The sequence below is a fragment of the Podarcis muralis genome, chromosome 10 (genome assembly GCF_964188315.1).
Source record: "Podarcis muralis chromosome 10, rPodMur119.hap1.1, whole genome shotgun sequence".
NCBI lineage: Eukaryota > Metazoa > Chordata > Lepidosauria > Squamata > Lacertidae > Podarcis > Podarcis muralis.
This window is the reverse complement of record NC_135664.1, coordinates 61,162,615-61,234,703: the sequence shown is the minus strand read 5'-3', so window position 1 is coordinate 61,234,703 and position 72,089 is coordinate 61,162,615. Positions and strand designations below refer to the sequence as shown.

Here is a 72,089-nt window from a genome sequence, read left to right as displayed (position 1 = left end):
TGAATTCTCACGTCGTGCCATTTGGATCCCTGCATGGATGTGTTTTAGTGCATTGCCCTGTACCTGAAACTCTCTTGCTTTCTTCCGAACCCTTCCAAATTCATTTTAGCATTCCCCCCCTCTCCCGGGACCAGCCTTGGTGGAGATGGCCTGAGCATTACTCAGGATTAACAGCTGCTCTACCTGGGATGCATTTGGCCCAAGGTCAATATAAACATTTCAGGGGCGGTGGTGGGGATGATGGATTGCTAATTACTTCGAATTAGACCTTCTTCCATGCTTGCTGCCTTGCTGGGTCAATGTTCTACTTATTACTATATTTAGGTGGGAGGGGGAGGAGGAGGGGGGAGGGGAGGAGGCAGCCGATTAATTCTTCCATAGCTCACTTGTGTTTTTAACAAGTGTGTTGACTGACAGTTCCAAGTGCCGCATCTTTTACAACAAACATGACACGCAGTTCACGGGGAGTGGGCATGGGCGGGATGGAAACCCTGTTGAACTTTCCGACCCTGAAAAGTGAGGCAATTCCATCTTCGTTGGGACCAAATGGCTATTTGGATGGTTCAACTGGGGCTGAGATAACCGGGGGGGGGGGGGGCTATATTACTATACTTCTTCTTAATTGTCTTTCAGTTCAACAATTACGTTGATAAAATACATATATGCAAATGACTTTAGATACCTATTAGGTCCATAAATTACCGTATTTTTCGCCCTATAGGACGCACTTTTCCCCCTCCAAAAATGAAGGGGAAATGTCTGTGCGTCCTATGGGGCGAATGCAGGCTTTCGCTGAAGCCTGGAGAGCGAGAGGGGTCGGTGCGCACCCACCCCTCTCGCTCTCCAGGCTTCAGGAAGCTCTCCGCAAGCCTTGGGAACTCCGTGGGAGTTCCCGTCGGGCTCCCAAGGCTTGCAGATAGCAGCCTGCATCCCGTAGCCTGGGGCGCGCTGCACAATACAGTACTATATAGCATATATTCAACACAAAAAACAGTGACAATTTTTTTGTTGACAAAGGACAGCTGGACATATAAAGGGCCCCATTACTTTCAGTAGCTTAGGGCCTCATCAAACCTAAATCCAGCCCTGGCCATATTGTATATACGAACAGTGAACTCATTTTCCAAGTGTGAATCCTTACGTAGCCAAAATGGCACTACAGAGAAGTACAAGAAGGGATCCTCAGGATTGCAGAAGTACAAAAAAATCTGAAGGGGAAAATAATCTGAAGGGGAAAGAATCAAAGAGGAGGAGGAGGAGGAGGAGGAGGAGGAGGAGGAGGAGGATTTTATTATTTATACCCCACCTATCTGGCAGGGTTTCCCAGAAGACTGCCTCACCCCTGCAAAATACTCAAATGAGAACTGAGCATGCTCATTGGGTATGGAATGCTGACCGTCAGGTGGCAAAAGTGGATTATCAGGAGGCACGGAATGGAGTGTTCTGAAAGATGGGGTGGCTGTCACACTGAACTGGAGCACTCCACACTGCTGCATTTAATTAGGCCCTGTAACAAAATGATACACCATGTAGTGTTCCTGTTCAGTGTGGCCACCAGCCAGCCATGTGCTCTTCTGGAGTACAGTCATACCTTGGTTCTCGAACGGAATCCATCCGGAAGTCCGTTCGACTTCTGAAAATGTTCGAAAAGCAAGACACAGCTTCCGATTGACTGCAGGAGCTTCTTGCTCTCAATCGGAAGCCTTGGAAGTCATGTCGGACGTTCAGCTTCCAAAGAGCGTTCGCTAACCGGAACACTTACTTCCGGGTTTGCGGCGTTCGGGAGCCAAAATGTACACATACCAAGGCATTCAAGAACCAAGGTATGGCTGTACAGTGGTACCTCGGGTTAAGTACTTAATTCATTCTGGAGGTCCGTTCTTAACCTGAAACTGTTCTTAACCTGAAGCACCACTTTAGCTAATGGGGCCTCCTGCTGCCGCCGCACTGCCAGAACCCGATTTCTGTTCTTATCCTGAAGCAAAGTTCTTAACCTGAAGCACTATTTCTGGGTTAGCAGAGTGTGTAACCTGAAGCGTATGTAACCAGAAGCGTATGTAACCCGAGGTACCAAAGTACGCCATTCCATGTGCTGTGTTTATTTCAAAAATTTATATGCCACCCTTCAGCACAACTTCCAGGTCAGTTTCCAAAAATAAGATTTTGACAAACATCAAAATAAAAATGATCGCTGTGTTGCCAATCTTTCCTTTGTCCTTCTCATGCCTCTTCTGGTTCTGGGAGATCATGAATGAGGGGAGCTTTTTGCAGCAGGAGCAGGAGACACCTATGCCTCTTTTGCAGTTGGACTCATCTCTGCCTCTCGGCCTCCCTCTTCTCACTCTCTTGCTTCAACTTCTGATTCTGGATCTCTCTGTCACGAATTCTTCGCAGCGCTTTAGCAGAAATGCTCAGAGTTCCAGGTTCTTCAGTGCAGTGTATTTATTGTGAGCTATATATACAAATAGGGACGCGGGTGGCGCTGTGGGTAAAAGCCTCAGCGCCTAGGGCTTGCTGATCGAAAGGTCGGCGGTTCGAATCCCCGCGGCGGGGTGTCCTCCCGTTGCTCGGTCCCAGCGCCTGCCAACCTAGCAGTTCGAAAGCACCCCCGGGTGCAAGTAGATAAATAGGGACCGCTTACTAGCGGGAAGGTAAACGGCGTTTCCGTGTGCGGCTCTGGCTCGCCAGATGCAGCTTGTCACGCTGGCCACGTGACCCGGAAGTGTCTCCGGACAGCGCTGGCCCCCGGCCTCTTGAGTGAGATGGGCGCACAACCCTAGAGTCTGTCAAGACTGTCCCATACGGGCAGGGGTACCTTTACCTTTACCTTTATATATACAAATATCTACAGGCTATATAATACATGAGCAGTTCATACAGCCAAACAGAGCACCTGGCTGCACCTTAAGGCAAATAGGAGGATCTCTAACTCTCTCTCTCTGACCACACTCTTCTACACCACCCACTTACTGCTGGACAGGTTTCTCTTTTAAACGAATGACAGCCAGTCAACTGACAGCACATTACTGCTGAATCATTCTGACCCAGCACTTCCACAGAAAGCATCGCAGGCTGATTGCATCAGCCAGTTGCATCACCTAGCAAACTCAAGCCTGCAGACTTACTATCTCACTCAGCATTCTGTGAGTCCCAACACTCTCTCTGCCAAAGACTCTTCCAGCTCATTAAGCCCTGTTCCCTCTTCAGCTTCCGACACCTCCTCTTCCCAGTCTTCTCCCTCTTCTCCCTCTGACCACTCACCATTGTCCCACCACCAATCCTCTGGCTCTGAACTTTCTTCCCATGATGGTTCCCCAACTGGTTCCTCTCACCATTCCTCTGCATCGAACCAGTGCATGACCGTAGGACTTGATAATACATCCTGGTTTGGAATTATTATCTGCTATGTGGCGCTGTGGGTTAAACCACAGAGTCTAGGACTTGCCGATCAGAAGGTCGGAGGTTCGAATCCCCGCCACGGGGTGAGCTCCCGTTGCTCGGTCCCTGCTCCTGCCAACCTAGCAGTTCAAAAGCACGTCAAAGTGCAAGTAGATAAATAGGTACCACTCTGGCGGGAAGGTAAATGGCGTTTCCGTGCACTGCTCTGGTTCACCAGAAACGGCTTAGTCATGCTTGCCACATGACCCAGAAGTTGTCTGCCGACAAACAACAGCTCCCTCGGCTAGTAAAGCGAGATGAGCCCCGCAACCCCAAAGTTGTCTGCAACTGGACCTAATGGTCAGGGGTCCCTTTACCTTTACCTTTTATCTTCATGCTGGTTTTAAGTGTTGGGGTTTTTGTGGAGTAGTGCATGCCTACTCACTAGTAAGTTGCGCTGTGTACAACAGGAGCTTTCTCCCATGGAAGCATTAATAGGATTGCAGCCTTATTCAATTTTATGGATCACTTGGTTAGACTCTTGGGATCTTTCTAACTACTGTAATAAATTATGGTATTTTATTGAAAACTGGATTGTAGTTCTGTTTTTGTTTTTTTTTAGGCTCGCCCTTCTTGGGGGTGAGGGCTTTTTGCCTGGAAATCTTTAAAATAAAAAACTTTCTTCAATCAAGCCAAAGTCCTCTCCTTGTGAAATTCTATAGATCTTGCCTAACGCTATGTAAAGAAGCTGGTTTTTCCCAGGGATGAAGTTGTGCAACGTTTGCAGCGATCTGAGAACAAGAGACATTAAATGGATGTCAGATCATTATCAGGAAGATTGCTATCATTACCTGTCTCTGGGTTGTCAGCAGAGTGCCTGATGAGCCCCTCTTATTTCTCTGTGTTTAGGAATAGCAGGGAGACTCGACAGCAGGTGGAAGCATCATGCAACACAATCCTACTCAGAAGTAATTATGCTTTCTCCGAGGTAGGGATGGGTGGATCTGTCCATTTCAGTTCTCTTGGTTAACATAAGAACAGCTTGCTGAATCAGACCAAATGCCCATCTAGTCCAGCATCCTATGGCCAGCCAGTTGCATGTGGAGGCAGTCAATAGCAATCATGGCTAGTACCCATTGATCCATTGACACATGTGGCGTTGTGGTCTAAACCACTGAGCCTCTTGGGCTTGCTGATCGGGAGGTCAGCGGTTCGAATCCCCAGGATGGGGTGAGCTCCCGTTGCTCTGTCCCAGCTCCTGCCAACCTAGCAGCTCAAAAGCACACCAGTGCAAGTAGATAAATAGGTACCGCTGTGGTGGGAAGGTAAACAGCGTTTCCATGCGCTCTGGTTTCCGTCATGGTGTTCCGTTGCACCAGAAGCAGTTTAGTCATGCTGGCCACATGACCTGGAAAGCCGTCTGTGGACAAACGCCGGCTCCCTCGGCCTGAAAGCGAGATGAGCACCAAAAGCCCATAGTCGCCTTTGACTGGACTTAACTGTCCAGGGGTCCTTTATCTTTACCTTTACCCATTGATAGCACTCTCCTGGATGAATTTGTCTAATTCTCTTTTAAAGCCATCTAACTTGGTGGCCATCACTGCTTCCTGTGGCAGTGGGTGCCACAGTTTTAACTATGTACTGTGTGAATAATTACTTTTTAAAAAATCTCTCCTGAATCTTCCAACCTGAAGCTTCAATGGATGTCCACAAATTCTGGTGTTATGAAAGATGAGGAAGAAACCCTTTCTCTATCTGCTTTCTCCATGCCACACATAATTTTATAAAAGGCTATCATTTTACCTCTTACTCTCCTTTTCTCTAAACTAAAAAGCCCTCAATGCTTCAACTGTTCTTCATAGGGAAGTCAAACCATCCCATCAATCATTTTGGTGGCCCTTTTCTGAATCTACTCAATAATATCCTTTTTGAGGTGAGGGGAGGTTTCTCACTTTTCCAATCTTAAATTCATTATTCCACAGCTCTGCAGGAATTTGCAGGTTGTTGTTGTTGTTGTTGTTTGTGTTTTTTTAAAAAACCTTCATAAAAATTCATTCACATTTTAGTGCAAATTTCTCCCTAATAACAACTTTTTGTATGCACTTCTAGTGTATTTTTGCAAGCTGTTTTCTCCAGTTTCTCCAGAGCTTCTCCAATTCACAAGTGTGCCCACAAACTCAGAGAAGTCTGTGATCCCTAGGGTAGACTATGCTGAGCTAGTTGGGCCAATGGTATAACCTCATATATAGCAGCCTCTCGTGCTTCTGAAGGTCACCATGAAGTTAAAGAGATGAGCAAGGGAACCTGGGCTGAGGCAGATGCCACCAAACTCTCTCAAACAACAGCAACAGCAGCAAAAGTTTACAGGGAGGTTGAAAAGAACAGCAAGGGGCTGTCAGCTCCTCTGCTGACATGACAGATGAAAAGAAATTCAAGATACCATCCTGGGGAGAAAATTAGAAACTTTGGAATGGAAATGGCAAATGATTTTTATTGAAATGTACATCCTGCTGTCAAATGGAAAGATCAAGCCTTAGGTACTGATGCTTAAAAATAATGCTTTTTAAATAAAAGCACGCGCACGCACAACCACTAACCTTTAAAATAGAGAGGTGGCCGTGTGGTGCATTCATTGTCTGTATTTAAAAAGAGAAGCAGAAAAAATTGGGCTGTAATCCTACACAGGTTTACCAGTAAGCAAGCCCTCTTGAACTCAATAGGACTTATTTCCAAATGGAGACCCATCTGTTGTGAACAGCAGAGAGATGCAAGGAGATTCTCTGTCAAATAAAACTGATTGGGGGGCACGGCATTATTTCTTCCTGACTCTTTTTCTGCTCCTTTCCCTGTGGCAACCATTTTGTGTTATGCCACAGCCCTTGCAGCAGCCATTTTGTTATGGGTTCCCGCAGCACTTTCTCAAAATTTGAATGCGCCCACTGGCCCCAAAAGGCTGATAATGCCTTCTTAAGTAGCATCCAAAGACCTGGGAAAGTCTGCTGAGATGGTTGACCCTCCCCTTCTCCTTTCTCTCTCTCTCTCTCTCTCTTTTCATAAAGGGCAATGAGTTAATATTTGCTGAGTTGTTCTGATGCTTAGGGTCTCTGCTTGTCATTTACAGATGTGTATGAGGGGATGTTCTGTTTCTCAATTAATTTTCATTATTAATATTCTCTTCATTACTATTTCCTTCCTCGATTCAATTGGCTTTGCCGTTGATTCGGAACAAGTTAATTCTTTTCTATAATTTCCAATACAGTGGTACCTCTAGTAAAGGTAAAGGTACCCCTGCCCGTACGGGCCAGTCTTGACAGACTCTAGGGTTGTGCGCCCATCTCACTCAAGAGGCCGGGGGCCAGCACTGTCCGCAGACACTTCCGGGTCACGTGGCCAGCATGCCATCGCTGCTCTGGCGAGCCAGAGCCGCACACGGAAACGCCGTTTACCTTCCCGCTAGTAAGCGGTCCCTATTTATCTACTTGCACCCGGGGGTGCTTTCAAACTGCTAGGTTGGCAGGTGCTGGGACCGAACAACGGGAGCGCACCCCGCCGCGGGGATTCGAACCACTGACCTTTCGATCGGCAAGCCCTAGGTGCTGAGGCTTTTACCCACAGCGCCACCCGCGTCCCTAGGTACCTCTGGTTACGTATTTAATTCGTTCCGGAGATCCGTTCTTAACCTGAAACTGTTCTTAACCTGAAGCATCACTTTAGCTAATGGGGCCTCCTGCCGCTGCCGCGCCGCTGGAGCACAATTTCTGTTCTCATCCTGAAGCAAAGTTCTTAACCCGAGGTACTATTTCTAGGTTAGCAGAGTCTGTAACCTGAAGCGTATGTAACCTGAGGTACCAATTGTTGGGAAACTGCCAGGGAGATATTGTCCATCATGGCCCCAAGCCGGCTGCCGAACGTCCATCGATCTCCCGTAGCCAGGCAGATCCAGCAGTTAGCGACACAAAGCCTCAGAAATAGATTGCCACATTCCAGGCTTGTGCACACTGTTCTTTATCAGCAGAACCACAGCCAGAAAGCTTGCACCGTAGAAGAGAGCATAATTTACAGACTTTATTTAGCGTTGAACAGAACAAAGAGAAAACATGACCGTTCTGTGTCAGTGTCTCTGACCGACTGAAATCGAAAGGAAACAGCAAACATAAACATCCTCAACAGGAAATACGCAGACTCTGTGACTCACAAGCCTGCTCTCTCTTAAGGTGGAACGGAAATATCCTAACATCCTCCCCCTTTCCGTGTAACCTGTAGTACCTGTGGTTCACTCAATTGCAACCTTTGTGTGTAAACCTTAAGTTGTTCTTTGTTAACAACCTTAGACAACAGATCAGCAGGAATTTCATTTCCTGCCATGTAGGACACCCGAATCAGTCCTTTCTGAATACACTCTCTTGCACGATGTAGCTTAATCTGCAAGTACTTGGTTCTTTGCTTGCAACTCTCAGAGTTCAGCAAAGCCAAACACGATCTATTGTCTTGATACACTTGTATAGGACATTTCACAGAAACCCCGATGTCCTTAAACAGTTGCATCAACCATTCACAATCCATGAGTGAAAATGACAGAGCATTGAGTTCTGCTTCACAGGAACTTAGGCTCACTGTTGTTTGCTTCTTGCACAACCAGTCAAACAGGCAGTGGTTGTACATGTAGCATACTCCAGAAGTGCTTGTACCATCTGTGGTGTCACTTCCAAAACTTGCATCTGCAAAGATTTCAAGACCTCCAGTCTTCTGACTGGTGAACCTCAGCCTGTAGTGCATAGTCCCTTTCAAATAGCGGGCTATGCGCTTCAGAGCTTTCCAATCCTGAACCGTAGGATTGTTGGCATGTCTGCTAAGCAGATTACAGCTTACAGCTATGTCAGGTCTTGAACATCTGGCAATGAAATTCAGCTTGCCTAGAACGCATCTGTATAGCGTTGTGTCAGAAAACGCTTCAGCAGTACTATCTACCTGGTAACCTGTCACCATCGGTGTGTCTGCTGGGTTTGCATCAACCAAATTCAACCTGGTTAATACATCAGCAATTTTCTGTGTTTGGTGTACCAGAAAATTACCTGCTTGGTCCTTCTCCACCTGCAGAGAAAGATAGTTGGATACCTCACCAAGATCCTTCATGTCAAAGTGCTCCTTCAGCTGAGCTAGGGTGCTTTGATAGAAAGCCTGATTCTTCCAAAACATCAGAAGATCATCAACAAAACATAAACAATACAGTTTGTTTTGCCCCTCCTCCTTGACAAACACACATGGATCAGCTTTGCCCTGGTGAAAACCTAGAGAAAGCAACGTTTCAGTGAGTTTTGTGTTCCAACACCTGGCACTCTGCTTGAGATCATATAAGGATTTCCGCAGTTTACAGACCATTCCCTTCTGTATCTGCATCCCGTCAGGTGGAAGCATAAACAGCTCTTCATTCAAAATCCCGTACAAAAAAGCTGTATTAATGTCGTGGTGGGAAACATGCAGTTTCTCCTCCGCAGCAATCTTGAGCATCAGCCGAATGCTCTCATATTTGACTGTGGGTGAGTAGGTCTCGTGGTAATCCTGTCCTGGTACCTGTGAAAAACCTCTGGCAACCAATCTGGCTTTGTGTCTGACAACCTTGCCATTTTGGTCTGTTTTGGCCTTGAAGACCCATTTGCTGCCAACCAGTCTCATACCTGGGACTACCGGTACCAGTTCCCAAGTTTGGTTCCTGTTCAAGGAATCAACTTCAGCCTTCATGGCATTAAGCCAAGGCTCAGCATCTTTAGAGGTTAACTCCTGAACCTCTTTGAAGCTTGAAGGTTCCCATACCTTCTCTGAGCTACTAAGAACAGCAGTTGCTGTTTTAGCAAACTCATCAGCATACCTCTTTGGAGGTCTGCCTTTGGTCGCCCTTTCAGACCTACGTACTAGACGCAAGTCTTCTGGACTCATCTCCTCTTTCTTAGGAGAAAAATGACCAATGGTGAACAGTGGTTCTTCCAGTTCATTGTCAGACGCATCAGATGGTCTGACTGAGGCCTTTGCACTCTTGTAGTCTGCTGTGTCATCACTCTCACTGACATCAGCAGCAGCGCCGCCCACTGAACTGGAATCCGAACTCTGATCATCATCATCATCATCATCATCATCATCATCATCCTCAGTTTCCTCAGCAGCTTCCTCAGCTTTAGCTGCTTGCTTGACATCACCTTCATCCTCCTCTGGGTAACTCTGGAAAATTCCCACATTTTCCCCCCACTTAGGATTGTACTCAACACTCCTTGTGAACTTAATGGATTTGGAGTTAGTCATCCATACCCTGTATGCACCTTTTTCGTACCCCATGAACAAACCATGTGCCCCACGCTTCCCAAGCTTGTTGGTTTGTGGGGTGCGTACCCACATGTCAGAACCAAAAATTCTCATGTGTTTGGTGTTGGGTTTCTTGCCAAACATCTTCTCATAGGGGGTACAACCAATGGGTGATGACAATCTGCGATTAACGGAGTAAACCAGATTCCCCAAAGCCTCCCCCCAAAACTTATCAGGAAGATTGGCATCATGCAACAAGGTTTTCATTCCTTGCAGCAATGTCTGATTTGCTCTCTCCGCAAGCCCATTCATCCATGGCGATCTGGGGGTTGACATGTCATGCTGGATTCCCTTCTCAGTCAGGAAAGCTTCAAACTGCTGAGAAGTGAATTCCCCGCCCCGATCGGTAAAAAGACAGGAAATACGTTTACCGTGAGCATTCTCCAACCAAGCACAGAATGCCTTAAACTTCGGAAACGCTTGCGATTTCTGTTCGAGCAAAAACACATGAATGTACCTAGAAAAAGAATCAATTAGAACCATGAAGAACCTTGCTCCTCCTAAAGAGGGCGTAAGTGGCCCAACCAGGTCTGCGTGCACTAGCTGGTAGGGCTTGGAAGCCTGCCTGCTAGACTCTTTGCCTTTTGGAGCAACCTTCACCTTGTTCTCAGCACAAGATACACATTTCATGTGATATTTACAGGGTTTGATGTTCAAACCCTCAACCACCTCTGGCATCTTGGCCAGTGCCTTCCAAGAGAGGTGACCAAACCTTCGATGCGCTTCATGAATGCAACCTGCATGAAGAACTTTGTTAGTTTGTGCAACACAACAAGAATCAGCATTAGATACAACAGCAGTGTCCTCATAAGTTATATGGAACAAACCATCCATAAACTTTGCATGCAAATAGTCCTCTTTGCCTTTACTGATGACACAGACGCTCCTCTTGAAGGAAATCTGAAAACCACGTCCAGTAAGCTGCGGGACGCTCAACAAATTGTCCGCAGCTCCAGGAACATACAGAACATTACTGATGGTTGTATGCAAACTTGCAAGTTTCACAGTCCCTTCTCCTGCAATTTGCAACGTCCTTCCATCAGCCAGGTGGATCTCACCTTCCTGAGGCTTGAAGGAGATAAAGAGGTGCCGATCCTTCGAGATGTGGCGGGTACAGCCCGAATCAACAACAAAGCTGCCTTTGGCTGTTGGAGCAGCCTTTACAGCAAGCAAACCCTTGTTTTCCACTGACTTGGGCTTTTGCAGCTCGCCCCCCTGCTGCTCCTGGCCAGCAGACGTGCCTTTAGCCTTTGGTGAAGCTGTGCCAGCTAACATAGCCTTGTCTTCCACTGGCGTGGGCTTTTGCAGCTTGCCCCCCTGCTTCTGGTCAGCAGACGTGCCTTTAGCCTTTGGTGAAGCAGTGCCAGCTAACAAAGCCTTGTTTTCCACTGGCGTGGGCTCTTCACCCCCCTTCTGCTTCGGGCCATCTGCAGACGCCTGTTTACCTTTGCCTTTCCGGCCTCTGCAAAGGCGATAACCTTGGTTCTCACGAGAAACAGAGCTCTCAGCTGCTGACTCCTTGGCTCCCCCTGGAGGCTGGAATGCTGCCTGGGATGACATCACAGTCTGCTCCCCCTGCAGCTTGCAACCGGTGCCCTCAGCATCCCTGTATACACTCGCATTCTGGGAAACAGCTTGGACCTCCGATGCAGTCAAACTCTGGGCTGGGACAACTGAGTTGTGAGCTTTCATCAAAGCATACCACATTCCACGTGCAGTGGTGTTGCCAGCCAGCGTCTTAATTTCCTCAAGAGATACGGATAAGACTATTACGTCAATCGCCTTCGAATCATCGGCTTTCCATCTCTCTGTCAGAGGAACTGGGGGGGCCTCACTCACGGTATGCCACACCCTAAACTGACGCAGCAAACTCTCACACCATTTTGCCCAGGTTTCATAGTTGTGGCCATTTAACTTTGGGCACTCAGTGGCCTCTGAAGCTTCAAAAGCGTGGAAAAACTCCATTCCAGCTTTTTACTTGAGCCGTGAGCCTTTATGCCTTCTTATCTCGGCAGCTCATTAATCACGATGCCTTTTGGCTCGGCTCCCAGGCCAATTAAGCCTTGCCGGAGTTCAAAGGCTCCGTCCGAGGTAAAACAGAAAAGCCTCCGCTCTCGCTGCTTTCGCTTTTCACATACCTCTCAAACGCAGTCTGTTGCAGCTTTACTCTCCTGTAGGTGCTGTGAATCTGGGCCCGAAACCTTGTTGTTGGGAAACTGCCAGGGAGATATTGTCCATCATGGCCCCAAGCCGGCTGCCGAACGTCCATCGATCTCCCGTAGCCAGGCAGATCCAGCAGTTAGCGACACAAAGCCTCAGAAATAGATTGCCACATTCCAGGCTTGTGCACACTGTTCTTTATCAGCAGAACCACAGCCAGAAAGCTTGCACCGTAGAAGAGAGCATAATTTACAGACTTTATTTAGCGTTGAACAGAACAAAGAGAAAACATGACCGTTCTGTGTCAGTGTCTCTGACCGACTGAAATCGAAAGGAAACAGCAAACATAAACATCCTCAACAGGAAATACGCAGACTCTGTGACTCACAAGCCTGCTCTCTCTTAAGGTGGAACGGAAATATCCTAACACCAATGTGGTCTTTGCTGATTGACTCCAAAGGGAGAACTGGCCACTCCTCTGCTGCTTTTAGCTTCAGTGTTTTCCATCCAAATGGCATTGAATTTTCAGGCGTTCTGCTACTCCTTTGGGGCATGCGATCCACCGAATTTCAGATAGATGGGGAAATGGTCCTCATTGTAGAGGCAGTTTAAGAAAGGAGCTCGTACTATGAGCTTTGAGCTGCTTTCAATGGAAGACACATTTGCTATTCTGCTTGTAACTTCTGTACTGTTACACCCCACCCCGTGGTGGAGATTCCAGTGAATTTCAGGCACGCTTTACACAGGGTTCGTGTTTCCTTTGGAATAATAATAATAATTTATTATTTGTGCTCCACCCATCTGACTGGGTTTCCCCGGCCACTCTAGGTGGCTTCCAACCGAATATTAAAAACACGACAAAACATCAAACATTAAACACTTCCCTAAGCAGGGCTGCCTTCAGATGTCTTCTAAAAGTCAGGTAGTTGTTTATCTCTTTGACATCTGATGGGAGGACATTCCACATGGTGGGCACCACTACCGAGAAGACCCTCTGCCTAAAACCTCAAATCTTGTAGTGAGGGAACTGCCAGAAGGCCCTCGGCACTCAGGGTCTGGCCTGAAAGATGGGGGTGGAGATGCTCCTTCGGGTATACAGGACCGAGGCCGTTTAGGGCTTTAAAGATCAACACCAACACTTTGAATTGTGCTCAGAAACGCACTGGTAGCCAATGTTCAGTGCTTGGGGAGGGATTGTGAAGTGTTTTTGTTTTTGTTTGTTTTTAAAAAGCAACTTCTCTTACTGCTTCTCCCCCTTGTGTAAGTTCTCGGAATGTTAACATGAATTAAATTGGTAGCAGGTGTTCAGGTTGTCTTTGGTTTATCCTTCATGACCCTACCCAACCTTTCTTATACAGTGGTACCTCAGGTTAAGTACTTAATTTGTTCCAGAGGTCCGTTCTTAACCTGAAATTGATCTTAACCTGAAGCACCACTTTAGCTAATGGGGCTTCCTGCTGCCGCTGCACCGCCGGAGCACAATTTCTGTTCTCATCCTGAAGCAAAGTTCTTAACCCGAGGTAATATTTCTGGGTTAGCGGAGTCTGTAACCTGAAGTGTATGTAACCTGAAGCATATGTAACCCGAGGTACCACTGTATATGTAGCTGCTTGTTTCCCATCCTTTCCCAACCAAACCCATCGTTGTTCATTTGCTCAGCTTGTCTTTTTTTATAGTTGATAGCAGTACCTGATTTGGTCAGACGAGTTTCTTAGGGAGTGAAACTTCTCATTTTGGCCCTAGTTTTTAAGGTTAGGCTTGCATTTTACATGCAGCTGTTTTCTGTATCTGTCTTCATTAGTACTCACACCAAGTACTTGTGTGCCTCTGACTTGTGCACAAGCAGCACACATACAGTGAGTGTATAAGCCATAAAGCTTAGCGCTAACATGAGGTATCTAGGTAGCATCTCTCACATCTACATCACAGCCAAATAGAAGCATGAGAGCCAGCAGGACTGAGCACTCAGTTGGCTGTATGCTCTTGTTAAAAATAATAATTTAATTCTGGGCTAGCACATGATCCCCTGGAACTATCTGTCTTTTATTGGGATCAGTCCCCTCTGGAGCAGCTCCCATGTCTCCAAATTTCATGTGCTTAAGTGGAAAAACAAAAACATTATTGCCAATGCAAGTCAGTGGGAGGAATGGAGGTGAAGACTTACAAATTTGAATTAGATTGGATCTGAACCATAACTAACTGGGGATGAGGGCTTGCACAACCCATTTGGAGGACATAGGTGGATGATCTGGTGTGAAAGGAACATAAAGTTGCAGCGTGTTCAGTCTTGTGCCCTGAAATCAGACTCATCCCGGGAGCTCCCCGCCACTCCTATCAGTAAGGAGCTTCTTCCAGAGGAGGAGCCTGAAAGTAAGTTGAATTTTGAGCTGCGACCCCCATCACCAAGGACACAGAGATTCCAGTGCCAGAACAAACAAACCTCACAGGACCAGCCTGCTCAGAGCGTGCCCATTTCCTTGCCAAGACCAGAGAGGCCTATAGTTTGCTGCACTAAGACTTGTGACCACCCTTGTCATCCATTCATGCCTAGCCATGCAATTCATCTGCTGTGCCTTTAAACCTTGCAATGCCTATGTCTCATTCATCAAAGAATTTGGCAGAAACGGACACTCGAGTTTGAGTCCTGCTTCTGTCAGCAAGGTCATGGGCTTCCTAAGGTGGCAGACCTATGCGTGGGTTGAGAGGAAGTCCTATTCAAAGCAATAGGGCTTACTTCTGAGTAAACACGCATCTCCCCAGCTGCAAAATGTTGTGGGAGACTTGGTAAATATAGATCTATCTATTTCAATCCATCGCAGAGCTGCCAAGCGCAGAACTAATTATAAACCATTTCATACTAAAAGCAATAAATTGCTCTTGTGTTTTATCCAAGCTTAAATTACCTATTGCTGAGAGAGGGAGATCAAACATGTACATCTCCGACAAAAACAAACAATTTATTTTTATTTTATTTTGGAAATCATATGCATCAAAATAAAAAAAGGAAGCTTTGGGAGACATGGCTTGATTTTCAGAAATTAACAGGTATTCTAGTTACATTAAGCCACCGAGATTTAGGTGGGTTCAAAAGGGGAGGAGGCCAGTTCATTGATGGCAAGGGGAGCAGTGGCTTCTAGCCATGATGGCTAGATGCCACCTCCAGGTTTCAGAAGACAGATGCCTCTTAAGTACATGTTAATGAGAAGCAACCCTGGGAGAGGTCTCCTCCCCCTCTTGTTCTGGTCATCATTTCCCAGAGAGAAGGTCAAAGGACTAGACAGACCTTTGATCCAACAAAGCTCTTCTGTCAGGGACTGGCTGGATGATGAGGAAGAGTGGTGGGAGCCACCTGCCCAAGAGCTCAGAAGATGATGACTTAGATCCTGGATCCTGGATCCTGGTTGTGGGACACTGAAAAACAGTCTGCAGAAGTGATGAGCTGGGAGGTACTAGAACATAGCTGTCAACGTTTCCCCCTTTTTAAGGGAAATTCCCTTATTCCGAATAGGATCCCTCGCAAGAAAAGGGAGAAGTTGACAGCTATGTACTAGAAGTAGGGGATGTGAGCGATCAAAGGTCAGGAGAAGGAGGGCCTTCTAGGACAGAGTTAGAGGCTGAGAGTTACAGTGTGAGTGCAGACCGTCACAGTCCTGCGGACTATCCTCCCCCTCTGACGCTCCATTCGAGGAGAGTCCTGCATGTTGCTGAGCAAAGAGCCAGACAGTCCCAGAGGAGGAGCTCACCCTCTGCTTGGGAGGCATCCAGAGTGAGAGGCTAGAGTATGGTTACCAGATTTTTTTCAATGAATCAGGGGACACTGTTGTGTTTTTTTTTTAAGCTGAGTAGCAACAGGGAGTCAGTAGTGGGGATGGTGAGGCAAAAGACCCTGGGCCCAAGCACACATGCATATTGTATAAAAGTGCAAAGCCCTTATTTTACACCCTGTGAAACATAAATGTGCAGAATTTTTTTAAAAACTGGGCAACGGCGCGCCACCCACCCGTGACTCCCAAGCCTGCCCCAATCTCCTTCCCCCTTCCCCCTTTGTTTGGCAGATCGGGGAGGCTTGGGAGTCATGGCCGTTGTCCAGGAGGAGCCAGCCTGGTAGTGCAGTTGGCTCTGGCTGGCTTCAGGAGCTGCTTGCTGCTGTGGCGCAGGAAAAATGGCGGGTGCCATGGCAGCGAGCAGCTCCTGAAGCCAGCCAGAGCCAACTGCACTACCAGGCTGGCTCTGGGCTGCTGCTGCCACGTTTCCCGGGGACAGATTTGCTAATCTGGGGACTGTCCCTGGGAACCGGGGACATCTGGTTACCCTAGGCTAGAGGGGAAGGGTACAGCTAGTGGTCAGTTTCAGCAACTTCTCAGTTGGATTTATACGAACCAGAGGACTCTGCAGTGATGGCATTTTCTGTTAATAAATAACTCATTGCATTCTGTGCTGCCCGTATGTGTGCCTGCCCTGTGGCTGACCTGGCTCACTGACAGCTCCTTGACATCTTCTTATGCTTCCAAATGGTGTGTTGTGTGTGGGGCACTGTGACCCTTTGCAAGTTTACAGTCATACCTCATGTTACGTTTGCTTCAGGTTGAGCGTTTTCAGGTTGCGTCCCGTGGCAACCCAGAAGTACCGGAAAGGGTTACTTCCGGGTTTCGCCGCTCACGCATGCACAGACATGCAAAATGATGTTACCCGCAAGCGCAGAAGCAGCGAATCGCAACCCGTGCACACACAGACCCGCAGACGCGGGTTGTGTTCTGCTCATGTTGCGAACAGGCCTCCAGAACAGATTCCGTTTGCAACCAGAGGTACCACTGTAAACAGAAATGAATCCCACTAACTTTCATGAGATTGATTCCCTAGTACTCGTTCTTAGGGTTACAGTCCAAGTCTGCACCAAATCAACTCACAACTGAGCTACACGTCCAAGTGAGGACTTGAACCAGGTCATCCAAGGCCTTGTTTGACGCTCTAACCACTACACCACACTGCCTCTCATAAGAACTGGACCAGACCAGCATCTTGTGGCCTATCAGAAGCCCACAAGCAAGACAGGAGCACAACAGTCCTTGACCAATTACAATTCCCAGGAATTGGTGCCTACTTGACGTAAACCTAATTAAAGTAACATAGCTGGCAATGGAAGGAGATTTTCCTTCCCAGGTCTATACATGAGACCAACCTGTGAATGGACACTATCCATCATTATCAGATGACAAGTGGAACCAGATGCACATATCGTATTATTTTACTTGTAGGCACTACTTGATCACATAATTACATATCCCTCCCCCTTTTTGGGCAGATGCAAGGGGGGGGGGATCTTGAGTGCTTTCTCCAATCTATAGTTTGTCATGGGATTTTTAAAAAGCCATCTTTCTATATGATAGAACTAGGTCTAATTTACCCATTAGAGAAAACAACATCGTAAAGAATATCTGCCAACTCCACGATATAAAACTTCACCATGCATCATGAAAAATAATTGCAATGCAATTACCTCTGAATTATAAAACCGTCAAATAGGTGCAATAAGACAAGAGCCTGTGAACATATGAAAAACTGCCTAGCACAGATATAATTATATATGTTTGGGTTGAGGCTGAAAGAGAAAGGGAGCAAAGACGTAAAATAATAAAGCAGGTGCCATTTGAGAGGAAAGCACAATGGTGCCAAAAATCATGGAACGGTGGAATGGACTTCAACCTTTGCTGAATATGGATATATGCCAAAACATAAGTGCCTGTGTTTATAGCCCCAGAAAGTGCTTTCAGCCAGCTTAGAGTAGTGCACCAGATGCGCTCATTTGTGGTGAGGTCAGATGTAGCCATGGTTTTGCATGCTTCAGTTACGTTTTTGGACTACTGCACCGCACTCTGTGTGGGGCTGCCCTTGAACACTACTCAGAAACTTCCGTTGGCTCAGAATGGTGCTGCCAAAAACTTGACCGAAGCCAGCTGTTTGGGATCATGTGACCCTTTATTGTATTGATGGTTGGTACAATGGAAAGCGGTGGCCAAGATATCTAGAGCAGGTTTCCCAAAGCTTGGGTCTCCAGTTGCTTTTGGACTACAAAATTTTGGACTAGCAGGACCAGTGGTCAGGGATGATGGGAATTGTAGTCCACAAAGAGCTGGAGACCTAAGTTTGGGAATCCTTCTAGAGCCTTCAATGGCTTAAGGTCAAGTTGCCTGAGTGACTTTTTCTGCCTTTGTGTATCTGTTTGTCCTTTAAGACAGATCCACCTGTGCATATTTTGAGGACTGCTTAGTGGCAAGAGATGAGAGACCTTTTCCTACGACAGTGTCCTGTACATAGAACTCCCTGCCTCATGAGCAGCTGTGGAAACAGCTTTCTGCCATAGCAGTCTAGCTACGTAGATGTTGCTGGACTTAAAAAAACCCATCACCTGCTCCCCATCAGCAATGCCATGGTTGATAAGAGGTGTGGTGTGACAACATCTGGGGGGCTGAAGATTCCCCATGCCTGATTTAATTCCTCTTCCTCTTTACTTCCATAACACTGCCATTGGAAGGCTGTTCTTTTGCAGTTGGCCTTCAACTTTGTCACTGTTTGAGTTACTGTCACTGCAGTTTCCACCTCACAGAGCTGAGATTCCCAGCACCCTTAACAAACTACAGTTCCCAATGTTCCTTGTGGGAAGCCATAACTATGTACTGTGAAGCTGACCTAAGGTAATAATGGGTGGGGAATCTACACCCCACCCATGAGATTTTCACTGAAATTACAATGCTGTCAGGTATGTCTGCCATTTGCTTGGCCTGAGGTATAGTTGAATATTTGAAGAGAAAAGTAGACAGGACGTCCAGTGCATCTTTGCATTTAACATGCATGTTTTTAAAAATGCAAATTGCATCAGCTGTTGGGGAGGGAGGAATAATCAGTAAAGGTATCAGAGCAGGCATGTGGGGGAAGTGCTTAACCCCTTCTTCCCCTGCTGCAAACCTCAGGAAAATCACTCCTCCTGAGGCGGTATTTTGCGTCCTGAGAATCCTTCAGTGACTGTGGATTTATGATCTGTGACCAAATATCATTTCTGACTAAATTACATCATTAAAAAAAGCTTAATTATTATGTGTTGTCCCTACAGCCATAAATAAGACGAACCTCCTATAGCCATAAAAAAAGAGAACCTCCAAGTTTTTATTTCTTTGTGTCTTATATTAACATCTTATCTCTCCCTGCAACCTGCTCAGAGTGCACTCTTATGGTAGGAAGTCCTTCTCATTTCAATAGAACTTATATCCATTTCTACTAAGTCTGCCTGGGACCATCGTCTTTGTTCTTTCTGCCATAGCAGTCCAGCTACGTAGATGGCTGGACCAAAAGACCAGGGTCACATCCACAACCGACATTTAAATTGTATGGCTTCTGCAAAAAAAGAAAAGAAATATATATATATTGGGAACTGTAGTTTTTGAGGGTGCTGGGAATCGTAGCTCTGTGAAGGCATGAACTATAATTCCCAGGGTTCTTTGGGAGAAATTGTGCACTTCAAATGCATGGTGTGAATGTAACCAAGAAGCTCATGGCTGGGCAGGGTAATTGTGAATTTCCCATATCCAAATAAGTGGCGCAATAGGTCAGTGCAACCTTCTGTTAGCCAGAAGGTTGGTGGTTCGAGCCCACCCAGGGACGGCTGTAGGCAGGGTTCCTGCATCGCCCTCAGGGTCCCTTCCAACTCTGCAGTTCTAGGACCATGATTTCGACTAATAGACAAACTTTCCAGGTACAGTGGTACCTCGGGTTACATACGCTTCAGGTTACATACGCTTCAGGTTACACACTCCGCTAACCCAGAAATAGTGCTTCAGGTTAAGAACTTTGCTTCAGGATAAGAACAGAAATCATGCTCCGGTGGTGCGGCGGCAGCAGGAGGCCCCATTAGCTAAAGTGGTGCTTCAGGTTAAGAACAGTTTCAGGTTAAGTACGGACCTCCGGAGTGAATTAAGTACTTAACCCGAGGTACCACTGTACTCCAAAAACCTTCCAGTTTTCCCATATCTCACTTCTGCCAGGTTTTGTGAATTCTTACCAAAATACACAGCAAGTCAATACACAACCAAAATGTGAGCAAACATTTGAGTTCCAGCCAACCTGATGAAGAGTTCTGAACGATCTGAAAGCTTGCCCGCTATTTTCCTACCATGGATTAGGTTAGATTAGCTCCTATGGACCCAATACAGCCACTTTCAATTAGTGTGTGTGCCTTTAACAGTTTCCTGACATGGAGAAATCTTCCACCAGCTGCATGCCAGATATGTGTTAAAAAGCACAGGAGCCTTATCAGAACAAAATACTTGGCATCTCTGTGTCTGCAACTGATTGACAGAAGGGATATCCTACCTCTATGATTTTGGTTGCTAGACAAGCTTTGCTGCAGAAAGTCTGAAGATGGGGAAACACAAGTTGCTAGCATAGTGGTATACTACAGACACTTACTTGAGAGTAAGCCCCACCAGACTCAGTTTGTAAACATGTTTCGAACCAAAAGCATTTCTCCTGCTTGTGTCTGCCTGCTCTTTCTGCCACAACAGCTTGTGCAAAGACCAGGGTCTGGAGCCTGATTTTTCTGCCTCCAGAGCTGCATTGTGTGAAGATAAGCAGGGCAAATTGGTCTCTGAGGCAATGCAGCCCACTGCCTAGGAAGTAAGTATCTTCAAATTTAGTAGCATTTGTTTCTCAGTAACTGTGAGCAAAGATCTGCCTACAAGCATTGTGAGCATAGCTGTCAGCTTTTCCCTTTTCTTGTGAGGAATTCTATTCAGAATAAGGGAATTTCCCTTTAAAAAAGGGGAAAGTTGACAACTATGATTGTGTGTGTGTGTTGGAAGGGGGTTTTGTTCCCTGTTAGCAATGGGGACAAAGTCTGGACTGGGAAAATCCCTGGTGCCTCATGCCCGGTGTGAGGCAAACCCAGACAGTTCCAAAGCAGAGCCTGGGCTCCTATCTGGATGTGACCACCATCACCACAGCTAGCCAGCCTTCCAACCTCCTTCTCCCAAGTTGTGATTCTCCCATTTGAGAAGGCTCAGGAAAGGCTAGAGGGCCACAAAAAATCAGTGGAAGCCAATGGGAGTTTGCCCATCACCACATCTACAGACCCTCCAAGTGTCCCTATTTTCCATGGACAGTCCTGGATTTACAGAAGCCATCCTGATTTCTGATTTGATACTGGAATATCCCATTTTTCCTTGGGACGTACCTATTTTCATTGGAGAAATGTTGGAGGGTATGGAGTTATGCAATCCCTGAGCAAAGTAACTATACAGTCATACCTCGGGTTGAAGTAGTTTCAAGATGAATATTTTCGGGTTGTGCTCCACTGCGACGGAGCGCGTTACTTCCGGGTTTCGTCGCTCGTGCATGCACATGCGCAGACGCTCAAAATGACGTCATGCGCATGCGCGGTAGCGCCGAATCGCGACCCGCGGATGTGGGTTGCGTTCACTTCTGGATGTGAACAGGACTCTGGAATGGATTCTGTTGGCATCCAGAGGTACCACTGTACAACTTTTAGAATACATCTGAAGGCAGCCCTGTCTAGGGAAGTTGTTTCATGTTGTTTTATGTTTTTATATATGTTGGAAGCCGCCCAGAATGGCTGGGACAACCCAGTCAGATGGGCAGGGTTTATTATTATTGTGAGTGGTTATTATTATTATAGGGACGCGGGTGGCGCTGTGGGTAAAAGCCTCAGCGCCTAGGGCTTGCCGATCGAAAGGTCGGCGGTTTGAATCCCCGCGGCGGGGTGAGTTCCTGTTGCTCGGTCCCAGCGCCTGCCAACCTAGCACTTCGAAAGCACCCCCGGGTGCAAGTAGATAAATAGGGACCGCTTACTAGCGGGAAGGTAAACGGTGTTTCCGTGTGTGGCTCTGGCTCGCCAGAGCAGCGATGTCACGCTGGCCATGTGACCCGGAAGTGTCTCCGGACAGCGCTGGCTCCCGGCCTATAGAGTGAGATGAGCGCACAACCCTAGAGTCTGGCAAGACTGGCCCGTACGGGCAGGGGTACCTTTACCTTATTATTATTATTATTATTATTATTATTATTATTATTATTATTGGAATAGGATGTCCCTATTTTAATCGGAGAAATGTTGGAGGGTATGTGTCTGGTGTTAATCGGGCATCATTAGATCCAGTCTTTTTCTCTAAGAGTTTCTAGACCTTATGGCGCCAAATAATAACTCAAGACACACACAGGCTGTCCTCTAAATGAAATCTCAGTAACCAAAGCGAACAGGGCTCCTAGAAATCAAAGAGGAAGGATTTAGCACATATCTCTTGTCTATGGCAATTACCGCCCATCCCTCTGTACCTAATTTCCCCCCTCCCTGTTTGATTCAAACAGACTTCCAAGAACATTGCGAAATAGCTTAAATCTTTCTTCTTGGAAATATACACAGAGTTGCCCACCGATGTTTTCTTTTCAGATTTGGAACTATGCTGCACCACTAGATTGTAGGGGAGGGGAACCTCAAAGCAGTTTACAAAGAGGACGGAACAACGAAATTATTAACAGAAAAGTTAAAACCGATGATTTAAAATGTTTAAATTTGATAGGCTGCTTCCGAGCAAAAGTGGATGTGTTATAGCCCTTGGCTGCAATCCCATGCACGCTAGTTGCGAGTCTGGATGGAGGAGAATTTTGTTTCTATTTGAATTTAAAGTCAAACCCACCTGATTCACACTTTGCGAAACAATATGTGAACCCTAACCTCTCAAAATTCGTATGTTGTCAAATTTTGCAATCGAGTACCATGTACATATAAATGTGCATATACTCCAGTAAATGTCGTATAGAAATGAATATACAGTGGTACCTCAGGTTACATACGCTTCAGGTTACATACGCTTCAGGTTACAAACTCCGCTAACCCAGAAATATTACCTCAGGTTAAGAACTTTGCTTCAGGATGAGAACAGAAATCATGCGGCAGCAGCAGGAGGCCCCTTTAGCTAAAGTGGTGCTTCAGGTTAAAAACAGTTTCAGGTTAAGAACAGACCTCCAGAACAAATTAAGTTCTTAACCCGAGGTACCACTGTATTACTAAAAAAATAGCAGAGATATATTAGGGGAAATGCATATGTTGGACAAAGTGGCATACAAAAATGAGAATATTACATGAAATTGCAGTCAGGTGCTAATGAATTAATTTGCAAACTAATGTGGGAATGTGAGAGTGGAAAAGAGAGAAACTGAGAGAAACCAAAATGGACATATTCAGTGCACCTTCCCTACTTGGGAGCAAGTCTCATTCAGTTCCATGAGATTTGCTTTCGAGTAAGCCTGCTATGTGGTATCAGGGGCTATAAATGTGGAATGCAAATCCTGAGGGTGGTTTGACCCGGCTTGCTGACTCTCTCGGGTCTCATGCTGCAGGTTTGGTAAGAGTGCTCTGACCTTTGCATGTTTACTGGAAGGAAGTCCCACTGGGGTTCACTCCCAAGTCAGTCTTAAATCTTCCCCTAGTGAGGCTTAAATCAATGCAGGATTAGGCCTTGGGGGGGGGGGAAGTGTCTTGGAACTGAAGGCTCCGACTGTCAGAAGCTGAAACTGGCAGCAAGAAGGGAGGCCAGACCACAACTGCTGCCTGTATCAGGTACTGGAAAACTTCTAGAGGCAGGATTAGACCCCTGTTTGTTCCACCAAAGATCTCTCCCTGACCCAGTTTTCCAAAAAAAAAAACCACTCAGGGATTCTTATTGTCTTCTTTCTTTCTTTCGTTCTTTCGTTCTTTCTTTCTTTCTTTCTTTCTTTCGTTCTTTCGTTCTTTCGTTCTTTCTTTCTTTCTTTCTTTCTTTCTTTCTTTCTTTCTTTCGTCCTGGCCTGACATGGTTGTTTGTTAGGACTGGTGGTTCATCAGGGAGAATTGTATCTCTTTTTAAATGTGTAGAAGTATATGTCTGAAATTAAGAGTTGATTAAAGGTGCCTAAATTGTGGGGGCAGCAGGGGACCCCCTTAGATTTTGTGACAAGTCCCTTTAGCTCCTTATATGTATATATATATATATATGGGGAATTTATGATTTGACTGAAATGGAAGGGAACTGGAGAGTGGGCCTTTTAGATTTCCTTGTCAGCCTCCAACTTCCCCACCCCTACAAAAAAGCAATTTAATTTTGTTATTTGGTTGTCAAGGTTTTTAGACTGCTTCCTCAGCCAAAGCCTCTAAGCAGTTTGCAAAACAAACAAAAACAAACCACCAATAGGCAGTATTTATTTAAAACACATGTAAATCAAACATTGAAGATAAATTGATGCGAAACGTATCGAAAATATAAACAAAAGCGGTGGTTTTAAAACAAGTATGTGCAATAGAATTGCATGTTTGAAACGCATGTTTTAAAAAATTATATGCTTGCCCAGTGGTGAGTGATGGGGCTGTGTCTTGAATGTCTTTGAATGGTTTTTTCACTCTGCAAGGATGCTGCGCATTCATTTCTTGCCTCCGCAAAGCCCTTGCCTCCCATGTTGCTCTCCTTGTACCTTCCCAGCAGTTTGCTGACTCTTGGAGACCAAGGAGCCTAACATCACATTCACACCATGCATTTAAAGCACTCTTATGCCACTTTAACAGCCATGGAGAACCATGGGAACTGTAGATTGTTAGAGGTGCTGGGAATTGTAGCTCTATAAGATGAACACTCCTTACACCTGAAGGAGCATCTCCACCCCCATCATTCAGCCCAGACACTGAGGTCCAGTTCTGAGGGCTTTCTGGCAGTTCCCTCCCTGCGAGACGTGAAGCTACAGAGAACCAGGCAGAGGGCCTTCTCGGTAGTGGCACCTGCCCTGTGGAACGCCCTGCCGTCAGATGCCAAGGAGCTAAGCAACTATCTGACTTTTAGAAGACATCTGAAGGCAGCCCTTTTTAGGGAAGTTTTTAATGTTTGATGTTTTATTGTGTTTTTAATATTCTGTTGGGAGCTGCCCAGAGTGGCTGGGGAGGTCCAGCCAGATGGGCAGGGTATAAGTAATAAATTATTACTATCATTATTATTATAGCACTTGTAACAAACTACAGTTCGTAGGATTCTCCATGGCTATTAAACTGGTATTGTAGTGCTTCATATGTGTGCTGTGTATGTGACTATGGTATCTTTATGATATATTAGGGCTGCCATATTACAAAAAGGAAAAGCCAAGTTACCACGAAAGTCGTTGAGCCCCCCAAAAACTGAGATTTTTTTCAGTTTACAGTGGTACCTCGGGTTAAGAACTTAATTCGTTCTGGAGGTCCATTCTTAACCTGAAACTGTTCTTAACCTGAGGTACCACTTTAGCTAATGGGGCCTCCTGCGGCCGCCATGTGATTTCTGTTCTCATCCTGAAGCAAAGTTCTTAACCCGAGGTACCATTTCTGGGTTAGCGGAGTCTGTAACCTGAAGCTTCTGTAACCCGAGGTACCACTGTACTTACCAAAGATCCAGGACAAACCGCTGTCTTCCAGAAATTCCCCCCAGACATCACTTCCACCTTTGAAATCCCACACATATGTCAGCCCTATGATATATACTTTTATTTGCACATCTGCACAACACTGATGGATGAGTGGACAGCATTCACAGTCCAGGAGGAGCCAGCTTTTGCAACAAGTGCAGCAGCAGCCTTTCTCAACATGGGATTCAGGCAGCATTGCCCTGAACCTCGGATTCAGAACAGGAGTCAGTTTGGTTCAGAGCCTCTGTGTAACAGCCTGCCCAGGTCAGCTCACGATGGCTGCTGCCCTTCTGCATGGAATTCACTTCTTAATTTTAGTTTTAATTTTTGTCTGCTTGCCACTGCCCATTGCTTCCCTCCCCCCCAAAAAGGCACTTTCTCCCTTCTAAATAGCAGCAAACAGTTGCGACCAGAACACAGTCAAAACAGATAAATTTTGCACGGAGATTTTCCTTACGATACCCACCCCTGCCCTGTTTTCATTAGTCCATTGCAATTATTTGGCAGGAGGGATGCTGACGGAGATACGACTTACTGCACTTAAATGTAGTGGCATATACTTTCCCCCCCTCCTAATTAACTTTCTTATCTCAATTTAACTCGAATAATAACAAGAAATGTTATAACGATAAGCTATTGTTCATTTGCTTATGTGCATCCTTCCTGTCTTTATCACTTTGCTCCCAGTTTCATCCGCAGTTGCTTAATTAAAAGCGTTGGAATATTAGCCCTGCATTATTTTTTCCTTGATCCCAATACTTGAATTTTGCTGAGGTGCTTTAGCCTTCCTCGGTATTTAAACCTTTATCTGCAGCGGGCAGATAAAGTTTGCTGCACTTTCTATTGGATTCACATAATTTTAATAGGCAATTGTTGCTTTGCGGTCAGAGTGGGGGGGGAGGTCATGTTTGCCACATAACGAGCTAATTAAACCGATTGGTTTCTGAAAAACCTGCGTGCTCAAGTAAGTTAGTTAGACGGCTTGGATCTGTAAAAGATGAGGATCTGAGAATTGTTGTGGCGAGATGTGGAATTTAACGCAACGGTCTCACTTGTGTGCCGGTTACAGAAGCGGGTGACTGAAGTGCGCTCACACAAAAAAGATTGCCTTGCCCCGAGCTACTATCCTCCAGCAACAGCAAGTGATGCCTCTTGTAGATATGAAACTCATGCCAGATGGGCAACTGCTAAGCACTGTACCCACGAAGGAGGGCGGAAAACCCACAGCCAGGCAAGACAGCGATGGCATCTCCAGCTCTAAGCCAAGGAAGGAAATCCAAGGAACAATCTGGCTACTGCTCGTGGAGCTGTGCGAAAAGTTCACTTTCTTTGGCATCGTCTGCAACATGATCCTTTTCTGCACTATCAAGCTTGGCTATCCCAACCACCAGGCAGCCACGATCAATCTCTGCTTTGTAGGCGCTTGCATGGTGGCTCCGCTTCTGATGGGCTGGCTGGCCCAGTGCCTGGTGGGACGGAGCAAACTGGCGTATATCTGTGCGTTTCTGCATTTCGTAGGTAGGTATCTGGTAGCGCCACTTCCCAGGGGTGGGGATGAAATCAGACACAGTTAGCATTCCAAGGCGAACCTACCCAATTCAGGCTTTCTGCAAACAGTACGCAAACCGAAACAAGGCCATTTCTCTAAATTTGCACATCTCTGAATTTTGCAATTTCGCAAGGCAGTTCTGCAGCTAATGTCTGCTAAATGCATGTGCTTAGGCACATTGTGTTTAAAAGATGTAAGTGGAAATAACATGCAACAATGCATTGTATAGGAAGCGTATACCTTGCTTTGCAAAGGTATGTATATTAGGGGGGATTGCATACAGTTGTGTGCATTAGAAGACTTCAACTGAAATGCTGATGAATTGTCATGAGGACATTTTTTTTTAAAAGAAAGAAAATCACTATTGTGATTTCCACTATTGTAGAAATGTGGACAACTGAACTTAAGGATGGAAAATATTCTCCAATCCCTGCGACTTGATTGGGGTACTTTATTTGTTTTCTTTGATTGTCATTTATGTAGATGATGGATTCCCAAACTATTTTGGGTGGTTCTGGACAAAAACGGTGGTGCAGAAATAGAGCACCTTCTGCCATGGATGTAGCATGCGCTGCAACTGTGGCTGTGTGGACAGTATACATTTAAAACACATCTGAAGCACATTTTCTTCCTCAAAGAATTCTGGGAATTGTAACTCTTGGTGTGTGGGTGGGTGGGTGTGAATGTGTGTGAACTACATTGCCCACAATCCTTTGAGGGAAAGAATGTACATCTTATTGTTGGCATCCTTCTGTCTTGGGAGGCAATGGAGGAGTGTGCCTTTGGCTGTAGAGACCGATATGGGAGAGACATGTTTTGTTGCAGCAGAGGCAGATGAAGGCATCCGGTTGTGTTACTGCAGATGCACAATGGCATTTCTTCTCTCTGCACTGTGCCCAGCGGTCATTCCTCCTCTGGCCACTGCTGTGGATACATGACCTGACTGCCTGTCTCCAGGCACTGCAGTCATCTGCAAGGGATTCCCATTTGTAGATACCTTTGTAACGTAGAGTTGATCTGCCAATAGGGCTGGTGACTGAAGCCAGCTCCTTGTAGAGCACATCCTTGGGGATGCCTCCATCTTCCATTCTGTGGGCAAGACCAAGCCAGCATAGATGTCGCTGAGATAGGAGTGTGAACTTGCTGGAAACGTGGGCTTGGAAGAGCACATATGCTTTGAAGGTATAATAAGGTGTGCACAGCCTGATAGTCCTTTTGATGATCCAGTATATCTGAAGGAGCGTCTCCACCCCCATCGTTCTACCCGGACACTGAGGTCCAGCACCGAGGGCCTTCTGGTGATTTCCTCACTGCAAGAAGCCAAGTTACAGGGAACCAGGCAGAGGGCCTTCTCGGTAGTGGCGCCCTCCCTGTGGAATGCCCCCCCCACCAGATGTCAAAGAGAACAACAACTACCAGACTTTTAGAAGACATCTGAAGGCAGCCCTGTTTAGGGAAGCTTTTAATGTTTGGTGTATTACAGTATTTTAATATTTTTTTGGAAGCCGCCCAGAGTGGCTGGGGAGGCCCAGCCAGATGGGCAGGGTATAAATAATAAATTATTATTATTATTATTATTATTATTATTATTATTATTATTATTATTATTACTTTTATTATTATTATTATGCTGGTGGGGAATTGGCAACTCCTTTTGGATGTTTAACACGGTCTGGTTACACAACTGTCCCCCTATTTTTTTTAAAAAAAATGTCATAAGCAATTCATTTCTTAGTTACCCTTTCATCCTGCCCTTCTCACACACACTGCCTTTCATGTTGCAGGTACAGCCCTACTACCTGTCGTCGCCTTCCCCTTTGAAGACTTTTTCATAGATAAGCACTACGTCCTCCACACCTTGGCTAGAAGAGAGCAGCAGGTCCTCTTTTACGTGGGGCTGTCAGCCACCTGCCTTGGCTCAGGAGGAATAAGAGCCATCGTGTGCCCCTTGAGCGTTTACGACCTTGATGCTTACAGAGAAAAGGAGCTTCTGTCGTTCTTCAACTGGTCAGTGCCTGCCGCTGTTGCAATTGGGAGAATAGTGGTGGGGAAGGGGTGTTGCTTTGAAAGATCTCGGTAGCTGATTAAATATCCTGACTCCAATGTTGCTGGACTCCAACTCCCATCAGCCTCAGTCAGCATGATCAGGGACCAGGGATGATGGGAGCTGTAGTCCAACCACTTCTGCAGGGACACAGCCCATGTGTTTTAAATCCTTATTCCCTCCATTGTGCTTGAGGTGCTCCTGTGTGAGACTGTCCCACTGGAAGGCCGCCAGTTTTAAAATCTCCACTGAACAATTGTTGACAGAGATATTGGGTTGGCTGTTGAGCACTGGGGTTTTTTAGTGTGTTTAGCTTTGCATCAAGGTTGGCCCTTAAATGTAACATCCCTGCTCAGAGGGTGCATACTTCTCAGTTACCAGATGCTAATGGCAAATGACTGGGGATGACCATCCTTTTCATATCCTTCTTGTAAGTTCCCAGACGCACATGGCCATCTTGGCTCCACTGTGTACCCAGCATGCACCAGATGCATTCTTGCATTCCTAGTACAGTGGTACCTCAGTTTATGAACTTAATCCATCCCGGAGGTCCATTCTTAAACCGAAACCGTTCTTAAACCGAGGTGCGCTTTCCCTAATGAGGCCTCCTGCTGCTGGTGCGCTTCCACCATTCGGATTCCGTTCTTAGACCGAGGTAAAGTTCTCAAACTAGGACACTATTTCCGCTTTTCCGGAGTTTGTAAACTGAATTGTTCTTAAACAGGACTGTTCTTAAACCGAGGTACTACTGTATATTCCCTTCAGCAAACATTCTGGAAAATCCGGGGAATACATAATGGCTTACTAGCTTCTCCTAGGTCTTGTCTTGATCCCAGGGTAGTGTGAGGAGTCCAGAAACATCTGAAAAGCCACAGTTTCCCCACAAAACAGCAACAAACAAACCCATTGTCACATAAAGCAATTATCACAGCTACTACTATGCCATAAGATCCACCGTCTTGTAATATCACATATGTGCTTTAACTACTGAAGAAGCCCAGGATGGTGAAACAAGGCCAATATTCCAGAAATCCGTGTCTAGACTATGTGAAAGGATTTTCTGGAACTGTAACAACCTCTCATGTGAATTGTTTGGACTTTATGAACAGACAGGTGGAATAGACACCATTACATGGATGGACCTTATGCATGAATTGACTAAAGAATGATCTGATCCGCTGGGTCTTCTGCTTTGTTCGTTTGTTGAACTCTATGAGTTACTTCTGTTGAAATTTACAATTTGATACAATGAATACCATACCTTATTTATCTAAGAACACAGCCGGTTACGTCTCATGTGTTTATTGAGGACAGTTTCCCCACAAGCAACTCGCTCTGCTTTCTCAGAGCTGCCTTCTACCAGTGCAACATCAACAGTGGAAAATAATTCCACAGTTCTTGCAGGCCAAATTAATAATAATTTAAACAAGCAGATGTTACTGAAAAGGGATGATAACAGAGATGTGTTGGCATAGAAAGATGTGGAAGAGCTGGCATGGTTGTAGTGGTTAGAGTGAGGAGGAGGAGGAAGAAGAAGAAGAGGAGGAGGAGGAGGAGGAGGAGGAGGAGGAGGAGGAGGAGTTTGGATTTGATCTCCCGCTTTATCACTACCCAAAGGAGTCCCAAAGCGGCTAACATTCTCCTTTCCCCTCCTCCCCCACAACAAACACTCTGTGAGGTGAGTGGGGCTGAGAGACTTCAGAGAAGTGTGACTGGCCCAAAGTCACCCAGCAGCTGCATGTGGAGGAGCGGAGACGCGAACCCGGTTCCCCAGATTACAAATCTACCGCTCTTAACCACTACACCACACTGTCAGGGGACAGGGGTGGTGCTGTGGTCTCCTAATCCTACCTGGAGATGCCGGGAATTGAATTTGGGACCTTCTTCTTGCAAGGCAGATGCTCTTCCACTGAGCTATAGACCTTCCCCAAGGGAAGGAAGAACCACCTTTGTTCTGGTGCAGCTCTGGGAAGTCGTGCATGAGGCAAGGCTACCATTGTTGTGTTAAGCAGGAGAGGGATGCGGGTGGCAATGTGGTCTAAACCACTGGGCTTCTTGGGCTTGCCAATCAGAAGGATGGCAGTTCGAATCCCCACGATGGGGTGAGCTCCCGTTGCTCTGTCCCAGCTCCTTCCAACCTAGCAGTTTGAATGCACACCAGTGCAAGTAGATAAATAGTTACCACTGCGGCAGGAAGGTAAACAGTGTTTCTGTACGCTCTGGTTTCCGTCACGGTGTCCCGTTGTGCCAGTAGCGGTTTAGTCATGCTGGCCACATGACCCAGAAATCTGTCTGTGGACAAACGCCGGCTCTTTCAGCCTGAAAGCGAGATGAGCGCTGCAACCCCATAGTCACCTTTGACTGGACTTAACCGTCCGGGGGTCCTTTACCTTCACCTTTCTTTTTACTAAGAGCTGGACTAAGAGTAGTTTCAAATCTTCCTTCATCCATTAAGCTCTGTCATAGCTTCCCATCTAACCTACCTTGCGGGGCTGTTGTGAGGGTAAAGTGAGAAGGGAGTTGGAAAACCACATACATCGTCTTCAGCTCCTTAGAGAAAAGCTGGGACATAAATGTAAGAAATAATTTCATAGATATGAATGATCGCATTGTCGAACACTAGCCAACCTCTTTCTGGGTTAATAAATAGTACAGGGAGCCTAGCCGCAATGACTTACAAACTCTGTATAGCTCCATATAGATTTCCTGCAGAGGTCATAATAAATGCCTATTCCTCTGCATGGCTCTCATCTGCATTGATATGAAACACATACATTTTAGTTACCTCTGATTAAAATACTTTCCCAAAGGCGTTACCGTCTGCATACCATTTTTTAAAAACAACAGCAGAGAGCCTTGTGGCACCACGAAGGCTCACAAATTTATTATAACAAAGAGACCAAGTCACAGGAACCCAATTACAAAGGATATTATTTTTGTAACTGGGTCCCCGAGACTTGGGCTTTCTGTTATTTTCATTTGGGGACCCCCTCTTCTGTTTTCTTGTAACAAATTTATCCTGACATCAGTTTCACAGCAGTTTCACAGCTGAGTTCATCAACACATACGCACACAGCTGGGAGGAAGGAACTGTAAGCAGTGGAGTCAGAGCGAAATAAAATTCAGAAAAAGTACATATACTGATAATTGCATGATTGAACTATGGCCATTCACAAAACAGTTGTTGGCCACACAGGTGTCCTGGCATTGGCAAGTCAATAGATATCTATAGAGTAATGAAAATTGCTTATCTCTATTCACTAATACCACTGAACTTTTTAATATTGATAATTAAATTATCAGTAGAAATATATTTGCTTTCTTCCATTGTGGGACAGTTTTCTAAGGATATTTTCAGTGCTTCCATAACCACCCCCTCCTCCCCAATTATATTGATATCTCCGTTTTTGGATTAAATCCAAACATTCTTAAATATTGCAGCTTTGCAGAAGGTAGCAAGATGGCTTGGTTCCTCTGAGCAAATTCCTTCTCCTTGACCTACCCGAAGGAGAGAATAAGGAAGAAGGGAAAAAAATCTTCCCTTTTGAAATAAATAAATAAAATTCCAGGTTTTAATCCTTAATTAGCAACATCATTTTGATTAAATAAGACTCTGGAGAATTAAGTCTGAAGACCAATCTGAGCGATAGCTCAAGAGAATTTATTGTACTGCAGTCCTAGTAATTCAGAGGAGCCTTTTTTCCTCTCCTTTTTTCTTTTTTTGTTTAATCAAAGTGACACTTTCTGGTGTTGATTACAAAGGGAAAGATTAATGCATATAAAATGTACCCTTGGGGTAAACTGAGTGGGGCGGTGCTTGGGGCTTTTGCTGGGCAAAGGAAGGCAGGTAATAAAAAGCTAATTTCTCCGGCACTGTGTGGTTTGAAGAAAGGACACATGGCTCCGATCTTAAATCTACCATAATGAAGTTTAGTCTTTGGCCTCTTCATTGTAAGTGCACGTAATTATAGCTCAGGCCTTCTTTTTACTTGATAGCCGGTCATAAGGATGTGTCTAATTTAGCTATATGCTTTGAGAAGATAATTCACTGGCTATGCAGGCCTTTACGTTGACCATCAATTCTGCATCCAGAGTGTTGTCTGCCTTTACGATCACCAAGTCAAGGAGAAAGGAGGCGATGGGGTATTGCCTGGTCCCCCCACGTGCAGGCCTGCAGCCCAGACATAGGCTGCATCCGCACCGCAGTTTGTTCCATTTTTCCCAACACCTCTCTAACTGTTAATTTCTGCATTGTATCTGAGCCAAAAGCTACTTTCAGGAAACTATGGGGGTGTAAATGCACGTTTAGAGCTCATTTCTGTGTTATCTGATTCCAGAAAAATCCATTGGCTGCTCTCTTAACCCAGAAAACTGCAGGGGTAAAGTGATGAAATTTCGGGTGGTAGATTGGCATGCAGTTCTTTCCTTCTGTTTTCATGGGGTAGTAGTGGCATTACCCAATGATGTTCGCTGTTGTGCCACACCGTGCTCACTGATGCAAATGAAATTGGGCATGACATGCTGGTATAGGAAACTCCCCATTTACGTTCCGAGGCACCCTGCATTTATGTGAAATTGCATATACAGTGGTACCTCAGGTTACAGACGCTTCAGGTTACAGACGCTTCAGGTTACAGACTCCGCTAACCCAGAAATAGTACCTCGGGGTTAAGAACTTTCCTTCAGGATGAGAACAGGAATCGTGCTCCAGTTCTTAACCTGAGGTACCACTTTAGCTAATGGGGCCTCCCACTGCCGCCACGCCACCAGAGCATGATTTCTGTTCTCATCCTGAAGCAAAGTTCTTAATCTGTAACCTGAGGTACCACTGTATAATCAGGAAAAAACTATGCAATATTCTCCACGTCTGAATGCACCCATAGGCTATCTGCACTTTAGAAGATTAAAATTGCATTTGCTGAGTGGAGCCAGGGATGTATTCACCTGACGTGCATTACCTTTTTGGTTTCCCCATACCTGCAACCCTCTTCAAACACCTGTCCATGAAGTTGTCGTTGTCTGAGCATGTGTAATGGCTGTCTCAAACGACACACCTCAGTTTAGCTGAAAAGCGAAAACTGTAATAGTAAAATAAAAAAATCAATCTTTTGAACGGGCAAGCACATTGCTAAATTAATACTTATGAAAACTGAAGGTGCTAAGCGTCATCTTAAAGGGGGGGGGGTTCTCCCTTCTCTCTCTCTGAAAAAGCAAGCATGCTTCTGGCTGTGTTTCCCACCTCCCACCTCTTTTTAAAAAAGAGCTGTGTCATTGTTGCAGGATCAAGGATTCCACCACTCCGAGCAAACCTTGGGCTTTGAGTCCTATATCATTATCTTCAGGTTAATTTTTAGCTGTTGGAAGACTTGCTTAGCAATGCCATACCTCTATATTGCTGAAAAAGTTTCTAACCCACCCTTCAACTGAGAAGTCTCCTGGTCTGGCTTTTGAATGGCCAATAAAAACAAGTCAGTCCCTGCTCTCAGGCTAGCAATCTTAAAGACGCAATGAAAGAACTAAGCAGCATTATAAGTAAATGGTCCAATATGGCACTCCTTGTACTTCTCCCTGTTCAGTAGTAAGAAACTACGCAGTTGCCACACTCCTTGACAGCAGTCTTGGCAGATATATGGAATGCGTGAAAATGGTATGATTTTTGTAGAGTTCTGTTGATTATTATTTTTAATGCCTCCCCGTTTTCCCTTCTTTTTAGCTCATGTCCTATGTTTGTACTCCTTGTGTGAACTATGATACATTAGTGATTCACCCAATTATGTTTTATTGTTTTCTAAACTATGGGGGAAATTAATAGAGAGTATTTAAAAAACAAAACAGTCAATGTGAAACTAGATACAATGGTACCTCGGGTTAAGAACTTAATTGGTTCTGGAGGTCCGTTCTTAACCTGAAACTGTTCTTAACCTGAGGTACCACTTTAGCTAATGGGGCTTCCTGCCGCCGCTGCGCGATTTCTGTTCTCATCCTGAAGCAAAGTTTTTAACCCGAGGTACTATTTCTGGGTTAGCGGAGTCTATAACCTGAAGCATCTGTAACCTGAGGTACCACTGTATTCTGAAAAACACAGGGCTGTTATTGAAGGCAGTAGTCCTCTGCCCAATGCTGCCTTCTCTCAAACATGGGGTATTGATATTGATATAGGGTGGAATTCATTCTTTCTGTTCCAGTCATTCTTTCTGTGCAAGCATTCTAGACAGAACAATTCCCCCCTTTGCTCCCTCTGCATGCTGTCCTGGGGATACCTCCGACCCCTTTACCCAATTTTGGGGGGTGCAAGTAGGCACATGAGTGAAGGAGAGGGAGGAACGTCCTCTTTCAGGGCTTCTGCTGCTGGAACCGGTTGGGTCAATCTCACCCACAGGGTGGCATTCAAGTAAGTCCTACTTAGAGTAGGCCCCTTGGAATTAATGACTCTAAGTTAGTCATGCCCATCAGCTTCACTGGGTTTGCTCTGAGAAGGACTAATGTTGAATACCACCCATCACGACAAATTGGATGGATGAAAGAAAGTACCCTCAGAACCATTTGTTTTTTTCATTTAAGCATGGAAGTACAAGTGCAATTGGAAGAGATTTGAATCAGGTAACTAAAGTACTTTAGACCATTAGGAAAACCAAATTTCACGTTGTGCAGCGGAGAGGGAATCCTATATATTGGTTGCATCTATGATAAAATCTCACCAAACAGCATGGAATTTTTCAGGATCCTCCAAGCCTACGGCAACATGTAATTTATGAGTTGCTTTTTCAGCTAGCGCTGAACTCCATATATTTTATAGCACAACGAGAGTCGCAAGTCCCGTAAGGTTTTCTATTTTTCCATAATTTTAACGTATGTAATTCTTTGTCCCAAGTTCTGGTGATGGTCACCATCATAGTTCATTTTTAACTGGGTGGGTGTGAAGAGATTTTTCATCTAAAGGACCACATTTCCTCGTAGAGAACTTTATGGGGGCCGTGTTCCAGTGATGGAGAGGGCCAGAGGCAAGAGTGGACAGGGATGTGACTCAGTTTTTGCACAGTTGGTTACATTTCATCCAATCAAAACTAATAGGTTTCTACACTTGCAGGGTGATGTTAAACTACATTTTTTCTCAGTGAATGAACACGACTTAGACTGTGTTCACACCCCTGTCTACTGTGTACCCACAATGTTTCCAAAATGCATATGTATCCTGCGCTTTGTTGCAGAATACTGTTGTTTGCTGAGTTGTTCCTCAAACTGGTTTCCTGATAGTTGGAGTCCGTAAGCCATTCCTAGTTCATCTCTAGTCAAGGTGTGGTGTGCCCCCTGGGGTAAACAGAATCAAATGAAGCCAGGCTGGTGTGAACAGCTAGGTGTGGGAAGAGCTGTGAAATGCACCAGAAAAACAACTTCGCTGCACTCTGAGGGGGGACGCACCCTGAGTCGTGTTCATTAATTTCAGTTGGTCTATTCTGCATAAACTGCAGTTGACTACCACCCACCCACATCCAGGCAAGTGGGAGGCATGATCAGAACATGCCTTCTATTATTTCACATTTGTGGAGAGGGGAAGATGTGCAGAAAAGAGGGTGCCTCCTTTTTGACATTATGTGTGGGTAGGTGTAATGTCTTCTTGTTGTTGTTGTTTAGTCGTTTAGTCGTGTCTGACTCTTCATGATCCCATGGACCAGAGCACGCCAGGCATTCCTGTCTTCCACTGCCTCCCGCAGTTTGGTCAAACTCATGCTGGTAGCTTCGAGAACACTGTCCAACCATCTCATCCTCTGTCGTCCCCTTCTCCTTGTGCCCTCCATCTTTCAGGGTCTTTTCCAGGGAGTCTTCTCTTCTCATGAGGTGGCCAAAGTATTGGAGCCTCAGCTTCAGGATCTGTCCTTCCAGTGAGCACTCAGGGCTGATTTCCTTCAGAATGGAGAGGCTTAATCTTCTTGCAGTCCATGGGTCTCCTCAAGAGTGTCCTCCAGCACCAGAATTCAAAAGCATCAATTCTTCGGCGATCAGCCTTCTTTATGATCCAGCTCTCACTTCCATACATCACTGCTGGGAAAACCATAGCTTTTACTATACGGACCTTTGTTGGCAAGGTGATGTCTCTGCTTTTTAAGATGCTGTCTAAGTTTGTCATTGCTTTTCTCCCAAGAAGCAGGTGTCTTTTAATTTTGTGGCTGCTGTCACCATCTGCAGTGATCATGGAGCCCAAGAAAGTAAAATCTCTCACTGCCTCCATTTCTTCCCCTTCTATTTGCCAGGAGGTGATGGGACCAGTGGCCATGGTCTTATTCTGTCTTAAATTACCCCCTGATGACAGTGTATTTATTTATTGGGTTTATATCCCCTCCATTTTCTCCAAGGGTCTCAAAGTGCCATGTACGACTCCCACCCATCTCATTTAACCCCCACAACAACCCTGTGAGGTAGATTAGGCTGAGAGGGTGTAACTGGCCCAAGGCCACCCAGTGCGATTCACAGCCAAGTGGGGATTTGAACCCGACCCCCCACCACCACGTCCTAGTCCAACACTCTAACACAATGGCTCTAAATTGACTATGCAAGATTCTCTTCATTTCTGTGAGCGAAGTCTGAACTGTTACTCATCCTTGTTCCTTGTGGCAAACTTGAGCCATCTTCAAGCCAAGCGAGATAAGCTCACATGGCTTATTTTCAATACAAATGTGTGCCTCTGTGTACGTGTGTTTAATGGGAGCCGAAATGGTCCTAAGTAAATAAACAGCGTTGACATTTTCAGAGCTTTCAATGGTGACCTTGGGGAAACTCCGTTTCCTGGTGCTCCCGACATTTTGATACCACCCCGACAGCCGCCAAAGGGTTCTTGGTAGTGTTAAATTTACTCAAATTGGGTCTGTCATTGTTTTCTCCCCCTTTGGCTGCCTGCTGTCTGTATTCCGCCAGGCTCTCTGTGCGGATGTTCTGCTCTGCTCTGACTCATCCGCTGTCATTCTTTGCTCTAACAAGATGAAAGATGATTTTGCTCAAAGTTAAAGCCAACCTGGGGATTCTTATGGTCTCTCTGGGCTTCCGACTTGTAAAGGTTCTGCCCTGACCTTTTGGAGTCCTTAAATAACTCTTGATCTCAAATTACTGAGTGGGGGGGGGGAAAGCTTCAGAATTATGGCTGTCAGTATGATTAAAGAAATCTTAGTTGATTAATTGTATGAATTTTAATTGACTGATTATTGGACGAAAGCAACATGAACTTCCACAGGAACAAAAAGATGGTTCTGGAGGAAGGAAAGCTTACTTTCTTTGTAGCTTGATGTCTGTGTCAGAGATGTTAAGAGGCATTCTCTTCTATGTGGGGGAAAGGGAATGCCTCTTCTTCGGATGGCAACTGTCACTTGCAATTCTTGTATTTAAACACTTTTTTAAAAAAAGCACCAGTGTCTGATTTTTTAAACTGGGGCACCTTTTTAACTGGTTGATTGACTAAACATTGCAGCAGATCAGCATATTTTTCCTCTAATAGCAAACTCTGGTGGTTGGGTGTCTGACTGTTTGGATGGGGAAACAACCTCCACAAATTGTAGGAGTTTCTGTTGAGAGATTCACGAGATACATAGAAATAAATCAATCTATCTATCTATCTGTAAATATTGAAAAATACATTTCTTTGGTAGGTTCTTCCTTTTTCATTGCATATGCATCCCATATCACCTGCATGATTTCGAACAATGAAGGCGGATGAAGAATGTCAGAGAGTAGGGGACGGTTGGCTCTGTTTTTAAAGTGTTGAGATGAATTCTAAATTAGTAGGATCATCTTATAGGTAGCGGGTGTTGCAGTTAGTGTTATCATATCATTACTGTAAAATAAATTGGATGTGGCAGTGGATTAGAAGCTGCTGTAGATTATGCTATTAGTTTGGGGAGGGGTTATTGTGTGATTTGGTGATGCCAATAAATATTTGACTTCAATGCACATGGAATTGTTTTCTTCAACACTTCTGTGACTCTTTGGCTAAACCATTCAGTTTCCTGGTTATAAACAGAGAGGGTACATGAAAACAGCCAACCAGGGAAGGGAACACAGAGGCACTTCTTACTGCCCATGCACACACAAAAATGGAGTACACTTATAAGATCTTGAAATAACAAAATTCCATCTGAGCTTCTACGATGGTCTTTGTTGATTAACGGGAGTATTTTGGTGTAGCTTGGGAGCTGTTGCCTTTAAATATGGAAAAGAAGGCACAGGACTTTACCAACAATAGACCTGATTTTCCCCCAAACTATAGTCCAGAAAGAATGTAATTCTTCTTCCCATCCCTCCAAAAATGACTCTTGTGAGCTTTTCTTTTCTTTTCTTTTCTCCTGTAGGTTTTATTGGCTGGAAAATTTAAGTTCTGCCATTGTCTTGGTCATCATTTCATACATCCAGCAGTCTGTGGCCAAAAACCTTGGCTTTCTTATCCCCTTTGTGTCTGTCCTGATGGCGCTGATCACCATCCATATGGCACGCAGTGAAATGATTTACCAGCCCCCAAAAGGTAACCCAGTAAATTATGTGAAGAATCCTTGGTGGTGGTGGTTAAATTTGGGGCGCGGGAGAGAAAGAAAATCTTCGTAGTTCTAAAAATTGCAGGTTTAAATTTATTTAATTTGTACTCGGGGTGTCCAAAAGCATATATTCCAGTGTGATATGTTATTGCCGGGATACGTATTGCAGCCTGGCATATCAAGGGTGCCTGGGAAAGTCCTGGAGGCCCTGAGTATTGCCATTAGCTTAAGATGGCCATGTATCTACATTACACTCCTGTGTTTGAAGGACAGTCTGTCAGTTTGCATTTACTTGGTGCTGAAAGTATTGATCTGATGTGCAGGGATCTTTCCTATTCTAATTAATTCAAGAGGGTTCTGGAAGCTTCTCTGTGTGAAAGAAACAAGCAGAAGGTTCATGATGTTCTCCTTCAGAGAAGCTGAGTACAGCTGGCTTAAACTGGTTCTGTTAACTCTTCTGTCAAGGTCTTGCTGACTATGAAAGTAAGACCAGAAGGAGCCTCAGTTTCACTTTCTCTTTCTATCTCTTTTCCTTCTGGTGTGGTGTTCTGTACAAAGTATGCTTAGTGTTAATGTTTAGACTTACTGTAAGTTATTGTAGGTTTTGTAGGTTTAAGTTAAGTCTGCTGCAACTGGATTTCTTATGGACAGTGCCAATCCTGAATGTATTGGATTTGTGACCATAATGCTCATTTGCCTTCAGTAGCAGTAAAGCTCTGCTGGATTAAATATTAACTGCCTCAGGTCCATTTTTGGGGAATCTTGCAATGTGTTTAAGTTTTTACTCTGCTAACTATGGATTAGAATTTTGCTCTGGCTCAATATTGTGTAGAATTTCATAACACAGTCTGGCCCAAGTCCAGTTCAAAGATAAAGAAACCTAACAATAGAGGGAGGACATGGACAATTGACTAAGTAGGGCCACAGGCCACCTAGTCACAGTGTGACAATGCATGCTGGGCTTCCAACCAGCCACTCTAGTGGTGTCATCAGTGGAAGCAGGGCTGGCTCAAGACATTTTGCTGCCCAAGGCGAAGGACAAGATGGCACCCTTCCGTAAGGCATGTACAGAAGCCAAGTTGAATTGTAGTTGAACCTTACTCTGATACTGGTGAAAGGAGAGTATCTCCCACTGTACTTCTGGGCAGTAGGCTAGGGTAGGGGTATTTCTGTCCCTTCCCCGCACCTCTGCATCTGCCACCTGAGGCAGCTTCAGTCTGTCTCATTGTAGGGCCGGCCTTGAGTGGAAGTGGTGCTGGACTGTCCAGGTTTATTACCAGCCTGCTTCCAGTCCATTTAATATCATTATATCTGCCTTTACCTTTTGGCTGCCTTTGCTGTTTGCATTCTGGGATGACAGAGAAGGCAGTAAGAACTTCTATGGCAGAACAGGCCCTTAAGTCTGTGTATTGTGTTGTTTTGACTGCCAGCAAGTATGCTAATGTCTTGGCGTTCTTCCCCATATTAGCTTAAAAATAAATCTTGTTAATTTCTGTTAATTTCTCAAGACAGCAAGTAGAGTATATCTTGGCCACTAAGAACAGGACAAGACTTTCTTGAGAAAACACCACTCGTTTTTTCCCACCCCACCCCCTTGGTTACCTTCAATCTGGTATTTTGTTATATATAGCAGACAAAATGAGCAGTTTCGATTCTGCTGCTAATGAAGGTGCCTGTCATCCTTCCAGCCAGAATGGGGCATATAGGAAAGAGATACTGGAGGTTTATTGTAGCAAACAAACAGCACTGTGCCAAAAAATTAAAATTAAAATAAATCTTGCACAATTTTTTTCAACCATTCTTCATAAACTTATGAGAACAGAAATTGCATTGGAAAAATTATGAAAGAGGGGAACAAATTTTGGTGCAACTTTCATAGGCGAGAATGGCTGCCTTCACCCTTAGACAAAACAAACAAACAAAATCCTTCCAGTAGCACCTTAAAGACCAACTAAGTTAGTTCTTGGTATGAGCTTTCGTGTGCATGCACACTTCTTCAGATACACTGAAACAGAAGTTGCCAGATCCTTCTATATAGTGAGAAGGTGGGGAGGGGTATTACTCAGAAGGGTGGTGGGAATGGGTGATTGGCAGATAGCTGTGATGAGCCTGTTGACGACTCTTAACGACTGCAATAGGTCTTACAGGAAAAAGCAAGGGGTGAGAAGGTGAAAAATGGCTTTGTCATGTATAATGAGATAAGAATCCAATGTCTTTGTTCAGACCAGGTCTCTCCATGGTTTTAAGTTTGATAATGAGTTGCAATTCAGCAGCTTCTCTTTCCAGTCTATTTCTGAAATTCCTTTGTAGTAAAACAGCTACTTTGAGATCTTGTATAGTCTGGCAACTTCTGTTTCAGTGTATCTGAAGAAGTGTGCATGCACACGAAAGCTCATACCAAGAACTAACTTAGTTGGTCTTTAAGGTGCTACTGGAAGGAATTTTTTTTGTTTTGACTATGGCAGACCAACACGGCTACCTATCTGTAACCTTCACCCTTAGAAACACTCCCATTGGACGGGTGGGAGTGACATGTGCAGTTCTTTACCACAATGCCTATGGCCAAACCTCACATCTGTAGCCAATAAAGTTGTGGCCTTATTTGATCCCAAACCAATATGCCGTGTGTTGTCTAGTTATTTTCACCTTAGGGAACAGGGTGGTCACGGGGCCTCGATACGCAAATGGTAATAGTGTAGTTCATCTTTAAAAATGAGTTGTTTAGGATCAGCCTGCGGATTTGTAGCAGCACTGGGATTTAAGTTTCCTAGGTTTGCATTCAGCGCTACTTCCTCTAGAATTGCACAAGTCTTCATTTTTGCTGCAGTTTGGTTTGCACTTTTTAGATAAATTTATTGTCATTGTCCGTATATACACAGTATACACAACAACGAAAATCAAACGCCCACCCAAAAACCGGGTTCACATACACATTTGCACGTATCTCCAACACTCTCATCCTATTCAGACATAATCTATAAAAACATAACATAATCCAGAATATAACATAACCTATTAAAGGCATAACATAACCTAAAACCTATCTCATTCCTTCCTACTCCCTGCTTGCTATTTCTTGCAACTGGCCCTGAGATCATTATTTAGTGCAATCAGAGCTCTTGGATAGAAACTATTCAGAAGGCGTGTGGTTCGTGTTTTCATTGTCCTATATCTTCTGCCTGTTGTTGCTGGCATTCTTCTCCGGCTTCACCGTTTCTCTTTTAGGAGGCAGCTTGAGTGCCGCATGGTTAGCTCCTTTCCCCCCTCTTCTTAATAGCTGAGTTTATAACCTTATTTTGGCTTCTTCCAATCAGATGAATCGTCTGGAATTCTTCCCCCAAGTCAATAATTCAAGTCCATAGGTGACCTTAAAGAAATGATTGCATTTTATTTTAAGGTAGCTTTTCTCTCCCTTTCCAAATGTGGGCCATGCATATGTCAAGCAGGGATTTCATTTGCATTTCTTCACCTAGCTGTAATTTTGACAATTGGCAGTTGACCAAAGATTGGGAGAAGGGGAGGGGAATCATCTAGAGAGCCATGTAGACTTTTTAAGAACCGTAATTAAGTAATATAGATTAGTTCAAGGTCAGAGGAATAGAATACTGGAGCCAAGATTTTTCAGGAGAAAGAGCGAGAAGGGAGGACTATCGCTTGCAAAACATTTTAATCTGCTCCTGTAATGTAGCCACCAAAGTCAAACAACTGTGCGTATATTTGGGTAGGTATGTATTACATATATATACTTGCTACTCCAGAGCCAACTCCAATTTATATATGGAGCTATAAAGGTAAAGGACTCCTGGACGGTTAAGTTCAGTCAAAGGCGACTATGGGGTTGCGGTGCTCATCTTGCTTTCAGGCCAAGGGAGCTGGTGTTTGTCCACAGACAGCTTTTTGGGTCATGTGGCCAGCATGACTAAACCACTTCTGGTGCAACGGGACACCGTGATGGAAACCAGAGTGCACAGAAACGCCGTTTACCTTCCCGCTGCAGTGGTACCTATTTATCTACTCGCACTGGTGTGCTTTCAAACTGGCAGGAGCTGGGACAGAGCAATGGGAGCTCAACCCATCACACAGATTCGAACTGCCAATCTTCCAATCAGCAAGCTCAAGAGACTCAGTGATTTAGACCACAGCGCCGCTATTCGTACAGCTCTTTGCAAAGGTTTGTTAAGGGTCCTTGGTGTTGTCAGGAGACCTCAGTTCCTTCCCAGAGTTGCAATCTCAGAAAATGTTGTGATAGTTTTCCCAGGGGCTTCCAACTCTACAGTTTGATGATTCAATGACTCTGTTGTGGTTCATTGCCTTCTCTCACTTTTCCATAGGTAATGGCCTGTTGACAGTCTGTGGCGTTGTTGCTAATGCACTGAGAGTATGCTGTGTAAAATGCCGCTACTTCAGTGGGGATGTCACAAACTGGCTAGACCATGCCAAGGAGAACTACGGCGGCCAGTACAGCGAAACTCAAGTGGAAAGCACAAAATTGCTTGTCCGTCTCTTCCCTTTCATTGCCTTCCAAATCCTCTATAGGATATGTGTTGTACAGGTAAGGGTGTGACTCCTCGTAGTTCTAAATCCATTTTTTGAAATGCAATCCCAGAGCAGGCAGATTTATAATATAATGCATACCCTCCAAGACGCTGCAACGAAAAATGGGAATGCCATCTTCCAGGGCCTCGCTTCTGTGTGAGTCACATGACCCACGTGAGATCGCAACCCCAGAAAAACATTTTTTTCAGGCATGGCACCCAAAAACATGTGTTTTGAGGTGCCACATGGGATTGCAGCCTGGAAAAAGCATTTTTTCTGGGGTGAGATCATGACATGGTATGTGATACCCCCAATGGCCGCCATGCTCTTATGGGAAAACACTAGATTTCCCTGTTTTTCCAGGGCAATTGAAGGGCATAACGGCCACTATAGGTCATTGTACCACAAGATCCTGTCATACTTCAATGCTATGTCTGATTCAATCTAAAACTACTGTTTCGCTCATGATCTCGTAAATTTGAAAGGTGACCACTCACCGCCTTGTAATTTTGAAAGCGGGCAATGGCTGTGGTTCTACCGGGAACTGTCCTTGCAGGCTCTTTGGAGATGCGGCAGCAGATTCTGAAGTACTTGGAAGTATCTTGGAACTGACTTTTTAAGTCCCCTCTGCAGGGCAATATGGTTATAGGGAAAAAAGAGGGAATGAAATAATCAAGAGGTTGGAGCGCATCTTCCCGGTGAGGAAAGGCAAAAATGCTTGCAACTTTTTAGTACAGAAAACCAAAAGCAAATACAGAGATGATTTTTGGTTTGTAGGATTATGGCTGGCGATAGAGAAAGGATCCTCCATCCCTAATTCTAGAATTTGGGGTCCTACACTGAGGCAGCCTGGCAATGACTTCAGAACTGCGAAAAGGATGTTCTTCACACAATGCATAATCTGAATTTATAGAATTCACTTTCGTGGAAGGAGGAGACAGCCCCTTGCGTTGACAATCCTTACAAATAAATAAATAAATTGTGCCTGCTCCAACCATAGCCTTCTCATTTCTCCTATATCGACCTAGAATAAAGCATTCACCTTTAAAATGGGCATGGACAAAACTGGGAGAACTGTTCCCCCTATAAACAGAAGCCGATTATGCCAACAAGCAAATGTTATGGTCTTTCCCCCTTTTGACGTAGATACCGTCAGGATATTATCTGCAGGCAATGAATTCAAATTTGAATCTGAATGGGTTTCTCTTGCCAGTAGCAGCCATGAATGTGATAAGCATCCTGCCATTCTTAATTCTGGCTCCTGTGCTGGAGTGTCTCAACACTTATCTCTTTACTCCTGAAACAAGTGGACGATTCTCTGCAGTCTGTATTGGTGAGTACTAATATACGCTAATTTTCATGTGCAAGAGCTATTGGTTTTTGTGTTTCTTGGCAGCCAAACAGTATTTGTAAATTTAATGAATTGTTTTGAGGTGATGCGGAGGATCTGTTAACTAAAACGCTTGGGTATAATTGATCGTGGCTTCATTGATTCTTACCTTTCCTTGACAGTATATCTGGAAGGTGGTGCCTTCATTATTAAGCACGTCTTCAGTACCTGAGCAATGTGTGGTTTTACGCTGGGAAAACATTACAATTGTTTTGTTCATTGCATTTTGCAGCTTTCCTTTCCTCCCAAAGAGATCTTAAACACCTTGTACCTTCACAACAATCCTTGCAAGATAGGCTAGGCTGAGAGATAATGGTATGCCCCAAGCCATCCAGCAAACTCATGGCTGTGCAGAGATCTGACATTTTCTGTGAGCTACATGGAGAATTTTGTTGCTGGGTCGCCAATATCAGTACTGTAAATAAATAAAACTAAACATGGGTTTTTCGCATCTAAGCCCAATGTTTTGCCACCAGCTTCGTTAAACACCACCTTGCACTGAATGAAGAAGTACGGGGGTGGGGGGAACATAATCTGAAAAGGGATCTATTAACACCTTTCAGGGAAGCAGAATTGGCGTCAAGAGGTCAGACCTTCATAGAATACATTGGCAACCCTATCTTCCATCCTATCAGTCCCAATGGGCACCAGTCAACAATGCCGTTCAAGCGTAGTGTAGACGAAATGGGGGAGGATGTGATTGCCACTCCATACCTCCCCATCATTTCTGACAAGCGCTGCCCAATAGTGAAATGGGCTCCCTTTGAAGATGGTGGACTCTCCTTCATGGAAGGTTTGTAAACAGAAGTTGGGTCGCCATCTGTCTGGGATTCTTTGGCTGCGATTCCTGCATTGCGTGGCAAGTTCCTGCCTCCCCCCAGCAGAAATAAAGACACAAGACAACATAATTAAGGTTAATGGGCTAAAATTGGCCACAACTTTATTGGTTACAGGTGATGAGCGGTATTGGCCTTAGGCATTGGTCCTAACGACTATTCGGCTTCAGTCCATCAGCCTGAAGGCCGGGAAGGGTTAACACCAGCAGGGGGAGCCCTGCTGATGCACATCAACTAGGAAATCCACCAGGGTCACCGCTTGGGGGCGTGCCTTGGGCCCTGGCCTCCATAGGCTTCGGACGTGGCCACGCCCCCCCGGAGTCCTTTACCGGACTACCCTTCATTATCTGGGGGAGGTGATGGTGCTCCTCCCCCCCATTCATCTACATAACAATACCCCTACCAATGCCTAACCGCCACTTGAGCGAAGCTCACTGCCAATACCCTCAGACCTGCAACCAATCCCTAATCCCAGTAGATATGTCAGCCAGCCAAACATTGTTTCCCTCATTGGAAAGATGTACGCCATCCTCGCGGTAGAGGGCCACGTTGCTGTATTGGATGTTGGGGTGGTCAATGACTCGTCCCCCCAGCTCTGCCACCCTATGAGCCACCGAGTGTTCTAGAATCTTTCTGGATTTGTTTATAGCAATAGGGCATCTGCAGTCCCTCCAAATGCACCTTTCCAATAGCGACGACCAAATTATGACCAGCTTAGGAAAAGAAATCCTCAGTTCATCAAAATCATTGTAAATGTTCCACATTATGTCCACGCCCTTCCTATAAGCCAAATCATTTTCTCCCAATTGGATAACTAAAGCATCCGGTGGGCCTTCTTTGGCGACTCTAGCTTTTACTGCCGGCAGGAATTCCGCCCAACGCCTTCCACGGCGGGTGATTCAGGAAATCTCCAAGAGGACGCTCCTCTGCCGCGCTTGCCTTAAATGTGGCAAGCCACACCCCCTGAGCCAGCCGATTGGCTGGCCAGGGAAATGACGCGGCAGAGGATCCCCTGTTTGTGCGGGGCTGGGAGCCAGCCTCCGCGCGAGTGTTGGGGGCGTGAAGCCCGCAACACCACCTCCTCCCAAGGTCTAAGTGGCTTTGCAGAGGGTTGGACTAGATGACTTTGTGATTCTATGAATTTGATGATTCACCAAACCATTAATTTCACCAGGCGGCAAATGTATTTTTTGGATTGGAAACTATGGATGTGTGTGTGTGGGGGGGGGGGTGTTCTCAAAATAATATGCTTGTATTGGCTTCCCAGCACTACCATGTCATCCACTGAAAGACATTTGATCCTACTCCAAAGGGCATGACAGTCTTTTGCATGTAATTTTCACATTTAAACCTTGCCTAAAGCACCGAATATATTTGCTCCAATTTGGAACCTTCTGAATATTTAGGCACAGCTGTGTGTTTTGGGAGTGAGAATAGGATTCTATTTGTGGCCTGCTTCCTGGTCTTCAACTGCGCTGTTGACTAAGGTTGTTACACGAAAGAATCCTCATCCCATTCTGTTGAGTTATGAAGGAGAAGTATGGAGGGAAAAGTGATAATCTGGCAAACTTCAATCCAAGCAAAGGTCTGGTGAACTGGAGGTGGGGAAAATGTCTCCAATACAGATGCAATCAAATGCCTATGCATAGTATAGGGTAGTGGCAAAGGCACCAAAGTCCCTGGTTCAAATCCTGCTCCTGCCACATGATCACAAGGTGGCCTTGGGACAAAGACTCAGTTTCAGCTTCCACCAGCACTGTCTGCAATTTGAGGATAACCTTGACCTGACTTACAGGTAGGGATGGAGGATAGATTCACTTTGAATTTTAATAGGAACTTATCTAACTCTGACTTATGAATACATTGTCCACACTTCTGCTTGTCCCACTGCTTTCTCCCAGGGAAAATCTGCTCTTTACTGCTGACTCGGAACAATGACAACAGCAATAATTTATTAACTGTACCCAACCCTGCTCATTTGACTGTGTTGCCCCAGCCACTCTGAGCAACCCTGATGAGCGGACATCAATCATTTTTTCCCATGGGTTGACATTTGCTCCGATCCAGCGGTAAAGAGTAAGGGAAGTCTCAGGGCAAACAGGAAGATGCTTGGACCCATGCCTGGAGAGCACTGGACAAGCGGAAAACCTCAAGGACCCATGCTTTGTATGTGTAGATGAGCCCTTAGGCTAGAATCAAGGTGCTGATTCTAGTGTATAAATCCCTAGACAGCCTGGAGCCTCCATACCTGAAAGATCATCTCACCCCTTATATACCCAGCTGATTACTGCATTCTGCAGATGAGGTGAGACCCTCCTGCAATGCTGTGCACAATGTAGGAACTGGGCTTACAGTGGAATTCCCTCCTCTTGAATATTAGATAGGCACCATCTCTGTTGACTTTTTGACCACCTACTGTGAAGATCTTCCTCTTCCAGCAAGCTTTTAAGTAGAGATCTTCACCAGTCTGCATCTGTGCTGCAATTGTTTTTAAGATGCCTCATCATTTGTGTGTTTGCCACCCAGGTCTCCTTTGGGAGGAAGCGTGGGAGAGAAATTTAAGAAATAAAACCATACCTATCAAATAAGATGAGCCTGCCAAGCACTGGTTTGGACCATGAACTTGCATCCTTGCATTCATTGTCTGACCTATCTTAATAATAATAATAATAATAATAATAATTATTGTTATTATTATTATTATTATTATTATTATTATTATTATTATTATTATTATTTTATTTGTACCCCGCCCTTCCAGGTTCAAAAACCGGGCTCAGGGTGGCTAACAACAAATTTAAAACACATTGAAACACTTAATTATAAAAGCAACATAAAATACAGTATAAAAACATGAATAACAATAAAAATCAAAAATCAATCAGATAATCCCCAGGGCTAGCTGGCTGAATTGGTCCAACTTGCGCCAGCGAGGAGGTCAGGGGAGAATTAGCTGTGGGGTCGCAGAGCGGGTGATCTTCATAAAAGGGGAGGGGGAGGGAAGAGAAGGGAAATAAAAGATCAGGCTGAATTCAAATTAAAGCCAGGTGGAATAGCTCTGTCTTACAGGCCTGACGGAAGGAGATTAAATCCTGAAGGGCCCTAGTCTCATGGGACAGAGCATTCCACCAGGTCGGAGCCATCCCTAAAAGGCCCTGGCCTTGGTAGAGGATAGTCTGACTTCCTTAGGGTCCAGGACCTCTAAACTATGGTTATTCATGGACATTAAGGTCCTCTGCAGGGCATACCAGGAGAGGCGGTCCCATAGATACGAGGGCCCTAAGCCCTCGTTGAGGTTTCCAACACAGGGATTCCTTTTGGCCCCTTCTGATTTCAGTTCTAAGATTCAGTGAACACAGGAAAGAGATGCAAATTTCCTCATTTCTGCATGAATTTAACAACTGAGCTGCTCGTCCAGTTTGAAACTCTTCCCATCCTGCCTCGCAGTTTAAAACAGACGTGCACTCTTAGGAATTGATGTTTCCTGTTCTTCTAGTATTTAATTCAGGACCCCAATTGCATGTGGTGCAGCCAGTGCCAAAAGACAGGAAGTATTAATCTGACTAGAATTAGCCTCATTAAGTTTGTTGTAAAGCTTTGTGCAAAGTAGAAGCGTATGGAACAGAAGGTGGCAATTACTTGGGATTTTTAAAATAAAACAGTTTCTCCACTGAACTGTAGGAAAGAATGTTCAGATAGCAATGATGGTGGTTCTCCAAGTTGCGGCTTGGAAGTTCTGAAGTCTAATGATGCTGCAAAAGTTTGAGAGGTTAAACATTTCAAAAGGTATCTGGCGTGGCACTGCGAAAGCTTTTTGTAAAAGAATGTCTGGGAGGTTATAGTTAATGGGCATAAGAAGAGAAGCTAACCCTGGAATGCTTCCTTTGGTATGTAAGTGGAAGAATCTGGGGCAAGTTGTGGACCTTCGAGAGAAGATGTGATGCTCTGTCAAGTTGTCATGGCTCAGATGGAAGGAATCTGGTCCTACCACCCTATCTGGGTTATGTTACTGCAGGAGTGAGGAACCTTTTTCGCTTCAAGGGCCACAGTCCTTATTGGGGAGCCCCATACATGTGGTGGGTGGAGCCAGAGGAAAATGTGGGTGGGGCAATGGATGTGTACAATAGGCAAGTATGTGTGTACACATACTTGCACACACCTCTGTCTCTACCTTCCAGTCAGGCAAACGCCCCCCAAAAGAGGGTCAGGGGCTGGATCTACTATGAAACCAATGAAGCTTAAGCTTCCAGACCCTCCAAGTGTCCCTATTTTCCAGGGACAGCCCCAAATTTACAGAAGCCATCCTGGTTTCTGATTTGAGCCTAGAAATCCCACTTTTCCTTACGTTGGCCCTATTTTCATCAGAGAAATGTTGGAGGGTATGGAAGTGACCCCTGGGCCAACGAAATATGTAACTGTACAACCTTTAGAAAACATCTAAAGGCAGCCCTATATGAGGAGGTGCTTAATGTTTAACGTTTTATTATGTTTTTATATGTGTTTGTGGCTGCCCAGAGTGCCTGGGTATGCAGATGGGTATTATTATTATTATTATTATTATTATATTTAGGACATCTCTGTACTCTCAGTGGGGCCCTGGAAACTACTTTACTCCTCATCCCAGCTCCTCTTTCTGTAAAGAAAATTACGAAGATTACTAATAATGATAATAATAATAATAAATCAATTGTTAATTGTGTCCTCTGACTGAATATGGAATAATAGATGCAAGAAAGTACCTACAAGCTGTATTGTTTTGTATTTGTTATCAATTTCTAGACAGATAGATACAGGGCTTTTTTCTAGAAAAAAAAAGGTGCCAGAACTAGTTGACCTTTTTTTTACGGGGGAGCCCTTAAAAACCTTCTCTTCTTACGCCTCCACTGAGCCACACCGATCGTGCCACACGCAGCCTCTGTTGCGCATCCCCAAGTGCCGTGCCACCGTTCCACAATGCTACAGAGGTGCCATAATGCATCAAAGTGGTGCCAGAACTCAGTTCCGGTGAGTTCTGGGTGAAAAAAAAGTCATAGATAGGCAGGTGAAGGTCAGAGGGTGTTTAGCTGTGGAGATGTGATGTTTGGGAACAAAGCCAGAAGTGAGGCCCCACTCCTGCTAGCCATGGGTGGCCTACATGCAAGTAGACATGTGAGTAGAGTTGCCCTGTTTGAAGAGAAATGACCTCCTTTTGCTGGCTGAAAATCTAGGATTGCAGACATTCGATTCAGAGTTTCTAATATTTATCAGAGTACAAAATGGAGTGTGTTCATTGTCTTCCAGTATATCAGGTGCAATTCCGAAAGCAAGGTATGGTTTTATAAATGATTCTGTGCCTGCTTTGTGCCTTTTTGTACCCAGTTGCAGGTTACGCATCTGCCACCCTCTCTGTGATGGTTGCTGGGTTTTTAGAGGTACACAGGAAGCATTTCCCTTTGGTGGAACAGACTCTTTCAGGCAAAGTCCTCCTCGTCTCCTCCATGCCGTGCATCCATCTGGCCCCACAATACATCTTCCTCGGCTTGGCAGAAGCTCTGGCGACTCCCACCTGTAAGGGGACTCTATTGTTTTGTTTCCTAGCCTAAAAAGCAACCGGCTTCAGCGCAGGATGACATCTGTTTGAACAGGGACAGCCAAAGCACCTTCCGTCGCAATCTTCGCCCCTGGCACTGTTCCACAGCCTCTCTGAGCAGTCTCATTCATCACTGGCATGGAAAGAGTTTAATTTGTCATTGTTGTGGTTGCCGCTCGCCGAACAAGTGTTCTTTGTGGTCACGAGAAAATCCTTAATTTACTACCCCCGTGGGACTTTCCATCCATTTAGAGAAAGGCAGGACCTCCCATGCTAGAGCGTAAAGCAAGTTCAGAGATGCCACCCCATGAGGCTCAGTGGCCAAGAAGATGTCCTTCCCTGTAGCAGTAGTAGAGAGCCAGTGTGGTGTAGTGGTTAAGAGCAGTGGACTCGTAATCTGGTGAACCAGGTTCGCTTCCCCGCTCCTCCACATGCAGCTGCTGGGTGACCTTGGGCTAGTCACACTTCTCTGAAGTCTCTCAGCCTCACTCACCTCATAGAGTGTTTGTTGTGGGGGAGGAAGGGAAAGGAGAATGTTAGCTGCTTTGAGACTCCTGAAGGGGAGTGAAAGGCGGGGTATCAAATCCAAACTCCTCTTCTTCTTCTAGTAGTAGTAGTAGTCATTTATATGATCTGACTGGGTTACCCCAGCCACTCTGGACGGCTTCCAACAAATTAAAACACCGTAAGACATCAAACATTAAAAAGCTTCCCTATACAGGGCTGCCTTCAGATGCATTCTAAAAGTCAGGTGTTTCTTTCCTTGACATCTGATGGGAAGGTGCTCCACAGGGTGGGTGCCACTACCAAGAAGGCCCTCTGCCTGGTTCCCTGCAACTTCACTTCTCACAGTGAAGGAACTGCCAGAAGGCCCTCAAAGCTGGATCTCAGTGTCAGGGCTGAATGATGGGAGCGGAGATGCTCCTTCAGGTATACAGGGCCAAGGCCATTTAGGGCTTTAAAGATCAGCACCCAAACTTTGAATCATGCTCAGAAACATACTAGGAGTCAAGGCAGATCCTTTAAGACTGGTATGATAAGTTCTTGGCAGCCACTGCCAGTCACCAGTCTAGCTGCCGCATTCTGGATTAGCTGTAGTTTCTGAGTCATCTTCAGAGGTAGACCCACGTAGAGTGTAATAGTTCAGTGGCAGTTTAAGGCTTGACCTGGAGGCTTTTCCTATGGGTCAGTCTCACACAGTGGCACCCATCTTGAATGTTACGGATTTAACACAGGATTAGGGGAACCTGTAGCTCTCCAGGTGCTGTTGGACTACAGCTTCTCTATCCCTGACAACTGGCCATGATGAATGAAGTTGATGGGAGTTGGAGTCCAACAGCTGCAGGATCCTCATTCCTGATCTTTCTAAGGGCAAATGGTGGGACAGGTTCCAAGTTAAGAGCTGTCATGGACTGGCTGGATCACGAGAAGTGGTGGGAGGCACCAGAATTTGTGGGAGAAGTGGTGGGAGGCCATATTTAAGAAAGTGAAAATCTAGACAGAAAAGTTGTTGAGCTGCTTCTGCAAAACAACAACAACACGGTTTTGGAGCTATTTCCCCCCAGAAAACCACTTCCAATCTGGGTTGGCATACATCTGGATTTATGCCCAAATTTTCCCAGACATTTCAGGGATTTACATCCGGACACAGTTCCCAATGGCCAAATCCTGCATATGTCTGGGAAACTTTGGATGTATGGCAACCCTAAGAAAGGCTCAGAGCCCAGGGATTGATGGTGGGACAGTAGGGAGAAGTCAGAGGGAGAAGAGTGGGAGTAGTTGTTGGATGCTGAAGGGGCAACAGGATTTAGTGAGCAGGGAGAGCCTGTGACAGGGAGCAGTTCTGACTCAGTGGCTGAAGCAAAGGAGGAGACAAGAGGCTGCTGAAGAGTATGGGGTGCCTGCCTCTCCTACTGAGACAAGCTCCCCTCCCCCCTTGTCTCCAAGGATTTGCAGAGTGATGTGTAGGATGGAACAGAGGTTGGAGATGCCCAGATGCAGTTTGAGACTGCTTGGGAAACATCTGGCAGAGGAGGAGCCTTAAAGGGGGTAGAAGGCAGGGACCGCCAATCCTGGCAACTGCTCCACAGGGCAAGACCTGTTGCTGAGTGTATGGTTGTTGCCTTAAATAAAAAGTTAACTTCACTGGCTCTGCTTTTTCACCTGACCTGCATGTGACTCTAGCCCTGACAAGAGCAAACAAAGGGCCCCACCCAGAATGATCTCTGCATTGCAATTTTGCCTCTGTCCCCTCCTGAGTACATGGAGCTTAATTTACCTTAAGCAATATTTGGGCATTGGGTATTGGTTTTAAAATTGGGGATTTGTTTGCTGCCCTGGGCCACTTCTGGAGGAAGGGCAGGATATAAATCCAATACAGTGGACACTCGAGTTGCGAACATGATCTGTGTGGGATGCACGTTTGCAACCCATAGCGTTCGCAGTGGCGCATCTGCACACACGCGGGTTGTGATTCGGCGCTCATGCACAAAGTGCAATTTAGCGCTTCTGTGCATGCGTGACCGCCGAAACCCGGAAGTAACCCGTTCCGGTACTTCCAGGTTTTGGCGGTCCATAACCCAAAAAAACGCAACCTGAAGTGTCTGTAACCTGAGGTATGACTGTATATAAAATATTGCTCCCAGCAGGCAGTTGTGATAATGCCCCATTGCACCCCAACCAAAGAGTCACGTCCTACCTATTTCTTTTCCTGCTTCTTCAAAGGTTCCTTCATTACATACAAGTTTGTGCCCGGCAGAATTCGTGGAGTTGCCTTGCAAGCCTTGACTTTCTTCAATGGAGCTGGCTGCATCATGGAGGCTTTACTTGTTCAAGCAGCTTACACCGCCTCACAAGGTAAAACAGCCTTTAAGCCGAGTGAAGATGGGCGCCTTCCTTCCCTCGCTCTCTCCCACCCCACCCAGCACTGCTCTCTCAGTAGGGATTTTTGCCCTCTTCCTATTGGCTATTGACTTCCATTAGACGCACATAACAAAATCTAGCTGCCAGCAGTGTATTGATCTCTTTTTCGTGATTAAGGTAGGTCACTAAGTTGCAGCCGGATTCATCAAAATGTAATGAATCATTCCTATTTTGATAGGTAGAATAATTAGTGTGGGTGGCATTTATTTATATATTATACAGGACTTCCTTCTCTTCCACTTGGAAAATGAGCTAGGGATTCTCAGCTTACACTAGAATACCAGAGCAGTTTTTCCCCCCTCACATATGTATACAAAGGGTATTTATTTGCCAAATAATTGTTTAAATGAGAGTTGAGCTAAGGATGAGCAAAATACCAGAAATCACATTCTTTTCTCGGAGCTTCTTATGAAACCTAAAACTGCCACTTCAGTCTGGAGAGGTGCATTAATTTTACCACTCTTACATTATTTGGGATTCATTTATTATAGACAATTCTAATATAATTCATTTCAGTTGCTTTTCTGTGACCAGGTATGCTAAGGTTGAGAAACTAAGCTAGTCTTCTTGAACCTGGTGCCTTCCAGATTGGTGTGAGATGTAGTCCAAAATAGTAGCAGTAGTCCTAGACTAAAAACTAGGGAAGATCTTTGCAAATTCCTAAGTGGAAAGGTTTTGATCTACACCTCTTAGGCACAGTACCTTCCAGATGTTCACCATCCCTGAATGCTGACTGGGGCTTATGGGGGGTGAAGTCCAACAAAGTTTCAACATTTGGAGAGCACCACAGTGGGTACCCCTGTGTTCCTGTGCATATTGGATCTCCGCTGCCAAACAAGTTTTGCACATCTCTGAATAGAAAAGTTAAAGGGACCCCTGACCATTAGGTCCAATCGTGACCAACTCTGGGGTTGCGGCGCTCATCTCGCTTTATTGGCCGAGGGAGCCGGCGTACAGCTTCCGGGTCATGTGGCCAGCATGACTAAGCTGCTTCTGGCGAACCAGGGCAGCGAGCAGAAACGCCGTTTATCTTCCTGCCAGAGCGGTACCTATTTATTTACTTGCACTTTGACGTGCTTTCAGACTGCTAGGTTGGCAGGAGCAGGGACCGAGCAACGGGAGCTCACCCCGTCGCAGGGATTCTAACCACCGACCTTCTGATCGGCAAGCCCTAGGCTCTGTGGTTTAACCCACAGAGCCACCTGCATCCCTTATACATCTCTGAATATTGCAACACAATTCCTAGTACTTTGGATGTATCAAAATGCACATTTCAATATGTATTTTGAGAGGTGGGTTTTTTAACAACAAGAAAATGAAGCTTAATGTAGAAACACAAGCTCTAAAAGTGGAGTGGAGATCTTTACTAAAAAAGATGAGCATTGATTAAGCATCGGCATGGTATAGGAGGACGGGTGGTATTAAGAACCTGAGAAGAGCTTGCTGGATCACTCTTTCAACTTGGTTTATGTTAAAGTCACTAATAATACAAAGTTGGCAAGGGGTGGGGTCAGTTTGGAGGATACCCTGAGGGTGCAAAGTGGGGCTGGCCTTCTGAAGAGAGTCCTGGTGGCTGGATAGAGAAGCCTGGAGTTGGTACATTTCAAGAAATGTAATTATATTTAAAGTAGCAATATCTATGCTGTAGGAGATTTCCACCAATCATCTGCCAACTTTGACCCTTCCCTTTAACAAGAAGTGTCCATCGCATTGCGGTTTAGCAACTTGAACGTATCCTTGCACATCTCTTTCAGCTTCACTCTTGGTTTATAGCAGGAACGTCCAGCTCCCAAGAGACGGCAATCTACTCCCAGGGGGAAAAACTGCCAGTGATCTACCCATATGGGGGGAGGAGTTGTTGAGCTTTTTTTAGGGGAGCAGGTCAAAGTTGTTGAGATTTGGGGGCTCAACAACAACACAACTGCTAACAGACGAATGCAGCACTACAGCAGACAAGTAAGGAACTCACACTAGACCAGGCTTCCTCAACCTTGACCCTCCAGATGTTTTGAGACTACAATTCCCATCATCCCTGACCACTGGTCCTGCTAGCTAGGGACCATGGGAGTTGTAGGCCAAAAACATCTGGAGGGCCGAGGTTGAGGAAGCCTGCACTAGACGCAGGAAAAGACCGAGGGAGGAGGAGCCATGATTCTAAACAATGCAAGCGATAAGGATCCCACAATCAACCACGATCATCCAGGGATCGACCTGTCGATCGCAGCCGTCCAGTTGGACTGCCCTGGTTTATAGAATTATTTTTAAGGCCACTAACAGCTTTTAAAAGTTGCATAGCTTTTAGAGGACCACTGTCTCTTAAACTCTCTGGATCATCTTGAGATGCCAGAGTGGTTCCAGGGAGTTGGGTTGTACTAACAAAGGAGGCAACCCAGAGTTTACCTATTTTTCACACGGTGGAATGTTAGAGGAGGCAATGCTCTGAGAGTACCAGGTACTGTTTGTATCAAATATCTGTTGAAACGCTATTATTTGTTAAATGTGAAGCTGTTTTTGTGAAACCGCTGCCAGCATTTGCCTCTTGAATCACCCATTTGACCTGCCTCTCTAGCCAACCCTGCAACCTGGCCGTCCACAAATTTAGGAGGAAAACTGTTAAACTTTCTCTCCCTCTCTCTCTCTCTCTCTCTCTCTCTCTCGGCAATATACTTATGGTTCTCCCGTTTTATCTTACCAACCCCCAGTGAGGTAGGAACAGAGGAATCTGCCTTATACTGAATCCACACCATGGGCCCATTAGGTCAGAACTGTCAACACTGGCAGGGACTCTTCAAGATTTCCAAGCCCTACCAGGAGACACCAGGAATTGAACCTGGGACCTTCAGTTTGCAAAGTGTATGTGCTACCCCTGAGCTATGACCTTTCCTCAGCCTAGGGTAGGGTAGGCTGAGAGAGAAAAGGAGGAGGAGAGGGAGTCTGGCACTGTCACCCAGTGTGCTTTGCGTCTCTGAGTAAGGATTTGAACCTGGGTCTTCCTCATTCCTCTGAGGGACGCGGGTGGTGCTGTGGGTTAAACCACAGAGCTTAGGACTTGCTGATCAGAAGGTCGGCGGTTCGAATCCCTGCAACCGGGTGAGCTCCCGTTGCCCAGTCCCTGCTCCTGCCGACCTAGCAGTTCGAAAGCACGTCAGAGTGCAAGTAGATAAATAGGTACTGCTCTGGCAGGAAGGTAAACGGCGTTTCTGTGTGCTGCTCTGGTTCACCAGAAGTGGCTTAGTCATGCTGGCCACATGACCCGGAAGCTGTACGCCGGCTCCCTCGGCCAATAAAGCGAGATGAGCGCCGCAACCCCAGAGTCGGCCACGACTGGACCTAACGGTTGGGGTCCCTTTACCTTTACCTTCCTCATTCTAGTGCATACCGCTCAACTGTCCCGATTTAAATGGGGCAACCCAAAATTAACTCCAGCTTCTGATTCTCCCCCCCCCCAAAAAAATTGTTTATTTGATTTTACATATTAAAATTTACAGTCATACCACAACACCTCCCATAAGTACAAGATTCCCATGAATCTCTGGAATTCCCTCCTCCCCCTCTGTGGGTCCCATTGTCAAACCTTTTCTACTGCATCTTTGATAATAATCCAAAAAAAATTATATCTCCATTGTATCCATAGTTCTCATTACATTACAAGTGTTATTGCGATCCCGCTAACAATTTTAACTGTTTACAGTGGTCTCCAAGGTAAATTGTAAATTTCCCCCATTTCTTATTAAAATTTTGGTCTTCCTGCTTTTTCCAGTCATTTTTGCCATTTCTGCCATTCTTCTCTGGTAGGGACTTTCTCTTCTTTCCACCTCTGGGCTAGCAGCATCCTAGTTTTAAATTTTGATATGTTTGGGATCTTATGGCTGCTGTTAGTTTTGCCAACTTTATGTATTCACTTAGCTTATAAATCCATTCTTCTTTAGAGGGTATTGCCTCGCTTTTCCATTTGCTGGCTAAAACTATTCTAGCTGCTGCTGTGGCATATAAAAAAATTCTTTTCTTATTCTGTGGGATATCACTCCCTATTATGCCCAGTGGATATGCCTCTGGTTTCCCAGAATTCTTTTATTACCTTGCACTTCCACCACATATGATAGAAGGTGCCTTCCTTTTCTTTACATTTCAAACAGATATTTGTACACTCCAGCTTCTGATTCTTTCCCAGGATGTTCCATTTTGGCTCATGCACTCTGACACAAGTCAGTTGGCTCCTGCCAGAGCTTGGGACCAAAAGAAGGGGTGGGCCTCTGTTAATAATAATAATAATAATAATAATAAATTTTATTTATACCCCGCCCTCCCCAGCCAAGACCAGGCTAACACCATATATAAAACAATTGATTGAAATACAACTTAAAAAACAAGATTAAAATGCAGCATTAAAATGCAGCCTCATTTCAGCAAAAACTCAAAAACTTTTTGGGGGATGAAAACGTCAAGTCTTCACCAAGGCTAACTATCCAGACTGGTCCTACGTGGGCCAGAAAAAAAGCCAGGGAAGTCCCCAAGTAGGAGTTCCGTCACAGAAGGAGAAAGGAAAAAAGAAAGAAGGGGAGGGGATCAAGTTAATTCCAAGCCAAAAGCCAGGTGGAACAACTCTGTCTTACAGGCGCTGTGGAAAGAAATCAGATCCTGCAGGGCCCTGGTATCATGAGACAGAGCCGGGCCGGAGCCACTGTTGAAAAGGCCCTGGCTCTGGTTGAGGCTAATCCGACTTCCTTTGGGCCCGGGACCACTAGGGTGTTGCTATTTATGGACCTTAAGGTCCTCCGTGGGGCATACCGGGAGAGGCAGTCCCATAGGTTGAGCTGTCCAGTGGGAAGGTAGGGTCACTGAGGGGAATGGATGTAACTTAGGAGGAAGCAGAGAGGCATTGGCGGGGGGGGGGGTGTCATTTAAAGAGTGTTGAAAGGCCCAGCCATACTCCGATTTTCATCAGCAGGATGTTGGAGTGTATGCTAGTGTGACAGTGTAACTGACCACTGAGGAACACTGTCCCTGGTGTAAGAGTTGTGCCAGGGAAGTGTCCCAAATCAGACCAGGCTAGCAGCTAGTTGTCCTAAGAGCTGCTTCTGCACCATCCATTTAAAACACTGTGATACGTTAAACCGGTGACGGCCAAACTTGGCCCTCCAGCTGTTTTGGGACTACAACTCCCATCATCCCTCGCTAACAGGACCAGCGGTCAGGGATGATGGGAATTGTAGTCCCAAAACAGCTGGAGGGCCAAGTTTGGCCGTCACTGCGTTAAACAGTCATGGCTTCCCCCCAAAGAATTCTGGGAGCTGTAGTTTGTTAAGTGTGCTGAGAGGCCCCTATTCCTCTTCAAGAGCTACAATTCCAGAATCCCCGGGAACTTCTGCATGCAGAGCAAATGCTCTACCACTGAGCTATGGCCCTCCCCAAGCAGGGGAAATGTGTTTGGGGCAAGAAGGATCAGTAACTGTGGGGAAGTGTTGTCTTTGAATCTGCTTTATGGCAGGCTTTTTAAATATCTGAGAATTTATGTCCAACTCCCCGCTCACTTTTCACCTTCTTCTCTTTCCGATACCTGATCGCTCCCAACTGTTTTCACCCCTCTTCTCCCCACCCACCTTTAAATTAATTTATCATTTTTACTGCTCTCCTCTTTGCTAAATGTTAAGGTCAAAAATCTCCCCAAGGTGCCAAGAAATTGTAATGCATCCTCTGCCAGCTGAGGTGGGCGTAGCGAGAGCGGGCGCGTGTTGCAAATGTTACATGTTAAGTAATGTTAATGTGGTGCCATTTTGCTGCTCTGCAAATGTGTCGAGTCACAAGATCTTTTTCATTCATTCTTTCTTTCTTTGATGCAATTAATGACTCTTAACACCTATAGGCACTTCAGAGGGAAAATAAATTTGAGACAGAGGAGCCATTTGTGCTTTCAGGTATTGCAGTACGTGCACCCATGCCGTTACAGTGTAATTGTTCAAATGTTGGGCATGGACCCAGAAGAACTGGGTTCAAATCCTCACTCTGCCACGAAGCTCATGTTCAGGGGCCAGTCACCATCTCTTAGCTTAATCGACCTTCCTTTTGTTATTGGAAGGATAACGTTGCAACCTTCCCAGAGTGTTTTCCTTCCAGCTTGAATGAGTCCTTGAACTCTGATAATGCCTTTTGCTGGCCTGAGTGTAGCAAAGACAGGAGTGTGCTGAGCGCCTGGGTACAAAATTTACATACATTGCTCTGCCCAATTTTGCCTCTGTCCTCACCCACCACCGGCACGCAAAACCTGGAAGGTCACCCAGAAAGGAATGCAGCCTTCTTTCTTACTTCATGCCTTGTACAGGTCAAGGAGACATTCAACCAAACATACAGAGGGATAACTCTCACAGAACTACACAGCCAGTCAGGGTATATATTACATCTGTGAAAATTATTTCACCCACACTTCCATCTACCTGCCTCCTACCTCGTTGACTTTAACACTAAAAGAATTAACCCTTGAGCTGCACTTGTAATATCTTTGCTGTTGCACTTCTAACACCAATTATCTAGTGCAACAGTAGGCTCTCCCTCACTAGAGGCCTTCAGCAGGGGCTGGAGACTGTTGGGGAATGCACTGGCTTTTCCATCTGTTGGGGAAATGCAGTGGCTTTTCCTGCCTATAGCAAAGAGTCCCATTAATTTAAGTGGATCTTCAGTGCAACTAACTTTGTTTATACCTGAACCATAGTAAACTAAATACTTTACTCATGTTGTTGGTGGGAAAGGACAGGGCTGAGTGATAAACCAAAGGCCAATTGAGACCGACCTTTTGGAGCACCACCAACCTTCAACCACCCTCCACTTGCCTGCCTTCTTGCAACCAGTCCAGAAGGTAGCACTGCCTATAAACTTCCTCCTCCTTAAGTCTTACTTTTGATCTTGCAGAATTCAGCAGGGGAAACAACGAGGGGAAAACTAGAATTACAATGTCATTGGCTCTGGCACCACCTACTGTTCATCTCCCTACCTTCCACCCTACAAATGGTCCCCAGCCACCAGTGCCAAAGATTAATTCATGCATCCGTGCATTGCAGTAAGGCTTACAGTTAACTCTATGTTGGTTGTCCTGCTACGGAAGGGATGCTAGCATATTGTCAAGTCTCCCAAGTCCATCCAACGGGTCTGGCGCTCTGGTTTGGGGATTGGAACCCAAATTTCCCAGATCCACGATGGCGCAGAATTTCGAAGAAGGATATTTCAGCCTCATTTGCATCCTGTAGCATCTTGTTAGTCTAGAGTTGCATTTTTGCTGGCAAAGTGGGTAAGATAGTCACCCGGTGCCTTAAGTGGCGTTAATCATTTTTTAAAAATGTATCTATGAAGGATGGTGTGAATATGATAAAATAAGACTTCTTGGGAATTTGATGAGTGCAAACAGATGACGGGTGACAGTGATATTTCAGTACAAGCTGGGGAAGTGGATTTCTTAAGGCTCTTTCTACCTCCCTTGACATTTTAATGAGACACATGACAAAACCTATCCCCCTGTGCTACTTGTTATGGAGAGAAGTTTTTTTTCTAAAAAGTTGCAGTGCAAATATGTACATTCGGATTTGGGTTGGAGGTTAAGAGTGAAGGAGACTGCTCTGAACCGGTTCCTTTTGACTCCATCTCCCCTCAGTTGTAAGAGCCCAATTACATCCATACTAGGCTGTTGGGATGCCCTGTACATGGGGCAGCCTTTAAAGACTGCTCTGAAACTTACACTGGTACCGACTGCAACTGCTTGGGTGCTTGTAAGGGCCAGGTGGCATACCAGGTACATTTAGGGTTGCCATATTTCCAAAAGTTGTTGAGATTTTTTAGGAAGACCCCAAACACGTTTTTTCGTTTGACTTGCCTAAGATCCAGGACAAAGCACCGCCTTTTGGAAATTCCCCCCAGACATCAATTCCGTCTTTGAAATCCCAGTAATGTCTGGGAAAATCTGGACATATGGCAGCCCCTGGACGTACATTGGCCCCTGCTTGTTTCTGTGTCCAGCTTAAATTTCAGGGAAAGGTTGCAACTCCATGGTAGAGAATCTGCCTTGCAAGCAGAAGGTCCCAGCTTCAATCTCTAGCCTCTCCAGGTAGGACTGGGAATGTCCCCTGTCTGAAATCTGCAGAGCCACTGAGCTAGATGGACCAATTGTCTGAGTCAGTATAAGGCAGCTTACTATGTTTCGGTGCTGCTGGTAACCTTCAATGCCCTAGACAGTTTGGGACCAGGTTATTTGAAGGATCAGCTACACCCATATGAACCTGCCCAGTCATTACGATCAATCTCAGAAGCACTCTGCATGGGTGTACCAAAAAGATCCATCAGATTATAGACAATGCCCTTTCAGTGGTGGCCCCATACTGGTAGAATTCCATCCCTAAGGATGGTCTCTATTTTACTGAGTTTTAAGCGGCTCCCCATTGCTTTTCATAGAATCATAGAGTTGGAAGGGACCACAAGGACCATCTAGTCCAACCCCCTGCAATGCAGGAATCTTTCAACCAAACTGGGACTCGAACCCACAACCCTGAGATTAAGAGTCTCATGCTCTACCAACTGAGCTATCCTCCGGGCTACACCTAAATAATATGTGTAGTGCTGGGTATTGTGTTAGCTGCTACTGTTTAAAATCTTTATAATGTGTGGAGGGTTTTTTAAAATGAGAATATGATTAACATTGTTTTTATGTTCCATTTGGTTGTGAGCCACCATTGATAGGATTTACAATGACAGGTAAATTCTGAAATAAAAATATACCTATGGGTGATGGTGATCCTCTCATTCAGTCTCTGATTGATCCTGGCTACCAGCATTTTCCTAAAGTGGAATTACATGGTTGCTGAAAAGCCAGATTGGTTAAAAATTTGATCAATATTTTAAAAGATGATGATGATTATTTTGAAAAGATAACAGAAGGAAAGAGGGGAGAAAGCCAGATTAAAAACATTGCCATCTGACATTAACGGGAAGAATATTCCATCAATCCTAACTTAAAAGCCTAGATTAATATAGGAAGTCAATATGTCCAAACATGTCTAAATCAGATTGGCAATTATAAGCCTTGTATTCAAATGTAGAAAGGGCAGTGAGATCTTCGGACGACTGAGTCATGAATGGGTAGTTATTTGTCATTCCAGCTTTGCTGTATATGTATCTTTCCCACCATAAGGGCAAACAGAATCTACTTTTGTTGTCCGTCTCTTAGTCCCCACATTGCGGGGCTATGATTTAGGAGGATGTGAACATCCACCAATATCAAGGATTCTTCCAGAGCAAAGATAATATGAACAATAATTGTTGGCCTCTAGCTGGCTTTAAGAAACCCTTCAAAACTTGAGACTGGGGTCTGTTTCTGATATACACTTCCAAGCATATGCATGTCACTTCCGCCTATAGAGCTGCCTATTCTTATAAGCATTTTGAGATTGTTTCAAATACTTTTTGTGAGTCTGTAACAAACAGGCTTCACAACTTGGTGTGAAAATTCTGCCACTTTGCTCCACACATGTGAAGCCCTGGGGCTTCTAGTTCCCATTCCTAAACTTCAACTTGGGATGGACTGGGCATCTAATTCCATCCTATTTTCGTCTTATTGGAGCTTAATTTGTTGACTTTTATTTGTTCCAGTGCATTGGATCTGTTCATTGTATCTATTTTGTGTGCACTATTTACATAAGATATCCATGTTTAACATAAAATATACACACTTCTCAAAAAATTTGATGCTTCCAGGTACATTAACGCAAAATATGTATTTTTGAGCATGACTTTGACGCATGAAAAATGCATTGCAAAATCTGGAGGGACGTGTGATCTGACTGGAAGTTGCCTTCTGATCCACTAGTAGTTTTGAGAATGTCAAATCCAGTCAGTCCACAGCAAAGAGTGGATCAAACTATTTCCTCCCTGATCCCTAATTCTAGCCATTTTCTGTTGAACTCAACAAAATGAACTGTGTCTAAGGATGGGCAAATCCGTCCATTTCAATTCCTCTCTGCTTCTCATTTTTGCAGTCTTAAATTCAGTTCTCTGCATTTCTGCAGCAATCTTTTTAAAAAAAGAAAGAAACACCTTTTGAACATTCATCAGTGCAAATTTCTCCGAATGGTCACATTTTTGTATGCAGTATTGCCTAATACACACACTTTTCTGCAAGCATCTTCCCCCAACACAACACATTTTTGTTTCTTGTTTTCTGACTATATGCCTTTTGTTGTTGTTGTTGTTGTTGAAGTGTGTCGCAAAATTCAGAAGTGTGCGAATTTCAAAAGCTAGCTGTGCTTTGCTTTGCATATTGGTTTGAGAAGTGCAACTTAAGTTGCTTCTCATTAATATGCAAAGAAAAATAGATTTTCCCTCCCACCCATAAGCTGTAGCACAGGGACCCATATAAAACCATTCCTTGCCGTCAGACACACTTATTCTCTTCTCGAGTCCTTGCAGCCGCTGGGATGTGTAAAATGAAAAGCTGCTTGATTATGAATGATGGCTCTAAAAGTTTATAAGCTACTAAAGGGGGAAGTATATAGTTCCTAGGTGCTCAGTCAGCTGACAGTGTTAAATGATATGTTTTAAACCTAGCTCTGGGAGTTCGGCTCAGTCTGAGGAGTAAGACAAGGGGAGTGGAGGAGGAGGTGCTGCTGTTCTGCTCCCTGACAAATGAAGGCAGTTTTTGTCTGAGGAACTGAGCGAGAGCAAGCTCTGCTGGCACCCGGCTGGCAACTGACAGCTTATTCTTGTTGATCCAGTGGAGGAAATTGCTTAACAAAGTTGTGTTTGCGGTCGTCTAAGAGAAGGGCAGAAACATCTCACCCCACAGGCCCAGCTGCTCTTACACCTTAACTCCCAGTTCGGCCTTTCAAAAATATTGGTTGCACTGTTATAGAATTGTGGAGTTGTTTGACTGATATCTTTGTGTTCCCTCCAAGCCTGTGATTTTATTTCTGTAAGATGTGACTCTGTAGTACAGTGGTACCTCGGGTTAAGTACTTAATTCATTCTGGAGGTCCGTACTTAACCTGAAACTGTTCTTAACCTGAAGCACCACTTTAGCTAATGGGGCCTCCTGCTGCCGCCGCGTGATTTCTGTTCTCACCCTGAAGCAAAGTTCTTAACCTGAAGCACTATTTCTGGTTTAGTGGAGTCTGTAACCTGAAGCGTATGTAACCTGAAGCGTATGTAACCCGAGGTACCACTGTATAAGGAACTGCCTGGTGGTCAAACTAGTCTTTTTGCTAAGTTCATAGCCCCAGTCCAGCCTCTTAAGCATCCTTTGTACATGTCTAAAGAGTTGGTAAGATGCTGGGTGTGTTGCCATAGAAACAACCAGCTAGTGATGCTTCCAGAAGGACAGGGCAAGCTTGCCCCCTTCCCCTTCACTGAATGGAAGACACATCATGGGGATTATCTAGGTTCATTTGCAGTTGGGAAGAAACAGAGGTTTGATTTGTGCAGGAACCAAAGCTATGACTTTGGGAACTCACCCAGAATTCAAATGAGGGGCCAAGATCTGTTGGAGAGTTTATGATGTGAGCTCTCCTGTCTTATACTTGTGGGCATGGAGTTGAGGGTAAAACACATATCCATAGACAAGCGTGCATTAGAACTCCAGATCCTAAACCTCTCAGCAGTGTGTGTATCAACATACATGAGTGCTGGTTGCACACATTTGAATCCATGTACACACTTGTAACATGATGCTCAGCCTGTATACACATGTCAATAAAATCATATATCACAAAAAACTCTCCCAGTTTGGCCTTCATCACGAACTGGTGTGCAAAACTGGTTTGCACGTATTTTCCAGCAAGAGGGGACCCTCCAAAGTCTCTCCCGGCTCTGAGGTCCCTCCACACCTCACGTGACAAGTGGGGTTGTATGTACACAAACATTGTTCACGTTATAAAAGAGGAAGCAAAGGGAAGCCCCTCCAAACCTACAATGATGCGCTGTGTCTACCACAAGTGGTGGAGTGGAAACTCGGTCATCATTCCTACCTTTACTGTGCTTACCACTGCAAATGTTCCTGTTTACTGAAGATGTCATTTGATTCTCCAACATGGTGCCCGTGAGCACCATGCTGCCCTTGGGACATGTTCCTTGGCACCTGCTAAGACCTCCCATGCATGCTTAGGAGTGCCAGAGAGAGGGTCTTTTTGAAATAATTTTTATTTGATTTTACAAATGCAAGGTTATAAAAATCCAAATATAAGTCCATATACAGAGATTCCTCCGAATCTCACGACTTCCCCCTGCCCCCTCCATGGGGTCCCATTTTAAACATTTACAACTGCATATTCTTCCATACTCGAACTTTAAAATCACTCCATATAGTCCATGGTATTTGTGACGCTACAAGTGAAATGAAAATGTTTCCATCTGCTTACAGTGGTCTCTTAGATAACTTATACAGTGGTACCTCATGTTACGAACTTAATTCGTACCTGAAACTGTCCTTAACCTGAAACTGTTCTTAACCTGAAGCACCACTTTAGCTAATGGGGCCTCCTGCTGCCGCTGCGCCGCCAGAGCCTGATTTCTGTTCTCATCCTGAAGCAAAGTTCTTAACCCAAGGTACTATTTCTGGGTTAGTGGAGTCTGTAACCTGAAGCGTCTGTAACCTGAAGCATCTGTAACCCAAGGTAAAGGTAAAGGTACCCCTGCCCGTACGGGCCAGTCTTGACAGACTCTAGGGTTGTGCGCCCATCTCACTCAAGAGGCTGGGGTCCAGCGCTGTCCGCAGACACTTCCGGGTCACGTGGCCAGCGTGACATCGCTGCTCTGGCGAGCCAGAGCCACACACGGAAACGCCGTTTACCTTCCCGCTAGTAAGCGGTCCCTATTCATCTACTTGCACCTGGGGGTGCTTTCAAACTGCTAGGTTGGCAGGCGCTGGGACTGAACAACGGGAGCGCACCCCGCCGCGGGGATTCGAACCGCCAACCTTTCGATCGGCAAGCCCTAGGCGCTGAGGCTTTTACCCACAGCGCCACCCGCGTCCCAGTAACCCAAGGTACCACTGTACAAATGTTTCCCATTCATTTGTAAAGTTTTTATCCCCTTGGTTCCTGGGTTTTCCTGTCAGCTTTGCCATTTCAGCATAGTCCACCAGCTTAGTTTGCCATTCCTCTCTGGTAGGGACCATCTCTGGGCGAGAGAGGTATGTGCATAAAAGCACTTCACAGGAGGCAAATAGCTATTCTTATCAGTGTATTTTTACTGCCAGAGGAGAGGCGCTTGTGGGATTTTCTGCTCCACATACTGGACTTGGGTATTGCATATGCAGACCTGGGGGGCACCATTTGCAGACCCATCTCTGGTAACAAAATATCATAGGTCAGCCCTGGGGGTTTTGTGACTAGGGCTGGGGTTGAACTGCTTGCTCTGCCCCATTTAGGTCTTGCTGCCACTTAGACCTGGGTTCGTTCACCTGCCTCCATCCTATTCCTGTCCCATTTCATGCTGTTCCTTTGTGTTCCACTGTGCAAATTTTGTGCACACCATTTATGTATATGCACTTTTAACACACTTTCCAACACACTCTCCAATGCAATATGATTTTTTTAATGGAAAATCTTTTTGTGTGTGTGGAACATATGTAAATCTGTGCACACATTTGGGGCACCAAAAATGCATTGCTGTATCCGATGAGGTCATAGAGTTGGAAGGGACCTTAAAGGGCATCTGGCCCAACCCCCCCCCCCCCCCCCAGAATGCATAATCTTACTGGGAGTTACATTCTGATATGCAAGAAATTTGGGAAGCAGTGGGTCGGTGTTATGTACTGAAGTTCTCACCCTGGGCCAGCAGGGGGATACTGTAGATAGTTCAGGTCCACATATGCAAATAAGGGATTGAAAGTGGCGTTCAGTGATTGGATAGTTACAGAAAGTTGTTACAGTTACGTTGTACTGGAGCTCTATATAAGCAGGCTGGCTGAACCCTTCAGTTCAGTTCTGTTCTGGCCTGTGAATAAACAAGAGCTGTTTGAAGAATCGCTGTGTTGTCTGATATGTTCACCCACAACTTAACAGCCGGGTTAATCTACTGTAAGAAGCAGACCACATGATTCCAGCCTCATCACTATTTAACTACCTTCTGCAGGGTCTGTAAGACAGAGCCGTTCCACCTGGCTTTCAATTTGAACTTAGCCTGATCTTTTATTCCCCTTCCTTCCCTTCCGTTCCCCTCCCCCTTTTTATGAAGATTACCCGCTCTGGGATCCCATGGCTAATTCTCCCCTGGTCTCCTCGCTGGCCCAAATAGGACTAATTTAGCCAGCTAGCCCTGGTGATCATCTAATGTTTATTGGATGGATTTTCCCCCTAAATCGATTTTTGAATTCTGAATTTATTGTTATTCACATTTTATACTGTATTTTGTGGGGTTTTTTGTTGCATCAATTAAGTTTTTTAAATTTGTTGTTAGCCACCCTGAGCCCGGTTTTCTGAACCGGGAAGGGCGCGGTATAAATAAAGATTTATTATTATTATTATTATTATTATTATTATTATTATTATTATTATTTGTGATGAAACACGCATGTCATTTGGCAATCTCATGCTTTATGTCAAGGGACCGTTCTGAGGTTTGAGGGTACCACTCTATTCTGCCTTGGTCAGACCACACCTGGACTAATGTGTCCAGTTCCGGGCACCACAATTTAAGAAGGATGTTGACAAGCTGGAATGTGTGCACAGGAGGGCAACCAACATCAAGGGTCTGGAAAATGGGCCTTATGAGGAGTGCTTGAAGGAGCTGGATATGTTTAGCCAGCAAAAGAGGAGACTGGGAGGAGATATGATAGCCATCTTCAAATATCTTGACACTCTACACTCTGTTTTTCTGATGGGTTTCTTGGAGCTCATCTAAATACAGTTTTTTTCTCCTTTCTCCCCAACAGGTGACTGGTTTCCAAATATTCTAAATGAGGGTAGACTGGAGTGGTTTTACTTCTTTTTGGCCTCACTAATGATGATTAACACTTTAGGGTTCTGGACCATCTCACACAGGTAAGTCCTTGCATATCCTGTTGGGATATGAGTACTACGCAGCTGCGAACAAGCAGCTGGATGTTTACATCACATGATGGAGCTGACCATGGGACAGGAAGTTCCAGGGAATCCACAGAGCTTTGTTCTTTGTGTAATATGAGACCTTCCTGTTGCTTGTGTGAAGGAAGTCCTAGTGAGTTGCTCGGAGAAGTCTGAGTGAACGGACATGTTTTTGTACAGTTGTACAGTCAGAAATAAAGTAGAAATGTAACAGACTTTCTGACTATCTTCTTTCTCCTGCTGGTATGCAGGGAAAGGGGGTATGCACCTTTCACGCAGGGAGGTGTCGCCTATCAAGATCTACCCTGGACTGCCGGGATGCCAGCCAGGGAAGATCACCGGCAAACAAGCCCCGGGAGCCTGGGAGAGGGGGCAGCCTCTCCCGAGGGGGCTAGTTTTCCAACATATTCAGCACATGAATCTTGACACATGGTCGGACCAGCCTGAACAGAATGAATATTCACATATGATGCTGCATTTTCAGACAGGGGCTTGATATCTCTCTTGGAGGGCCTTCCGCAAGTTCCCAAGTGAGAAGCCACTAGAAGGAAAGAGGGCCCTTTCAGTGGTGGCCCTTCCTGAGGGAATGCCCTCTGCAGAGATGCAGTGAACAGGGATGGGAAACAGAGCCAAATGGCCCTGAATACACAGCTGTATCAGATGGGCTGAAACAACGCCTTTCAAAACACAAACAGAAATAGGGACTTTCTTTGCATACAGGTCCCCGATATCCCCATCTTAGGTAACAGGCAAGCAGCTGTCAGTCATAATCCTGGGATGGTTAGACCTTTGAATTGACTCTGCGTGAGGCAGTTCAACATATTGGAGGCCTTTCTTCGTGTGCCTCTTCCACAAGAGGGCTGGAGGTTGGCAAAATGAGAACGGGTCTTTTCTGCAGTAGCTCCTTGTTTGTGGAATGCTCTCCCCAGGGAGGCTCGCCTGCCACCTTCATTATACACCTTTAAATGTGTTGTGGGAGGGAGGAATGTTGCTTTGTTCTTGTTTTTATTGTGTGTTTTGTTTTTTTATCTTGTCTTTTTATGCTGTGAACCACTCTGAGATCTTTGGATGAAGGGCAATATACAAATTTAATACAGTGGTACCTCGGGCTAAGAACTTAATTCATTCTGGAGGTCCATTCTTAACCTGAAACTTTTCTTAACCTGAAGCACCACTTTAGCTAATGGGGCCTCCTGCTGCGCCACCGCCACCCGATTTCTGTTCTCATCCTGAAGCAAAGTTCTTAACCCGAGGTACTATTTCTGGGTTAGCTGAGTCTGTAACCTGAAGCGTCTGTAACCCGAGGTACCACTGTAATAGTAATCATCATCATCATCATCATCACTCTTTCCCTTTTGGACTCTTGAAGGCATTAAACATGGCTGGTATATCCAAACAGTATTACATTGCACTTCAAATGTCTTTATACAATAGAAGCAGCCCAGAGTGGCTGGGGCAACCCATTCAGATGGGCGGGGTACAAATAATAAATCATCATCATCATCAAAGGAGATTTAATTTATTTTTGCTTTGCAGGTACACTAATCTACAGCAGGACTACGACAAAGGATTCAGAGGGAGTCTTCTTCAAGAGCAACTTTTACAGCATGAGAAATCGCTTATATTTTATGACAGCATCCTGGATTGCCCCTCTCCTTTGTCTCCCGTGGAGACTCTCCTGTGAAATCTTGCTCTGAAAATGACTGGTTGGTCACACGGCGCAGTCAGTCACCAGAGGATTGTCTGTCAGATTTTAATGATACATTCCTGTCTGTGTTTATGAACTGACTTAACAATAAATGGATTGTTGTTTCTCCTTTTCATGTCCTCATAAGATAGATAGCATTTGAAATCTCAGCGAGAGCATTCAGACTTCGGCCCCGATCCTTAGCTTTCCATATGCCTAGCTCCCTTTACTGAGACACCCCAACAGGCGATAGGAATATTTACAACTTTGTGTTGCGTGTGTGTGCAAGAGTTCACTCTGAAAATGACGTTTGCATATAATAAAATCTCTTGCATCACAATGCTATGTAAGTTTCCTGTTCCACAAGGTTGGGAATCTGTGTCTGTTGAGCAAAAAGTCCAGGCGACTGAGGCAGGGCAGTCAGGCAGTAAGGGGTAGGAAGCATGAAGTAGTGGTAAAGGTAAAGGTAAAGGTACCCCTGCCCGTACGGGCCAGTCTTGACAGACTCTAGGGTTGTGCGCCCATCTCACTCAAGAGGCCGGGGGCCAGCGCTGTCCGGAGACACTTCCAGGTCACGTGGCCAGCGTGACGAAGCTGCTCTGGCAAGCCAGAGCCGCACACGGAAACGCCATT

General features: G+C 45.2%; 1 protein-coding gene across 1 annotated transcript; it reads left to right on the top strand.

Moving 5' to 3' along the window:
- The first annotated feature begins 26,374 nt into the window (after positions 1–26,374).
- Positions 26,375–71,588, top strand: SLC15A5 (solute carrier family 15 member 5). Its single transcript, XM_028747780.2, has 9 exons — positions 26,375–26,874; positions 28,690–28,912; positions 39,284–39,453; positions 43,795–44,015; positions 45,146–45,332; positions 51,584–51,772; positions 54,519–54,650; positions 69,619–69,727; positions 71,306–71,588. The coding sequence occupies exons 1-9, from the start codon at positions 26,502–26,504 to the stop codon at positions 71,451–71,453; spliced, it is 1,752 nt and encodes a 583-aa protein (XP_028603613.2). The 5' UTR covers positions 26,375–26,501; the 3' UTR covers positions 71,454–71,588.
- Positions 71,589–72,089: the final 501 nt, after the last annotated feature.

What these genes read in the sequence shown, in the direction of transcription:
- SLC15A5 (XM_028747780.2), top strand. Translation starts at nt 26,502, where the DNA reads ATGCCTCTTGTAGATATGAAACTCATGCCAGATGGGCAACTGCTAAGC. An exon ending in ATAGGATATGTGTTGTACAG is followed by an intron (nt 44,016 to 45,145) that starts GTAAGGGTGTGA and finishes CTTTTGACGTAG; the next exon opens with ATACCGTCAGGATATTATCT. An exon ending in ATTCTCTGCAGTCTGTATTG is followed by an intron (nt 45,333 to 51,583) that starts GTGAGTACTAAT and finishes TTTTGTACCCAG; the next exon opens with TTGCAGGTTACGCATCTGCC.